Here is a 72,089-nt window from a genome sequence, read left to right on the forward strand (position 1 = left end):
CTGAAGCAGTATCTGACTGCCCCCCACTGGTGATTCATAGTTTGCACCATGCTGTTGCCAGCAATGTTCCCTGACTGAAGAGTCATCTTCAACTTTATTACTTGGAGCTACCATTACAGCTTCAAGGTCCTGGGAGTCCAATGATAAATACATTGCTTGAGATTGTGTTTAATATTGAAGCAGATGTCCTTGCGCCACAACGCCGGCAATTGAATTCCGCCCTAGATGGTCAGTGAGGCTATGCCGCCATTGTTGTGTACAGTGGAAGGCTACATATATTCCTTGATCCTCAGAGCTCTGATATATGTGTGAACTTTACTGGTATTATTGATTTGGAATACCGGGACTGCTACTCTACTTTGTATACTGGGCCTTAGTTGGAGATTCTTCCAGAATCCTCTGAAACTGTTCCTGAAAGTTCTTTGCTGCTTTTAGTTTCGCTTTCTGAATATTCCAGTACCTTTAGAAGATTAATGTTATAGAGTGCTGCATTTCCAGATTAACTTTAGTCATCAAACCGGATTTGCTGAAACAACAGAGGGTAAATGTATCAAGCTGAGAGTTTTCCGGCGGGTTTGAAAATCCAATCAGATTCTAGCTATCATTTATTTAGTGCATTCTACAAATCGACCGCTAGAATCTGATTGGTTGCTATAGGCAACATCTCCACTTTTCAAACCCGCCAGAAAACTCTCAGCTTGATACATTTACCCCCAGGTGTAGATGGTGAAGTGTATTGGTGTATTTACAGAGACTGCTAATGGGTATCACAGCTTACCAGTCACAAGGGTCTTATCCTATCTGCATTTGACAAAGTCCGCACACAAGGGTGGATAGGAGAACTTACTGAATCCACCAAAGAAAGTGCTCCAGAAAACTAGTACAAGAGAAAGAAATGTAAAACATCTCTACTGGCTAGTACTCCCATTGTGTAGATGGGGCAGAAGGCCACAACTGGAAAGGAGAACTTGTCGGAGCCACCAAGGAAGTTAACGTGGAAAAGGAAAAACATGCAGTGTTTCATATGACAGACCTTGACAATGTTTCCAAGTCAACACAGGAGATTATCATGGCTGAACTTGCTGATGGACCTATCAGCTCAGAACTTGTCATCTATATTGCTCCATAATTGGATACAGGCCATCTGCAAAAATACAGCATAATTTAATGACAGTTGTTAACGCTATTGGAGAGAACTTGTCTTTCACTGGGGCGAGTATATGTTCCACTTCCTAAGCAAGTACATATGGCCTTGATTTTAGAACTTCCCCTGTCATTTGCCTATCATGCTACTTTGTTACATGCAGATATGGAGCTTCAGAACATTTTGAATTTTTTTTAAACCGAGCTAAAGGACACAAAGCACTTGTTCGCCATCATAATTGGCAGCTTTGGAAATATTGTGTAAGATGCTGTCACAGAAGTACTTTCCTCTGTTAGCCCAGTGGCCCATCGAACAGTTTTGCTGGATGAAGAACCTCCATTGTGGTAACTCATAGCAAAGAACCACCAGGGCGTCAGAGAGTCAGCGGCTGTGAGCTCACTGAGGTCAACGTCAATGATTCAGGAGCCAACAAAATAATATCTGACAACAGACTCTATGGCACTAAAGTCAATGGATCAGCAACTGTAAAGACCACATTTCTGTTGGGACCCCAATGGGTAACATTACTCTTTTGTATGGTGAATTCTAAAAGGCTCAATATTTTCATCAAACCACACCAATTAGCTATTGTTCCAAAAAGTCAACAAATTGATTTGTGCAGGACTTGAACTCACAGGCGGGAATTCAAGTTTTTTTTTCCCCCCACAGTGTTAAAAAAAATAAATCCTAGTTAACGCAGCGTTAAAACTCATGCAATTCAATTGAAAAAGAGATAATGCTGCCCCCGCGCGTTAATCATTGGTGCTTGCAAATTTTCAGGGGAGTGAAGGGGAGGGTTTAACGTGGTTATGTAATATATATATATATATATATATAAAAAAAGGATTGGCATACATTTGCATACATTTGCATGCATTAGATTGCATTACACAACCTTCCTATTTGATAATATCTACATACAGTATTTTCTTTTAGCATATTTTTTAATTTCACTATTTTTTACTATAGAATTATCTATACAATGTCAAAACACATTAGTACATACATATTAGTCCAAAAAACATACATAAATATAATTTTTTATAAATAAAAGTTTTTCATGTTATGCATTACTGATAAACAAAGTTTCTGTTTTTTGTTTCATTATTACATGATTTCAAATAGTCTTCTTAGGTTTTTTAGTTTTAACACACCCCAAAGAGGTGTGAGATAAAACAGTATATTGGCCTGTTTAATGCGCTGCGTTAAAAAACAATTGCACACCCTACACTTTCAGAAGACCTTCAACTGGAGCGCGAGAGGATCGTTTGATGAAAAAAAATCTCTGTGTTAAAAATGGAATCGAATATCTTTGAAAAAGTCTCACGAAACGCGTCAACGGTGTCAAAGACATCCGGATGGATGCAGAGAGAGAAATTGTATCAGTATTGCAGCGTTGTTACCTGTCGTGAGTTGGGCTTTACAACTTAACACTTGCAATATTGTGAAACCATGTATGTGGAGTTGATGACTGAGACTGTCATGTATTTAATCTCTACTAACAAGTTTCCTTGTGGAGGAACATAATCTTAGTGATTATTTTACAACCAGTAGCTATTTTGGCATCATCTTGAACATTGTGAATATCTGGATCTCAACTGGATAGTAATTATACAAACTGAATATCTATTTTAATATATTGATGCAATTGTTATAGATCTATCAACTAAAAACTATTCAGTTGCCTACAGGAACAGTGCTTTGAAATCATCATCATCATCAGTTATATAGCGCATCAGTTATATAGCACAGTAATTCCGCAGCGCTGTACAGATCACATCAGTCCCTGCCCCATTGGAGCTTACAGTCTAATTTCTGCAACATAGACACACACACACAGATAGACAGAGAGAGATACTAGGGTCAATTTGAAAGCAGCCAATTAACCTACCAGTATTTTTTTGGAGTGTGGGAGGACACCGGAGCACCTGGAGGAAACCCACGCAAACACGGGGAAAATATACAAACTCCACACAGAAAAGGCCATATTCGGGAATCGAACTCATGACTCCAGTGTTGTGAGGCAGAAGTGCTGACCATATTTTGATAGTAAGTGTACAGTTTCTTAGCTGTTTACCACTATATAGCTATATAAGCTTTGATTTTGAAAAATGAGGCCTTAAGCTGAATGCAGATAAACTAATCTGTTTGTCACGAGTCAGACACTTAGCTTACAGGGTTAAGTCTGGTGACATACTGCAGCCTATGAATGCAGGGGGGTGGGACTAGGCTGAGTTTATAGCACAGTGGCTAAGTGGTTAGCACTTCTGCCGCACAGAACTGGGGTCATGAGTTCAATTCCCGACCATGGCCTTATCCGTGTTGAGTTTGTATGTTCTCCCTGTGTTTGCGTGGGTTTCCTCCGGGTGCTCCGGTTTCCTCCCACACTCCAAAAACATACTAGCAGGTTAAGTGGCTGCTATCAAAAATTGACCCTAGTCTCTCCCTCTCTGTCTGTTGTTCTGTCTGTGAGTGTGTGTCTATATTAGGGAATTTAGACTGTAAGCTCCAATGGGGCAAGGACTGATGAGAATGAATTCTCTGTACAGCGCTGCGGAATTAGTGGCGCTATATAAATAAATGATGATGATGATGATGATTATATTCGTTCCTCAATAGGCATGTTTCCTCTTGACTTCAGGAATCCCCTTCCACCCTCCCGGTTCTGGAATTTTAATTAATCATATATTTTTTTGCTATGTTGAAGGAGGCACAGTGGATGAGAGACCTTTTGCAATCGCACGGTGCTACCGCTGATTGGCCGCATGTGACTACTCCTTTCGAAGCACCCTGGCTCCTGGTACCCTCCACCTGTGCTGTTCATGTATGTCCTTGTGAGCCCAGAGGGGAGTAGTCATGATGACGCCAGATTTAGCACCAGGACTAGGTCCTGGCACCAGTGGTTACGGCTTGTGGACCATACACTGTTCGGTTTTGCTATTAGTCGTTAGTTGATTGCATCACTCTTGCCGCCACACTTTATAATTTGTAATTAATGAACTGTTTTGCCAAAATCAAGTTGTCAGTGTGTTTATCTCATAGATAAGATCTAAGAGTGTTTAGTTAACCGTTATAAAGGTATGGTGTAATGAAGAGGGAAACAGCAGTATGCAGTTTATAGTTTTGTGTCTATGTTTTTTATTGTTTTCTATCATTTCTACATAATTTTTAATGGACAAATGTAATTGATGATTTATTATATTTTTTTCCTTATAGAACTACTCTGCTCTTTGATGTTTACTCTCTAGTGTATCGTCATAAATTCTGATTATCATTCAGATCTATTTATTGCATTGGTGCGTGTTAGAGATTAAACTTCTGTATGTGAAACTATGTATGTGAAAAGTGGACAAAAAACTGCGACTGTGCCATATTGAATGCACTGTTGGGGCGTCGTTTTCTGAATAAAACGATGGGATAATGAAAACGATGGTTTGGTGGCAGCATTACCTGCCTGCCCATTAATGACTGTCACTGACATGGTAAAGCGCTATGGAATATGTTGGCGCTATATAAATAAATGATGATGATGATGATGATGGTTGGACATAAGCACTGCCCTGTGAGCAGCTTCACTCTTTGGAGCAATAAACCTTTAAGACAGACAAAATATTTTTGAAAATTACAGAACATTGTCATTTTTCATTAAAAAGTATTTATTGTCCTAGACTATAGGATAACATTAACTGTGGTCAGTCGTTGGGCTCATATGATAGTGCATGTTCGCAAATACTGATATTGTAGAAAAATTTAATTAGGTAACATTGGAGCATTTTCAAAGCCAGTAGTTCTGTGTACGAGTCTAACATCAAGTTTAAATACATTCAGACAATTGTAAATGTATGCTTTCAATGTTTCTGATGCTTAGTGGCTGAAATACAGCACTTACTAATATTGTTTTAAAATATCAGCATCTCTGCAACATCCAACCATTATCAAGTAAATTAAAAAAGAAACAAGTTATAACTTTTATCTGTCTGCTCTGTCATTTTATTATGAAATGGGTGAAAAATACCTTTAATTCAAATGTTTTTCTTTTTTTCAGAGAGTAATTAATAAAAAAAATATATTTGTAAATGAGAATAATGTAGTAATAATATAGTAACATTATATTTGTGCACTAATGTATGAAGATTGAAACTGCTGACCTTAATGATAGTATGCAATAAATTAACCTGGAGAAGTTGTGGCAGAAGGCCCAAATTCCAGGGCCATAAGGAGGATGGTGCGGCCAGTTCCGCAGCCCAGGGTGCAATGCTGAGAGTGCGCCTCTCCTGTCCGCTGTTTGCTCCAGATTCTCCAGGACCAGCCCCCCCGGTGCGCATATTGTGTCACAAGACATCACCACTGATGTCTTACGGCTCCTGCCCAGCTCTCAGACAGTGCTTATGTCACTAAAGACATTATGGGCCTGATTCATTAGTGATCTTATCTGCCGTTTTTTGCTTATCTTAAGCAAATCCACAAGTGAATAATTTCTGAAGTTAAGATGAAAATCCATCTTAACTTCACTCTTATCTCCCTGTTTCTTCTTAAAATAAGCATCCTAACTTTTGCATAAGATAAGATCACTAATGAATCAGGCCCTATGACACTGACATTGGAGAGGAACCGAGAAGAGCCAGCATGAAGTGGAGGACAGAAGACAAGGAGATACAGAGGTAAGTAAGCTACCGTGGAAGTTGTTTTGGGGGATGTAGGAAATGTAGTGATGGAGAAAACTGGGGTATTAGAGAAAGGGGCAATGTAAATAAATGAGGTGCTGGAGAGAATGGATCTTTGTCCTCATAGAATCATAAGCAAACTACAATTGTGTTGCTGCTTGGGGTAGTTCTGTTCAGCTCCTCTTCCTCCCGTTTCCTCCCACGTCAGAGCTTGAAGCAATCTGGTAGGGGAAGGACTTGTCCCTGAAGAGATCCACCATACTACGTGGAGATCAGGTAAGTGTTTTTGGGGTAGTACTATTAATATTATGTGGGTGCTTGTAGGGGTATTAATGCAATGTGGTGTCTCTGTTTAATGTGGGGGCCAATAAATTAATGTTGTTGCTCACAGGGAGATATAAATGCTATTATGTTGATATTGTGGCTTGTTGGGGGAAATAGGCCTATTTATGAACTAGTAATGATTTTAATATAATGTAAAGGAGGGCTAGGTCTGTCTATTAAATGGTCAACAATTTAATGTATGGGTTGGTGGTTGGTAAATACTTCCATTTATTAAGTTTGAATGCTATTAATTTATTATTGGGGCTGGTGTTTGTATATGGGGGGGGGGGGGGGTGTTAAGTCTATCTATTAACTGGGAAAGCCAATAATTTAAGATGGGGGGATATTTATATTTTAACTAATTGCTCTGCTTTCCTAGGGGTGAATGGTACCTATCTGTCTTCCAACAATCCAGGAGCTGGTCAAAATGTAACTGACCTTACAACACCAGCAGCAGGAGGTAGTGAAAGCTGCAAGAACAGGTAGGAAAGAGCGGCATAGACTGCCAATTGTTCCTATTCTGATGGCAAAGTTCTTTTTTTGATCGACTGTCCCGCGGGGTCAGGAATTTGTTTAGTTTTTCCCATTTTATGTTTATCTGCATTGTAAGAAGAGGCCATGTGCACCCAACAGTGGGGTGTGGTACATTTCCAAAGTGTTTGAAGGGGAAGAGAAAGAATTAAGAATGACCTAGCACAGAGATTGCCACGCAAGGATCAATAAGCCAAAACATGGAGAATAGTTGTGTTCTGAGGAAGGAGGGTATTGGAGTACAGCCTAATGCTTGCAAAGGATAAGTATGCCCCCAAAGTAGGCCATATCTACTATTCCTCTCATCAAGATGTTGGGGGGAACTCATGTTCTTGCTCACCCAGGTCACTAAAATTATCTAGCTATGGCCAAACTCTATTGCCATAATCTTTGCACTCAACCTGTTTCATTTACTGGATCATACGTTCCCATCTCTGACCTCGATTTTGTTATCCAGAATTAGGTGTAAAACGGTTTACATATATGTTTTCTGTATGTTTAACATTATTTATAGAACCCTAATTCTATCCCTAATAAATGCTAGAATTATATGTACATCAGTAAGATTGTGTATTGTTCGTATAATGACTCTTTTCACCTCTTGGTTCCTCAGGCTGTATATAAGTGGGTTCAGCATTGGTGTCACTACTGAATAGAAGACAGAAGCGATCTTGACTTGTTTATCAAAGACATTGGAAGGAGAGTGTAGATAAGCAAAGAACACTGATACGTAATAGATGGTGGCACACATGAGATGTGAAGAGCATGTACTGAAGGCTTTCTTCCTGCTCTCAGCAGATTTCAACTGTAGAATGGAAAAAATGATGAGAGTATATGAGATCAGGATGACAGCCAATGAACCTGAGCTACAAGTAACTATTAAGAAAAGGCATACTATGTTACAGGATAAGGTATCAGAGCAGGACAGTTTGAGCAGTGGCGGCATGTCACAATAGAAGTGGTCTATAAGGTTGGATCCACAGAATTGTAAACTGAATATACAACTAGTCTGCATGGATGACTGCAAGAAGCCAATGGAGAAAGAAAGGACAACCAGATACCAACATTTTTTTTTGGTCATTACTGAGACATAATGGAAAGGATGACATATGGCAGCATATCGGTCATACGACATACTTGATAGAAGTAACACCTCAGTACATGCCAGAGCAGCAAAGAAGAAGAACTGAAGGGCACATCCATCGAATGAGATGGCCTTCTTCATGGAAAGAAGGTCAGACAGCATTTTAGGAGTTATAACTGAGGAGTATAAAACATCTACCAGAGAGAGATAAGTCAGGAAGAAGTACATCGGAGTGTGGAGGTTGGAGGTGTTATGGACAACAGTCATCATACCGATGTTACCCATTACAGTCACCATGTAAACACTTAAGAAGAATATGAAGAGGAACGGGGTAAGTTTTCCATCATCTGTAAGTCCAGAAAACAGAAACACTGTCACTTGTGTCTTGTTTATGATGTCCATGAAGTTTTCTTTATGTAGTGGTGAATACAAATCTTGAATAAGTCTAAAGCAAGTTGCAAAACAAGCAACTACAATTACATATTACAGCCTGCAACAAGGGATTGTGGAGCATTGTGTATTGCATCTTGATGTCCTGTAGATGGATTTCCGTGGTAATATTGTGTCGGGGGTGCGTTTGGTTGATGTTGAGGAGAGTTTGAATTTTGGTAAGGCACGAGTAGAGGTACGTAAGAGACCTGCAGAAAAGCGTATCATTGTTAAGTGCAATGCATATAAGCATTTAATAGGAAAGGTGAAAATAAAACTTAATGAGTTGGCAGCAAATGAGTTGGGCATCAAGCTGTAGATGAAAAGGAAGAGGGCAGCTGAGTAATGGGTTAGGTAGAACATAAAAGGAAATGAAGAGAGAAAGGGTAAGAACTGAAGACAATAAAAGGTGAAAAAAAGAAAGTGTAAATATAGTGTAATGAAGTGGAATACAATGGAATAAAAAATGGTCACTTCAAGTAGAAATTAAGAAACGTACATATAAGAATAGAAATAAATATGAAAATAATAATAGTGATAGTGAAAGCAAAATATTAAATACAATTATAAAAATAAAACAAACTGCTAAAGATCAGGATATGAATGCAGGATAAATAAAGATTAGATAAAATCAATGGAGTGGATTAATACGAAACAAAATTAATAAAAACTTGATGAGTTCGGATAGATGGAGTTATCAAGTAGAGAGAAAGAGTGTTATGAATGGTCAATTGTTTGTGGAGAATAAAGTGCACAGAGGGGGAAGAGAACGAGGGTGGGAGTGAAATCTACGGACAATAGCGCTGATTAAAGAACCAATGATAGGTCTAGGAAATCAATTTTTGGAATAAATGTGTGAGCAAATAGTAGAATGAGAAAGGAAAATATAAAGTTTGAGGAAATTTGGTGGAGGATATCCAGGAATGTTTGGAGTGAACAGTGTTGGTGGAGAAGTCATGGGTGTTTTTCCTATATGCAGGTGGGGGGGGACATGGTTGGAAAAATATGAAGAGTGTAGCTTGTGGATAATGGTGGTTTAGAGACATAGGTGGAGATCAAGGTGATCAACAGTAGGGAGAATGTGTAAAAGGGTATATACTGGAGTGAAAGAAATTGACAAAGTGAAGGATATATGATAAATAATTATTTTAAAATTAAGAACATAAAAATATCAAAACACAAGCATAAATATGAATAAAAAATAATAGTAAATATAAAACAGTAATAATAGCAAAATCCATTTAAAAATTATTCAGGGCTGTGTCCCTTGGCCTGTATTTCAGTCACCCTGTGCCCAGTGCCCTGTATGTAAGTCAGTAATTTCTTGTCATATATAAAATAATATATAAATGAATAATAAGACATGTACATCGGTCTGTTACCTGTCTGCATAGTCTGACATCCGGGACCACACGGCTAATCACTGCTGTGACTGAAGATCCTTCTTTATATAACACTAAGTGACCCTGGAGTATAAATCTCTCCTGTCCCAGAGAACATATCACTAATTATTGTAATGTAGAAACAAACCAATTAGTGAGTGGTTACCAGTGATAACCTCTTTTAATATTCAATTCATTTTTTTTGTCCTTAACTCATGGATAATAGGAAACAATTTACTTATGTTGATAATAACTGTTCAAAGGTGCAATTCTGCAGTAAAACCACAGCAACCAATCAGACATTTGCTTTCATTGTCTAACAAGAATGCAAAATCACACAACTGTCCAGGAAACCCATTCATAGAGGCATTTCCAATGTTCCAAACTGCCATCAGATTATCTACCTGTGGCTTTGTGACAGGATAGGCATAATATGCCACTCTGATATCAGAGGGATTTTACAGGTAGTATTGGGGCCTGACCAGCCCATGGAACCACTTGGATCTGGGTGGTGTCTGTAACTGTGGTAATTGCTAGTAACTGGGTCTGGTCAAAACTGACTGCTTACTTCGGACCATGAATACTGGGTAGCAAATCATGTGTTGTCTGAGTCCAACACAGGACAGCCATGGGATGTCTTATCTCTAAGTCATAGGACTACAGCTGGTATAGACATCTCACATTGACACAGCAGAATGTTTAGTAATGGTGATGCTTGTTGCTCAAAGATAGCTCTTAAAAGAGATGTGGGCATCCACTTAAAATTGGTTATACATAATTTGTTCTGGGAGATTTATCTTTAGATCTCCCACCCAAACTATCTTCCAGAATCCCTTTTCCAGGGTCTAAGATCACATCCAAGTCAACATTGTCTCCTTTGCAGTCTCCTTGCTGCCATTTCTGAAGCACTTGTGGAATCAAAGTCCAGCCTAACATCACTGGACTATAGGACCACCCCTAGAATTAATTTCAACTTTTCTGTTTTACCCCAGAGTACTGTTTGGTTAAGCCTTCTTTAAGGTTTACCTTAAACTTCAACATGAGGGGACTTCATATTTATTAGAGGTGGCACATTTATGTGTTTGAATCACTTCTAAATAGTTTAAAATGCAGCCTGTTATATGTTTAAATGAAGCAAGGAGGGTAACGAGTGACAAAATGGCGAAAGTCGAAAACAACACAGGTGGTATTTCGGTTAAAATTTGGCTAAAAGCATGGAAGAGGTTAATGTGATGTGGATTGCATGTATTACCATGCTAATGTAATTATCCTAACCTGTGTTCTCTGCCATATCATCTTTTGTGCTATGGTGGCTCTCCAGACCTAGCGGAGCCATCCCAGTAAGTACCTTGTTCATGTCACCTGGAGGAGGTAGATTGTTTTGGTCAGTAAGGACTCTAAACAAATCTGCTGATGTCCACAGATAGGGGACTGTCAGTTCCCACTGAGACTGGAGTTATATAAGAACCTGTCCTGAGAGAGATGGCTATATTCTGATCGGAAGTAATCTAAGGGAGTGGAGGCCCCTGGGCTAAGGGCACCCCTCCCCCCCCATGAACCATCCCAAGCGTTTACCTCCTTATTTTATTCACTGTTCTTCCATCACTCACTCCCTGCTGTAGTCCTTCCACGGTGTACAGTAATCACCTTACTGAGGAGATCTCGTGAGAGTGAGTTACTAACTCCTCATAGTCTCACTTTCACGAGATCTCCTCAGTAAGGAGATTACTGCGCACTGCGGAAGGACTACAGTGCCTGCCATTCTGCGTGACGTTGATCTGACAGTGAGAGCCGCCGGCCGCGCTACAGCTGAGCAGCAAAAAATAAAAATAAAGGGAAAAAAAGCAGTTTCAAGGGCCCCCCAGATGCCCGAGACCCCTGGGCGGTAGCCCAGTTTGATTGAATTTGATTTAATCTAGCCCTGAATCTAACCCATGGATTATTCCTGGATTATTCCTGGCTGGACTGTTGGAACTTCGTATCATATTGGACATTAACACCTGTACTTGTCTTGTTACCCTGTTACTGTTCCTGTTTTACTGCCTTGTACCAAAATAAAATATGGTTGGAGTATTTCTGTGTCGGTACTGAGTGATCTGAAGAACCCTTATCCTCACATTGTGTTTTCCATACAACAGCACTGAACACCTGATACCTAATTCACTGAATACCTTAATCTGACTATTATATTTTATATTATTTACTATTTGTAATATCTGTCACTACTTTATAGTGCAATAAGTTTTATGTACACACAGTAGACGTAATCACCGACTGTAATTGATATTCCCCTCTTGTATGTGAAAGTACAGACGCAATATTGGGGCTTAATGTGTGTAATTTAAGTTCAATATATATTAAGACTAGCTGAAGTACCCATCGTTGTCCATGTTTAAATCTTCAAGTTATTAAGATATCAATGAGTTGGATGTAACTGTCAACATTTTAAAAATAATTAGCATTTTAGAACACACCCATTAAGTGGCTGCCCAGTGCCGTTTTTTTTTATATCAAATGTTAACCAAATCCATCCAGTGGAAAGCCCACAACAGGCTCCCTGGGTCAAAGTTATTGCAAGTGTACACCAACGGGAGGTCTGACCGGGACCTCAACCCCTAGTATGTGTTCTGGGATCCAATGTTACCAGTCAAAGTTTTCATCTAAATCCGTCCAGTGGAAGGCTCAGAACATGCTCCTCAGGTCAAAGATGTGCCCAGCGTACAACAACAGTAGGCCCGGGAAGGACTCCAACCCTTTTAAAACCTGTCCAGGATTCAACTGGACCACTTTGAGTTGGTTTCATCCCAATCGGTGCATGGGAGTCGAAGGTATTCACCAACAACCAAACAAACACACAAACAAACTTCTTCTTTTATATATGTAGAAGGCTCAGATCAGGCTCCTTGGGTCAAAGTTATGGCCAGCTTACACCAACGGGACCCCAACCCCCTAGTATGTCTTCTGGGATCCAATGTTACCAGTCTGTAAAAGTTTTGTCCAGATCCATCCAGTGGAAGGCTTAGAACAGACTCCCCGGGTTAAAGTTCTAGTCATTGTACACCAAGGAGAGCTCCAATCGGGTCCCTTCTGTTTTTATGGAAGGGAAATATACATGATTTGTCATTTTGATCATTGGTTACTTGAATGACAATCCTTACTATCTTTATTTTACAGATATGGCTAATATACATAAAATAACATTTTTGGATTTAAATATAAATTAGAAATTGTTATTTGCACCCATAATATATAATACAATACATATAGTTCCACAGAGACTGGAGATAATGAGAATTAACTTATTAACCAACTGTGACATTCCTATCACAATGGCCACTGAACTCCATTTTGTTGTTTTGGGACTTTTATGTCTGTATTGCAAAATGCTTATCTAACTAAGGTAGCGATACATCTTCACATTGTTTTGCTAGGATGTTGTCTCAGATACTTACTGCACATGTGCATCTTTCTTATCAGTAATGTACCAATAGAAAGTCTGAAATCATTTTTTTACCCTTAATAGTGAGTTCCGGGACCATTTGTTTTCTGCTTATTAAAGCTGGGGTGCTGCCAGGCAGGTTCAGCCTCACGAGCGGACCTACTGCAGAGGTGGCGAATTTATTCAGATTGGTTTTCCAGCTTTCTTCTTTAGAAAGGAGTGGCCCTGGAATTGATTGACTTGAACATATTGCTTAAATTCAATATATTGGAAGCTAAGTATTAATTTACTTTCACTTTTTTATTTCATTCATTGTAAATAAACTTTTTCTTTTAAACCCTTGCAGTCACAAGTCATTAACTCTTTGAAAATGAAAGAAGCTCGTTGGAACACATCCCAAATATCTACTTGCAGAAGATTATGATTCACAAGCCAATTCTCTTATAGCAAGATTTAGTCATAAAGTTGCTTCATAATGTACAATTTGCTTTTATTAAAGATAGACGCAAAAAGTGAGTTTTGTTTCAAAATTTATTAAAGACTTCAAAAGGATATTATTTTATTTAAAAAAAAATAAAAAAAAAATATTGACCCTTGGTTAAAACCTATCTTTCAACTTTACAGAAAAACCTTATTGTATGTATCCAAAAGCTAAGGACCAGAAATTGAATAAAAAATAAATATAAGTATTTAAAATGAGTATTTGTAAATTATGCAGTATGTGTCATTTTTGTATTTATTGCACTTATAATGTTACATCTTCTACTAATGGAAAACATTTAGGGCAATTGATATTTTTTATTGTAATATGAGATATGAGGTGTATTTGTTAAGATGCACATGTAATATTCACTATACATTGCCTTAAATGTAGGGTATTCCAACATTAGAGGAGGTTTAAAAAAAACAATCCACTGCACACAATTTGAATATAGACTATATTTCTATACACCAGTCAGATCCAAAGTTTTTAGAATGTTCAGGAATTGAAGTCATTGGTAGATAGAAGATGTGATCATTTAAGATTCTTCTGTAAAAGGGAGATCTTTAGGATTTTTAAAATTGGTGCTTTATTTTTAAAAGAATTTAATGACTGTATTATATCAAAGCTTTTTTATGATATATGACTTTTTTATGTGATTGCGTTTATATATTAATTTGAAATGATTTCATTTAGTTTAATATTTCAATTTGCTTTATTCTTAATTTCTCACATTTGTCTAACTTTATGTATGTATCCAGAATGCTTTTCTCCCTTTATACACAAGTGATCCTTTGAGCCGGAGGAAGGCAGCGTCTACTACTGAAACACATTTATTATTACATTCTTATACAGTATATACTGTGACAGAGTCACTGAAAGGAGGCTAAATTGCAGAGGTATGTGTCCCAGGCTTACAGCATTGTGTACGTTAAAACACTAGGGAGAAGGTGTAGATGTGTGGGTAAAGCTTCCCAGAGGGTATTTCCTTGCGCTAACAAAACATGGTAAGGGTCCATGGTGTTATGTATGGAGAAAGAGAAGGGTGGGCTCCATACATAAGGCCTAGTCCGGGTCTTCTGGCCTGCCAGTCTCTAAACAGACTGATCAAGAGATGCACCTGTGAGGTGCCTGTGAAAAGGCAGCTAGAATATGCAATCATTGCCTAAGACCTGGGGAGGAGGTGAATTGTCTCCTGAGACACTCTGCTGTGGTGAGCAACAATACATGTTTGATTTGTGTGCTGGACACAAGGTCCTGCACAGGAGAGAGGGCCTCCAGAAATGTATTAGTTAGTAGCCAGACGGCTAGGATTTTGTTTGTTATGTTTTGTTTGCAAGCTGGTGAATACAACTAGCTGTGGCTTTAAACTGAAACCTTTGGATTTGTGTGGTTTACTGCTGCTGTTGTCGTCATCTTCCCCCAGGAGATGGTACCTATTCACCTGATATTACATTTATTTCATCGTTTTTCAATAAGCATTGTCTAAGGGATTTGTGTGGTTCCGAAGCACAAGCAATTTATTTAGCAAAAGCAAAAGTTTAGCAGTTCAATAAATAAGTAAAGTACAGTAGAGCCGATATATTATAGATACATTCATACGCCGCGCCTGCTGCGCTCCGCTGGTACTAGTTACAGTACTTCAATCCAGAACACTGTGATCAGAGATTACTGTTTTCTGGTTCCAGGATGCTGTATATAAACACTTAGTGATACAGTGAAAACAATACAGATAAGTTGACTTGCTTCCATAGGTTCAGGCTTCAGGAGGTCCAGTGTAATGCAGGTCATAGGCCAGTTCAAGCAAACCCCCTCCAAGGGTGGTAATCAATATTCCAAGGGTGAGGGTCTGTTCTCCAGAAGATGACTCAGATTTTCCTGCCCAGAATCCAGTTTAAACCAGTCTATTAACATTACAGAAACAATATCATTCTAATAATTTATTCCCTACAATCTATAACTACCATACGCAATGTGCGTTCTGTTTGGCGATTGTTCCAGATGTATGCGAATAAATTGGGGATTATAATGATACTAAACATGACATACTTCCCGTGACCTGAACTTAAAATATCCCTAAAGTTTACATACAACCTTATAATATATAACTATAAAACAAATAACATCTGCTCATAAACGACTGTGGAATGGAACCATTATAAATATGAAATATATAAATAAATGAATGTGAAAATGAGAGTGTATGCGTACGTGTTTTATCGTGCGATCGCGCCATGACACGTAACACGTGGCGTACTGATCGCAATCGCACGGTAAAACAATATTAATCAATATACTTTCTTTCATCCAATTATACGACTTCAACACTGATTATATCACAATACTTATATCCTTATATATACTCCACTTATTGATGTACGGGAAAGACTGAGCTGCTTTGTTCTCTTTACATGTCCCATATTTCTAACCTATGAATTGGGGTTAATATCTATAATTATTTTCTTAGTTGATATTGAATTTGACATATTGGCTGAAGATGAATCTTAGAAGGCCCATTGAACTGACCCAATTGTATGGATCTCAAAGTTGGACATAACACACGGCACATGGCATCCGTCCCATTGTGTAGACATTCTTACACAGAACCCATTGTCAGTCACTATAGACTACACTCGTATATAGCTGATGGCCAAATTATTGTGGAGACCCCATTGTCAGACACCCAGGGAACAGTCTCATATTTAGACCCAATATATAGACCCCTATTATCAGGCACATGGCACAGACCATCACAATTTTTACGTTGTGAATAGAAGAACAAGGGATTGAAGAGTCATTTATATCTGCAGCTATAAAAGAATAAATGGTCAACTGTCCAACTCTGAATTTACATTCAATCATGTGATTGTCCATTCAAATATATTGTTCACTTAGAGAAAGACATTGGGTCATTATCTTACCTGGCTGCCACTTCACCACCAACTTCTCCTATATCATCATCTTCTCCATATACCAAGAAGAAGACAATGATATTGGAGCAGGTGAAGTAGCAGCCAGGTAGCAGTGTTATATATTACCTCCTCTAAAAGGGTAACAGGGTATACAGAATACAGGAAAAATAATGCTGGACATTTTATGAAACCTCTTTAACTATATCTTATAGTTTCAGCAGATGGTTTTGTCACTCGAGGGTCTTCGCAACTTTTGGACTCTATTCTTAAACATCTGGTGAAGAAGCTTCCAGCATTTCTATTGAGAACAAAAACTACTGCAATGGTTCATTGCTATTAATATCATTGGATATTTCCACCTTGTATACAAACAGTGATATTCGATCAGATCTTAGAGTCATTATTTATATTTTTAATAAAAAAAGTGGTGGTCGACTCACTGTTGGCTTTGCTGCAATTGCATTATAAGGTTGACTAATCTCCAAGCTGAAAGCGTTTCAAAACTTATGCATTGTGGTGTTATACCTGATAGAACTAAAATATGCCTAGTCCATGGCTCAAAGATTGTATGGTCTACACCTGGCGTAAAAGCTGGGTTGTTCCACAGTGGCATCAAGCTTGGGTTTTGCACAATGGTTTGTATACTGAACCCTGCAATGCCTAATTTTGCCCAACTTAGTGCCTGTCATGAACCAGAATGATTTGGCCAGTTACTGTTCCAAAAATTCATACCATTTGATCTGTACACAATTTAGAGCCCACTCTCATGTAACTGAAGCATACACTACCCCATATTCAGGTAACTACAGAAGTAAGTAACACTGAGGGGTGTCATACCTGTGCCTGAAGATCTGTAAGTGGCTGTAGAAGGTCCGAGCTTGGCCAGCAGTCTGAAAGACACATGTTGTTGCTTTCTGTGTTTGCTCAAACAACAGCAATAACCACAATATGTATGTGCTAATTATTTAACTATGTAGTAATTATATTCAATAGATGCTTTGTTTAGTTCACAGTATTTTCTGATTCCTGTTTTCGTTCAGTAGAACATTGTAGATGGGCAGTGTTGGTACTACACCGTTTTGTTTGCTTTATTGCAAAAACATATTTCTAAATTAGTAATTTTAAAACAACAGCGTGCCCCCCCTAAAATCATTACCCACCACCAGCATTATATAGCCTTAGCTAGTGCCCACTGAGGCATGTAGACTATAAGTATGGTATCCACCTGCTTAATTTACATCCAGGCTTAATAGTGTAGGCTGGACCCACTATACCAGGGAACCCTGCAGTCTGGGGTTCCCTTGTCACAATGTTATCAGCTCCTGCCAGCTCAGTGCCGGTCTAAAGTCACCAAGCTTAACCCTAATCATAATAATAATACAAAATCTAAATCAAAATTTTTCCACATGTAGTCCATTGACGAGCATGTAAAGGATGACTATAGCCTCACTAAAATCACCATTTCACCCAACTAACTGACTTGCTATACAGTAATGTAGTGTGCAAAGTGGTCAGAATATAAAGTATATGGAACCAATGGTGTTTGGTGACTGGACCACGCACCCCATTGTCCCTGTCTCCCTCATATATTGGGCATGAAACACGGCCTTCAGTGGACTGCAGATTGTATTTGTACGTGTACAGGAATTGCAGTACATTTTACTGCTTTTGACGTTATTTATAGTAGTGTGGTCACATGCATCACATACATTATTATTATGGCAGTTTTGTAAATTAAAAGGGCAAATAAGGGGTGTGTGTGGGACCCAATGCAAATTTGCTATGGGGCCCTCTATACATCACCATAATGCCAGTCCCACCACAATGATGGGTCCACCACTAGTCAATATTCCCATAGGTCAGACTACTAAGCTATATTAAGTTTGCATTGTTCTGTAAGTTACATTGTAAATAAACACAAGGTTAATACAGTCGAGCTTATGTTCAAGTATAGTACAGTATAGTATGTCCTTTGTATATTACATTATATTTAGAATTCCTGGAACCTCTTACTTGTTTACTCTTTGTCCATATATTGCAGACTGAGCACACAACATATATGATTGATGTGACCGGAGCCCTATTGTCCCAGGTGACTTATATTTTGTCCCCAGCTGCAATGATTAATTGTACTGGGGGTTGGAGAGGTGCACTAGGCCCTTAGATACGGTTATTCCAGTCGGCACATGTTGGTACAGTCGTCCCTGGACTATGGTGTGAGAGATACTATTCAAATGTGACCGTAAAGTATAAAACTGTCTAGTAGACACTGAATAAGCTGTGGCTTTGGGGGCTAAGAACAGAAAATGTACTACTAACATTTTAATTGTTTATTAAATGTACTACTAACATTTTAATTGTTTATTAAATGTACTACTAACATTTTAATTGTTTATTCATTGGGGGTAATTAAACATCTCTATGTGCAATTATGTACTGATGGGGCACATTTATTCAAGATTTAAAATTATGGCGAATTCAAAATGACTGGTGGCAATGTATCGGCATTGCCTATTTGTCCGACTCATTAGTGAGCGCAGCTGATATGGGTTGACCACATATACTGCCCTGTCAGCAGCTTCACTATATGACACATCACACGCTTAAGACAAACAAAATAGTTTTAAAAAGGGACAGAACATATTCCAGGATGCATATAATCTCATTGGATTCGATTCATCTTCATACCGAAGTCCCTTTGCGTGCTGCATCTTGCGTGAATTTGCTCTACGCCTGCACCACAATGGGACTTAGGCCAGTGAAGGCAATTGCATGCAATGTATGTTCATACGCAAATGACCCTTCCGGCTGCCTACGACTTGATGGGTGGAATGCTGGAGGGAAGGGACGGACTAACGTAGGCAACGTACAGTAAGGGTGAGCCGAGGTCGGGCCCGCGCACATGGGGCCAAATCAAATGCATGGCGTCCCTTAGATACGTGTTTTTTTTAACTGTATCATTGGCTTTAACTACAGGTCAGGTGTAGGTTCCGACTGATAGTGATGACTACATGTATGTGTGCCAGAAAATGTTTATGCAAGTAAGAGAAACTATAATAATGCATTTTGGACCTCATTTAGAGTCGGACGCAATGTGCATCTAAGACATGCAGGAGTGGGAGAATGCCGCAGCTTGGTAGGGTATTACAAGTGGCATGCAACCCCAGTTGCGTCCCACTCGTAATACCCTACCTAGCTGCAAACAATTTGTGCAGCTAGCTAACTACTTGCGTCACCTAATCCCTGCCGCACACTCCCTCCAATGCAACATGATTTTGCCCGGGTGCAAAGTTACTCCTTTTTTATGCTTTGCTCTTCTTAATGACTCAGGCCCATTGAGTTTAATGTTTCTGCTGTTTCGTGGCTGTTTTTACATATCTGCTGCAACATCCAACCTTTATCAAGTGAAATTGAAAAGAAAGAAGTTAGAACTTTTACTACCCCAATTTATCACCCATTTAATTTGGATGAAGTTTGCACTTTGATTCAAATTACTTAGTTTACAGAATGATCTGTGTGATTATTTTAAACTTTATTTTATTTATCACAGTTTAGGTGTTAAATAGGCTGCATTTTATGTATTTTTATAGTTTAAACATGGTTAATAGTTTCGCAACTCTGTCCCTAATAAATGACAGAATTATAGCTACATCAGTAATATTGTGTACTGCTCGTCTAATGACTCTTTTCACCACTTGGTTCCTCAGGCTGTATATAAGTGGGTTCAGCATTGGTGTCACTACTGAATAGACAACAGCAGCTATCTTGTCTTGTTTTTCAAAGACACTGGAAGGAGAGCGTAGGTAAGTGAAGAAAACGGACACATAGAACATGGTGACACACATGAGATGAGAAGAGCATGTACTGAAGGCTTTCTGTCTGCCCTCAGCAGAATTAATCTGTAGAATGGAAGAAATGATGAAACTATAGGAGATCAGGATGGTTATAAAGGAACCTAGACCACAAGAAACTATGAAGAATACAGTTACTATGACACAGGAGAAGGTATCAGAACAGGACAGTTTGAGCAGTGGCGGCATGTCACAATAGAAGTGGTCTATAAGGTTTGAACCACAGAATTGGAGACTGAATAAACATTTGGTCTGAAAAGATGACTGCACGAAACCAATAGAGAAAGCCAGGACAACCAGATACAAACATATGTTTTTAGTCATTATGGAGACATAATGGAGAGGGTGGCAGATAGCAGCATATCGGTCATATGACATATTTGCCAGAAGTAAACACTCAGTACATGCCAGAGCAGCAAAGAAGAAGAACTGAAGGGCACATCCATGGGATGAGATGGTCTTCCTCATGGAGATAAGGTCAGACAACATTTTAGGAGTAATAACTGAGGAGTAGAGAAGGTCCACCAGAGAGAGGAAGCTCAAGAAATAGTACATCGGAGTGTGGAGGTTGGAGGTGTTATGGACAGCAGCCATCATGCCGATGTTTCCCACTATGGTCACCATGTAAACATGTAAGAATAATACAAACAGGAACGGGGCAAGTTCTCTATTGTCAGTGAGTCCAGAAAGCACAAATACTCTAATCTGTGTCTTGTTTATGACTTCCATTAAATTATCTGCATGTGATGATGAAATAAAAATAGATTACAAATATCAGTCATTCTCAAGTAGCAAAACAAACAATTCCACATAAAGCCAAAAATACATGATACAAACTGCAAAAGGCATTGTGTACACGAACATGAACTGAACCACACACTGTGTCATCCAGTGACTATAAAGATCTTAGTCATTTTATCTTAATCCAGTCTTTATTAGAAACCCCTGCAAGAACTTGACACCCACAGATGGTGGCCCTAAGGCTAGATTTATTAGGCAGTAGGTGACAAAGGACAGACTAAAGAATAGTTATGAGAAAGGCAAATTTTATAGTCGGAAACAGGCTGTGGGTCAGGACAGATTGCACAGATGCAGGTTCAATATATATGTGAAGATGAACATCGATGACTTGTGCTTTTGACTTTGCAATCTCATGAGTATGCATCTAAATTGTCGCATGCAGAGGAAGTAGCAGCATTTTCTACTTTCTCAATACACATTTGTGGATTTCACCTATCTGCAGTCATATCATCACTCGTTATTTATATAAGGCTATTAATTCCACAGCGCTGTACAGAGAACTCATTCACATCAGTCCCTGCCCCATTGCAGCTTACAGTCTAATTTCCCTAACATACACAAACACACAAACAGAGAGACTAAGGGCAATTTAGAGAGCAGACAATTAACCTACCAGTATGTTTTTGGAGAGTGGTAGAGAAAACTGGAGCACCCGGAGCAAACCCACGCAAACTCCACAACGATAAGGCCATGGTCGGGAATCGAACTCATGACCCCAATACTGTGAGGCAGAAGTGCGAACCACTAGGCCACTGTGCCCCTTTAATCCAAGTCCTAAATAAATGACATACTTATAAAACAGTTTATAAATGCCTTTATAAGGGTGTAGTTTGCACTTCTTAAGTATACTAGTGTAGGTTGCAGTCCTGATATGCCTGAACCTTGTATCCAATTTCCCTGTTCCAGTCTCGCATCACAATTTTTTTTATTAAGCTGTTTCTCTCTCATGAAGGATCACAGAAGCTCTTCAGACACCCAAAACCACATTCTGTGTATTGTTTTTTACCAATAAAATGTTACTCAGTAGTGTAGGTACTCACCTTGTAATAATCTATTTAAATGGCTCTTAATGTAGCTTTTCTCTTTACCAGCTTCTTCAAATCTCCAATAGTTGTCTGAGTTTCAAATAGTCTCAAAATGACTGGCCAGGTAAAACCGCTCACGTGATAAAAAAGAAGCAATCTCCCCATCTGGAACTGTGAGTGGCTTCAGGGATCGTCCAATTGTCTTGGCAGCGAGTGAAATGGAATTTTCACAAGAGATTGGAGCCGGTTGGAACATTCTTATAATCCAGAGAACTGCAGACTGTAAGCTCCACTTGGACAATGACTGATGTGAATGATTAAAACATTCTATATAAAACGCTGAGTAATATGTAGGAACTATATGAATAAAGGTTAATACATGATAATGAAAGAATTGGTAGCCAAGAAGCTTTTGAGATTCTTAACAGACTTGAAAAGCCAATGTGTAACTCAATTTACTATACAAATAAAGCATAAAAACTGTCACTCACATAAAAAAAGATGAATCAAGCCTAAAAATGCATAATGACTATGTAGCTATGTATGACATAATGACTATGTAGCTATGTATGACATAATGACTATGTAGCTATGTATGACATAATGACTATGTAGCTATGTATGACATAATGACTATGTAGCTATGTATGACATAATGACTATGTAGCTATGTATGACATAATGACTATGTTTCTGTTCTCTCTCAGTGACCATAGCAAAAGCTATTGCTGGCAAACTAAAGGTTGAAGAAAGTGAAAGCAGATATACAGTAAACAGAAACCTCGGGTATCACCTAAACTATCTGATAAACCAGCAAGTGGTAACACCAGGATTCCATAGATGCCCAATGGAGTGAGCGTAGTTTCAGTGATGATACTTAGTTTATGCATTTGTGAAATCTAGTACCTTAGTCCCTCTAAAAGCTGGTTATAATGTAACTCTAACCTCTAACCTCCTCCTTATACGTTTGTTGCGGCTCTCTCCAAAGCTAATCAAAGCAAACTGGCCAGTTAAGGTTGCACGCAACCTCAATTGGCCCCACAACCAATGATTATCTAAGGAAACCATTTATAAAATCACATGACAAATGACATCATTATCATTAACAATGTCCCTGATGACATCCTAAAGAAAATTTGAAACATTATTATATTATTGATCACTGATTCCCTGTTTTATATATTTGCTATATTTCTTAAATTAAATATACAAAAAAAATTTAGCAACCTTATTTCATTATAATAATGCTCATTATAAATAATGAGTTTATGGCTTAGAACGCTGGGAAATACTCACACCCTGGTGATTGGTAAAGGGAGTTGGAAAGACCCTTTGTTAGAACACTTGAATCACCAATAATCATAGCAACCGCCTTCGTTTTTATCCTGTAATAGATCCTTTAAGTAGATAGGGTGTGAGGGGGGTGGTTTTAGTAGAGAGTGGTGCGGAGACAAATAAAAATGCTTTCATTCTTTACTAAACACAAAATAACTGAAACATTGACAATGTACAGGATTTGGTGCATGGTTTTAATAGGGCAAATAACGGAATGAGAAGGCAATTATACCACCTTCATGTGTCCCTTACATAACATTGGGCCCCCTTACAACAGCGAGATACAGGGCTTATCTCCAAGGTCTGGGTACTTTCAGCAGAAGAGGAAACAAAAAAATCATTACCCCACCCCCAACATCCAAATACAAAATGCTCCAGCACTAAAAAACAAGGAAGATCTTCATAGCTACATTGACTCCATAAATAGTTTGGGCTGACATAATGTACTGAAAGCCATGAATATACATAAGATCAATGTTGGTTGCCAAGATTTTGGGACATGGGGTTTCCACAGATTGAGCAAAGTGCACCTATAAATTTGCTTGTTCACCCACGTGCAACTAAAAAATAAACCAGTAAAGTATAGGACAAGATCAGGGGCCTGATTCATTAAGGATCTTAACTTAAGAAACTTCTTATTTCAGTCTCCTGGACAAAACCATGTTACAATGCAAGGGGTGCAAATTAGTGTTCTGTTTTGCACATAAGTTAAATACTGACTCTTTTTTCATGTAGCACACAAATATCAACTTTAAATTTCAGTGTACAAATAAGCTATCAAGTATTTGTGTGCTGCATGAAAAAACAGTCAGTATTTAACTTATGTGCAAAACAGAAAACTAATTTGCACCCCTTGCATTGTAACATGGTTTTGTCCAGGAGACTTAAATAAGAAGTTTCTTAAGTTAAGATCCTTAATGAATCAGGTCTCGGGTCTCTGCCAGGACAGAGCTGTAATTTCACTTTTCCATAGTGAAAAATTAGTTTTAGTTTGGTAGATAATTAGTTGATTTCTATACCAGTTTAATCTGCATAATCAAAATAAAGCAGTCAAGCTTCATCACATAATAGTATCTAAGGGAAAAATATAATTCTCCCTTTATTATATGTAATCATGTGATTAACAATAGAGAACATACTCTGAATTAATATTATTTCTAAATAAGAAATACAGGCTACACACAGCATTGCAGTCTGCGTCCCTGGTCCTAACGAAAACCCCTGTATCTCATTATCCTGTTTTTGCCTTATTTCTATATAAGATGATACCTGTAGTAAGAGATGTATATCGGCTTCTTACCTGTCTGAATATAATTGTCTGACATGTGGGATCCACGCGGCTTCTCACTGCTGCGGCTGAAGAGACTTCTTTATATAAAGCTCAGTGACCCAGGAGTATAATACTATTCTGTCCCAGAGCACATATCACTAATTATTGTCATTTAGTAATAAACCAATTAGTTATTTGTTTCTGTATTTTTTTGCTTTATTCATTTATTTTTTTCATCTTTTAATTTGCAGAATACAATTGAATGCAGGTCATAGCGAAGAGAACATGCAAGATATGTAAAATGTGTACAGGTTACAAGAGCTAATTATTGTTATGCTCATCTAGTTGCTATCCAATAATGATTGTCGATTGCCGTAATGTGGTTCCAAAGCACAATGTGATTTAATAGCCAAAAGTAGCAGAATACCCATCAGAATAAAATAAGTACAGCCGTTACTTATTGCAGGCACCCTGGATCCAGTGTACAGTCATTCAGGTCTGAATGCTGTGGTCAAGTAGACTGTCTACTGGGTCCAGAGCCCCTGGTTATATACAATCAGTAAATACAGTAAAACAATGCAGATGATGTGGCTTACTTCTATAGGTCCAGGCTTTAGGAGGGTCCAGTGTAATGTAGGTCATAGGCCCACCTAATCATATTCTCAATGGCAGGATTGTAATGTATTTCTTCACAGACCATGATTTCCGTATCCCACACCACCATTTTAGTCTCATTTTCAGTGTTTACTTCAGTAGACTGCTTTCCACACTTCCATACAGTAGGAATACATCTGACACATAAGCCAATTAATAAGATGACACCAAATATAAGGAGAAGGAGCTAACCTATGCTAGCAACCATTTCCTGTACCCAACTCTCCTAGACCAGAGAACCATTTTACAGGGTTCAACCATGAGAACCATCCTGCCACCTTTTCTCCAAACTCATATAATGAAGAATTATTCCTTCCAAATTCCCATTTCATTTACAGAATTTCATCCATCTTCCGGTCTATGACTTCCTTGGGGTCATCAGTATTATTGGTGATGTGCGTGCAACATTTGACACCAAACTGGGTGGCCAATGTCACACAAAATCCACCAGTAATAGATGTTAGATAATTCAATACCAGTCTATGTTGCACCAACTCCTTTTTATAAGCTTGTAGCTCTCTTCCCGTATACCTGAAGGTGTCATCATACATCTCGGTGATATGGTCTATTAATTTAGCTAGGTCCTATATTTATCTAAAATTTAAAGTTCTCCGTGTGATCCTGGTGGGATCTAATGCTACCATAACCTGGAAACCAGTGGTTTCACTAATCAATTTTGTAGCTATGGGTTCTTCACCAGGAATAATATTTATTTTGCCACGATGTTCATTCTGTGTGTGTATGTATGGTGGTGATGTAGTCTTATGAATACCATCCATTTCCTCCAAAAAAAAAACTAGCTGTGGCTTTAAACTGAAACCTTTGGATTTGTGTGGTTACTGCTGCTGTTGTCCTCATCTTCCCCCAGGATATGGTACCTATTCCCCTGATTATGTCACAATACTTACATCCTTATATATATTGTACTTATTGAAGTAGGAAAAGACTGGGCTGCTTTGTTCTCTTTACATGTCCCATATTGCTAACTTAAGAATTGTGGTTAATATCTATAATTACTTTCTTAGTTGATGTTGAATTTGACATATTGGCTGAACCTTAGAAGGCCCATTGAACTGACCCAATTGTACGGATCTCAAAGTTGGAATCCATAACACACGGCACATGGCATCGGTCCCATTGTGTAGAGATTCTTACACAGAACCCATTGTCAGTCACCATAGACTACACTTGTATATAACTGAACACCAAATCATTCCAGAGACCCCATTGTCAGACACCCAGGGCACAGTCTCATTGTTAGACCCAATATATGGCACAGACCACCACAATTTTCAAATAGTGAATAGAAGAACAAGGGATTGAAGAGTCATTATATCTGCAGCTATAAAAGAATAAATGGTAAACTGTCCAACTCTGAATTTACATTCAATCATGTGAAGGTCCATTCAAATATATTGTACACTTAGAGAAAGACATTGTGTCATTATCTTACATGGCTGCCACTTCACCACCAACTTCTCCTATATTATCATTTTCTCCATATACCAAGAAGAAGACAATGATATTGGAGCAGGTGAAGTAGCAGCCAGGTAACAGTGTTATATATTACCTCCTACAAAAGGGTAACAGGGTATACAGAATACAGGAAAAATAATGCTGGACATTTTATGAAACCTCTTTAACTTTATCTTATAGTTAACTTACAGATGTTTCTGTCATTCAAGGGTCTTCTCAACTTTTGGACTCTGTTCTTAAACCTCTGGTGAAGAAGCTTCCAGCATTTCTATTGGGAACCAAAACTACTGCAATGGTTCATTGCTATTAATATCATTGGATATTTCCACCTTGTATACAAACAGTGATATTCGATCAGATCTTAAAGTCATTATCTATATTTTTAATAAAAAAAGTGGTGGTCGACTCACTGTTTGCATTGCCGCAATTGCGTTAAAAGATTGACTAATGTCCAAGCTGAAAACGTTTTAAAACTTATGCATTGTGGTGTTATACCTGATAGAACTAAAATATGCCTAGTCCATGGCTCAAAGATTGTATGGTCTACACCAGGTGGAGAAGTTGGGTTGTTCCACAGTGGCATCAAGGTTGGGTTTTGGTCAGCTTATCTGTGTGCACAATGGTTTGTATATGGAACTCTGCAATGCCTAATTTTGCCCAACTTACTGCCTGTCATGAACCACAATGCTTTGCCCAGTTACTGTTCCAAAAATTCATACTATTTGATCTGTACACAATTTAGAGCCCACTCTCAGTTAACTTACTGAAGCATACAATACGCCATATTCAGGTAACTTCAGAAGTAAGTAACACTGAGGGGTGTCATACCTGTGCCTGAAGATCTGTAAGTGGCTGTAGAAGGTCCGAGCTTGGCCACCAGTCTGAAAGACACATTATTGCTTTCTGTGTTTGCTCAACCAACAGCAATAACTACAATGTGTATGTGCTAATTATTTAACTATGTAGTAATTTTATTCAATAGATGTTTTGTTTAGTTCACAGTATTTTCTGATTCCTGTTTTCGTTCAGTAGAACATTGTAGGGGGGCAGTGTTGATACTACACCTTTTGTTTCCTTTATTGCAAAAAACAAATTTATAAATTAATAATTTTAAAACAACAGCGTGCCCCCCCTAAAATCATTACCCACCACCAGCGTTATATAGCCTTAGCTAGTGCCCACTGAGGCATGTAGACTATAAGTATGGTATCCCCTGCTTAATTTACATCCAAGCTTAACAGTGTAGGCTGGTCCCACTATACCAGGGAACCCTGCAGTCTAGGGTTCCCCTGTTACAATGTTATCAGCTCCTGCCAGCTCAGTGCCGGTCTATGGTCACCAAGCATAACCCCTAATCATAATAATAATACAAAATCTAAACATTTTTCCAGATGTAGTCCATTGACGAGCATGTAAAGGATGACTATACCCTCACTAAAATTACCTTGTCACTCAACTAACTGACTTACTATACAGTAGTGTAGTGTGAAAAGTTGTCAGAATATGAAGTATATGGAACCATTGTCCCTGTGTACTGCATATATTGAGCATCAAACACGGCCTTCAGTGGACTGCAGATTGTATTTGTATGTGTACAGGAATTACAGTACATTTTACTACTTTTGACATTATTTATAGTAGTGTGGTCACATGTATCACATACATTATTATTATGTCAGTTTTGCAAATTAAAAGGGCCAATAAGGGGCGTGTGTGGGACCCAATGCAAATTTGTTATGGGACCCTCTATGCATCACCATAATGCCAGGCCCACCACAATGCTGGCTCCACCACTAGTCAATATTCCCATAGGTCAGAATACTAAGCTATATTAAGTTTGCATTGTTCTGTAGGATACATTGTAAATAAACACAAGGTTACTACAATCGAGCTTTTGGTCAAGCATAGTACAGTATAGTATGTCCTTTGTATATTACATTAAATTTAGATTACCTGTACACTCTCTGTCCATATATTGTATTGTAGCTCTTTCAGACTGTGCACACAACATATATAATTGATGTGACCAGAGCCCTATTGTCCCAGTTGACCTATATTATGTCCCCAGCTGCTATGATTAATTGTACTGGGGATTGGAGAGGTGCACTAGGCCCTTAGATACGGTTATTCCAGCCGGCGCATGTTGCTTCAGTCGTCGGAGAGTGCTCGTATCTTGCGTGAATTTGCTCTATGCATGCACCACAATGGGACTTATGCCAGTGAACGCAACTGCATGTAATTCATGTCCATAGGCAAATGACACTTCCGACTTCCTACAACTTGATGGGTGGAACACTGGTGGGAAGGGGCGGATTAACATAGGCAACATACAGTAAGTGCGAGCCGAGGTCGAGCTCAGGCACATGTGGCCAAATCTAGTTCAGGGCATCCCTTAGGTACGTGTTTTTTTAACTGCATCATTTGCACCAGCTACAGGGCAGGTGAAAGTGCCGACTGATAGTGATGACTACATGTATGTGTGCCAGAAAATGTTTTGGCAGTAAGAGAAACTAAAAGAATGCATTTTTGTTTAATGTATTTTATGTAAAAAAACATGGTTTTATTAATGATTATAGTATTACAATTGTAAAAAAATAGTTTTTGCATGCATTCTGATAGGACTTCATATTGCACATATGCTTGCGTGTATCCTGCACTCTGTTCTGTCTGACTACATATGGCTAGCTACCGTATTTCCCCATGTATAAGACACACTTTAATTTTTGGGGCCCAAAAGGTAAAAAAAAATGTATTACATAAAATTACTCATCACTGTCAAAACTCTCATCCATTAGCTTGTCCTCGTCTTTGTTTGATGACGAATCACATTTATATTATATACGGTGTGCAGCAGGAGGAAGCAGAAGGCTCGCCTGGTTGTGATTTCAGTCTACAAAGGCAGAGATCTCACATAAGGTGTCTAGAGCAGAGTTTACAGTAAAGTCCCACTTTAGTTACAGGAAGGCAGCGCTACTGCACAGCGTTGTTGACAAGAGACAAGTCACGTCGACACGTCCCAAGCGTGTCAACGTGACTTTTCTCTTGACAGCAAGGCTGTGCAGTAGACAAGTAGACTTGACTCATCGGAACTCATGGGCGCTCATCGGAACTCTCAGTCACGAGATTGACAGCTCCGAGAGAGAAGAGGCTAGAGTAAGGGTGCGGGACGCTGAGTCTCTGTCAGCAATGTCATGCTGCATTCTGGACTCGGAGGTAAATAGTGCTGGCACTGTATAAGACGAACCCAGTTTTTAGACCCAAAATTTTTGGAAAAAAGGTGCGTCTTACACATGGGGAAATACAGTAAATGCAGCCATGTCGTACTTATACCAAGATTCCAATGGTAATGTTTATTGAGATTCACATGTATTTAGAAACGGGCGTACTTGCGTGCATGTGTTTTGTTTTTTTAATTGCAAGTTGTGTTCATATTGCGCTCAAAGGTGAGCCAGGCCCATTGTTTACATCAGTTATAAAGTTGGTATATAAAAGTATCAGCATATGAATCCTAAAATATTAATGTTCGGTTTCCCAATTGATTTCTCCAATTAATATAACATCATATCTCCCAATTGCTAGTAAGAGTACATACTGGGCCTGAGTCATTAAAGAAAGTAAAAGGAGTAATTGATCTCCGGGACAAACCATGTTACAATGCAAAAAGTGCATATTAGTTGCCCATAACTTAAACATTGGCTGTTATTTTTCATCTAGCACACAAATACTTTTACTCTTTTACTGAAGTTTAAAGTTGATCTAGGACATGCCCTACCCCAACTATAAATCTGTCCTCACATTTTAAATTTACCTCTCCCTCCAATGCAACATGGTTTTGCCCATGTGCAAAGTTACTCCTTTTTTATGCTTTGCTCTCCTTAATGACTCAGGCCCATTGAGTATAATGTTTCTGCTGTTTCGTGACTGTTTTTACATATCTGTTGCAACATCCAACCTTTATCAAGTTAAAATGGAAAACAAAAAAGTTAGAACTTTTGCCACCCCCTTTTATCACCCGTCTAAATTGGATGAAGTTGGCACTTTGACTCAAATGACTTAGTTTACAGAATGATCTGTGTGATTATTTTAAACTTTATTTTATTTATCACAGTTTAGGTGTTAAATAGGCTGCATATTATGTATTTCTAAAGTTTAATCATGGTTAATAGTTTCGCAACTCTGTCCCTAATAAATGACAGAATTATAGCTACATCAGTAACATTGTGTACTGCTCGTCTAATGACTCTTTTCACCTCTTGGTTCCTCAGGCTGTATATAAGTGGATTCAGCATCGGTGTCACTACTGAGTAGAAGACAGCAGCTATCTTGTCTTGTTTCTCAAACACATTGGAAGGAGAGCGTAGGTAAGTGAAGAACACGGACACATAGAACATGGTGACACACAAGAGATGAGAAGAACATGTACTAAAGGCTTTCTGTCTGCCCTCAGCAGATTTCATCCGTAGAATGGAAGAAATTATGAAACTATATGAGATCAGGATGGTCATAAAGGAGCCTAGGCCACAAAATATTATGAAGAATACAGTTACTATGAGACAGGAGAAGGTATCAGAGCAGGACAGTTGGAGCAGTGGAGGGATGTCACAATAGAAGTGGTCTATAAGGTTTGAACTACAGAATTGGAGACTGAATACACAACTGGTCTGAAAAGATGACTGCAGAAAGCCAATAGAGAAAGCCAGGCCAACCAGATACAAACATATGTTTTTAGTCATTATGGAGACATAATGGAGAGGGTGGCAGATGGCAGTATATCGGTCATACGACATATTTGCAAGAAGTAAACACTCAGTACCTGCCAGAGCAGCAAAGAAGAAGAACTGAAGGGCACATCCATCGAATGAGATGGTCTTCCTCATGGAGATAAGGTCAGAGAGCATTTTAGGAGTTATAACTGAGGAGTAGACAAGGTCCACCAGAGAGAGGTAACTCAGGAAGAAGTACATCGGAGTGTGGAGGTTGGAGCTGTTATGGACAACAGTCATCATGCCGATGTTTCCCACTACAGTCACCATGTAAACATGTAAGAACAACACAAAGAGGAACGGGGCAAGTTCTCTATTGTCAGTGAGTCCAGAAAACAAAAACACTCTCACCTGAGTCTTGTTAATGATGTCCATTAAGTTCTCTGTATGTGATGGCATAAAAATAGATTACAAATATCACTCATTCACAAAGCTAAAGCCAGTAGCAAAACAAACAATTCCACACAAAGCTACAAATACACGATACAAACTGCAAAAAGAATTGTGTACACGGACATCAACTGAACCACACACTTTGTCACCCAGTGACTATAAAGATCTTAGTCATTTTAACTTAATCCAGTCTTCACTAGAAACCCCTGCAAGAATTTGACAGGCTTTGCTGCAGGGCAACCACAGATAGTGGACCTATGGTTAGATTTAATAGGCAGTAGGTGACACAAGACAGACTAAAGAACAATTATGAGAAAGACAAACTTTATAGTCGGAAACAGGGTGAGGATCAGGATTGGTAGCAGAGATGTAGGTTCAATATATATGTTATGGTGAACATCCATGGCTGGTGCTTTTAACTTTGCAATCTCACGATTATGCATCTAAATTGTCGCATGTAGAGGAAGTAGCAGCAGTTTCTACTTTCTGAATGTACATTTGTGGATTTTACCTATCTGCAGTCACATGGATAAGGCCATTTAATCCAAGTCCTAATAAATAACATATATATTAAACAGTTTATATATGCCTTTATAAGAGTGGAGTGCAAGTCTAAAGTATACTAGTGTAGCTTGCAGTCTCTCAAGTGTCATTGCAGTCCTGATATGCCTGAACCTGGTGTCCAATTTCCCTGTTCCAGTATCGCACCACAAGTCTTTTATTAAGCTGTTTCTTTCTCATGAAGGATCACAGAAGCTCTTTATACAGCCAAAACCACACAGTGTGTATTGTTTTTACCAATAAAGTGTTACTCAGTAGTGTAGGTACTCATCTTGTAATAATCTATTTGATGGCTCTTAATGTAGTTTCTCTTTGCCAGCCTCTTCAAATCTCTAATAGATGTCTCAGTTTCAAATAGTCTCAAAATGACTGGCCAGGTAAAACAGCTCACATGATAAAATAAGAAGCAATCTCCCTATCTGGAACTGTGAGTGACTTCAAGGATCGTCCAATTGTCTTGGCAGCGAGTGAAATGCAATTTTCACGAAGAATTGGTGCCGGTTGGAACATTCTTATATTCCAGTCAACTGTAGACTGTAAGCTCCACTTGGACAATGACTAATGTGAATTATTAAAACATTCTATATAAATCAATGAGTAATATGTAGGAACTATATGAATAAAGGTTAATACATGATAATGAAAGAATTGGTAGCCAAGAAGCTTTTGAGATTCTTAGCAGACTTGAAAAGCCATGTAATGTGAATATAAAGAAAGAAGGGAAATAAACTCAATGTGAATATAAATAAAGAAGGGAAATACACTCACCCCTGATCATACAGGTTTACTCAATTTACTATACAAATGAAGCATAAAAACTGTCATTCACATAAAAAGAGATGAATCAAGCCTAAAAACGCATAATGACTATGTAGCTATGTAACATAATGACTATGTAGCTGTGTAACATAATGACTATGTTTCTGTTCTGTCTCAGTGACTAGAGAAGCAGCGATTGCTGGCAAACTAAAGGTTGAAGAAAGTGAAAGCAGATATACAGTAAACAGAAACTCCGGGTATCACCTAAACTATCTTATAAACCAGCAATTGGTAACACCAGGATTCTATTGATGCCCAATGGAGTGAGCGTAGTTTCAGTGATGATACTTTTGTGAAATCTAGTACCTTAACCCCTCTAAAAGCTACTTATACGTTTGTTGCGACTCTATCCAAAGCTAAACAAAGCAAACTGGCCAGTTAAGGTTGCACGCAACCTCAATTGGCCCCACAACCAATGATTATCTAAGGACACCATTTATAAAATCACATGACAAATTACATCATTATCAATGTCCCTGATGACATCCTAAAGAAAATTTGAAACATTATTATATTATTTATCACTGATTCCCTGTTTTATATATTTGCTATACTTCTCAAATTAAATATACTAAAAAAAATTAGCAGCCTTATTTCATTATAATAACGCTCATTATAAATAATGAGTTTATGGCTTAGAACGCTGGGAAATACTCACACCCTGGTGATTGGTAAAAGGAGTTGGAAAGACCCTTTGCTAGAACACTTGATATGAGACAGTCTGGACTGGCACGAATTAATGGAATCACCATTATTAAAGTAATTCTATCGTTTTCAAATAAGCATTGCATAAGCGATTGTATTGTGTTTCTGAAACACAAAGTAATTTATTTTTAGCAGATGTAAAATTTAACAATTCAATACATGATTATAATACAGTACAGCCAATACCAAAAGATACATACATACCGTGCCCGCATGCGCTCGCTAAGCTGCGCTCCCACTTGTACCAGAGGACAGTATTTGACTCCAGAATACTGTGGTCAGAAAGACTGAAGCCAGTGGGAGTACAGCTATATTATATACACTCAGTGTTACAGAGAGAACAATGCAGATGACGTGGCTTGCTTCTATAGGTCCAGACTTCAGGTGGGTCCAGTGTAAACAGGTCATAGGCTAGTTCAAACAACCCCCTCTAAGGCTGAGGGTCAACATTCCAGATGATTCTCCCGCCCAGAAACCAGTTTAAGCTAGTCTATTTACACATTACAGTCAGTATAACTTTAAGTATTTATTCCCTAACATCACTAACTAGAGTATGCAATGTGCGATCTCTTCGGCGAAAAAAACGGACAACTGCTGATGAATAGGGAAGTAAAATGATACCAGACATGACACATTTCCTATAACCCGAACCTTAAATAACACATAACACCAAACCCTTAACTGTTTCTGTGACTTATGTCAATCTAGTGTGTATATCCCTGAGTTCGTCTTATGTAAAAAAAAAAAAAATTACTTAGCCCCATTAAGGAGACCGTGACTAAGTTTTTTTTATCTCTATACAAGAGAAGAGAGAGAGAGAGATACTAGCATAGATGTAAAGAATGAGAAAATAGGAGAGCAAGTCTACATATAATCATAATATATAAACTAATAATAAACCAAATACTATCTGCTCATAAATCACTATGGAATGGAATCATTATAAATATGAAATATATAAATAACTAAATGTTGTAGTGCGAGTGTGTGTGTGTGCGTATTTTACTGCGTGATCGCACATGCCACGTAAAGCGTGGCATACTGAGTGCAATCGCACGATAAAACAATATTAACCAATATACTTTCGTTCATCCAATTATACAAATTCGACGGTTCCACCCTTTGATAGTATAATAATCTATCACCCTAAAGATGTTATATGCAGGATCTCAGTACCACATTTCATTGCTCTGTAATGTAAGCCCCCCTTTGGTGTATGACCACGCTGTCTGTAGATCTAAACAAGTTATCATAAGAGAGAGTCTTAATCCTCAAAACAATTTCTTCTTTTACTATAGACCGTATACCTCTAGAGCTTGGAGATAACCTTTTTGTATGCCCCTCAAGGGTACAATAAAACATGTAATACATTATTTGGAGGGGTACAGAGTACAATAGAACATGTATCAGTTATACAGAATACTCTACTACAGTTCTTCATGTCTAACAGGTTCATCCGACCAAAGCATGTCTTTAGCTCAGACAACATTTAGATAGTACATGTTCATCAATAACATCATCCTATGTCTATCAATAATGTCATATACAATCTCCTTCAGCTTGCGTTAGTATATACACTCCGATAATGTCATCAGTTCTTTTCATTAACACTTGTGGGCGGGCTATTCTCTGCTCGTTCTTCACAGTCTCCCAATACTCAGGTTTCCTTGTACGTAAAATAGCGGCTGGCTTGCCAAATATTGGGAGACCCCAGATTAAGGGACCTAGGTGTTGTACTTTTCCCCTAGTGATCTCCCACCCATAATTCGGGTACCTCAAGAATATTTAGTGGAAAGAGAACTAGTCCTACTCAATATAATCACTGAGGCACGTGAGAGCACGCCCAGCACTTAGTTTGGTCTAAAACCTTACCCAGCCAAGAATGATAATCATTCTCAAGGATGCCTGCTCAAGTCCGAATATTACTGGACTGGCATCGCTGGATGTACCTCTCTTCAACTATGAGGTCAACGTACTTATGGACGTAATACTACTCAGACAATATCCCCTCACACTTTCTCCAAGTTCCAAGGTTTCCAAATTTTCCTTTACCCCTGAATTAAATAGAGTAATTGGCTGGACCGATTGTGCTACTAACTTCTCCTTCATTCACAACTCCTTAATATCATTACCTGAACCAGCCTCTGTCACCTGTCAATAATTAAAAGAATTGACCGTCCTGAAAAGAGAATGAGATGAGAGAAACACAGAACAGGAAAACTACAACTTCATGCTGGACAACTGTCTTAGCCTTTGGCTCAGGTGCTACTAACTGCATTCGAGGCCTCCCAGAACAGATTCATGAGTGCACTTGGACCCTTCTCGGAGTGTTGGCTCCTCTGCAGTGGGTGGAATGGGTATCAGTGTCTCTGCTACCCTTGAAGTTGTGATGCTGGTAGCCTACACCTGGTACCTGTCTGTAAAATAACCTGAGCCTAGGAAATTACTGTTCCACAACTTACTCTCCCGGTCCAACATCCTGACAGTTAGTGTAACTTTTCAGGAAACAGTGTTTCGAAAGTTCTCGGTCGCTGTCTCACTGTTTACCTTTCCTCTTGAGGTCTAGACTAGTCACTCAGTTACAAACTCATCACAAGAGAAGTCAAAACATTTCAAAAGTCAACAGGTTAAGAGGCAGCCTAGGAGTGATCTCGATAGTGGGGAGGACTAGTGGCCAAAGCTACCAGCCACTTCAATCAAGTTTCATTCTATTCAATTAATTCTAACTAGTACCGTTACTTTATGTTCACACTGGTTTGTGGCTAATCAAAAGTATATAATTTGTTACCACTACTCATACATTATAAATTTATTATCAATAACGTGAATATCTCTATCACCTATTATAGCTCTAGGGCTATCACATTGAATAACAAAAGCTTTGAGTATGACACAGTAATACATTAGACACATTTCAATAAACCTTTACCCAGATATATTTCATCGGTACACCAGTGTATACTTGAGAATCCTGCAAGGTGGTAATTGGATGACGTGGATTTGTTTTACCTGGAGAAAAACCCATCAGCAGGAGGGATATGGGATGGCTCTATTGGTATCATCTTCCTGACATTCTCTTAATCAAGATACGACGTTGCCGTCCTACTGGCTTGAGAAGAAATGTCTGGTGCACCCCAATATACTCTTACCAGCCTGCGCATACCTTCTGTACCCAGCTGAGCCAGACCATGTGTTGCCTCCACTAGGTCTGGAAGATACACTCTGGGAGCTACTGGTCTACCTTGTCCATTTCTCCCGGTGTCCGCCAGACTCCTAGCCACATGTCTTCACCTTCCAGACAGTTTATTCTTCAGGTAACACAAATCCTTATATATTAACTAATATGTATATGTATGTGTGTATGTATATGCATGTGTTCACATTTTAAAACAGTACAATGAAAAACAAAACAAAACATAAATTTGTCAGCTGTCACATAAAACCCTGCTGTCTATTTGACAGCTATGTTTGCCCTGGTGTGACAGAAATGTATAGTTGTGTGTGTAACTGTGGACTTTACTAGCAGATACTTCAGTTGGTAACTGTGTCACTGTATCAAGTACTCTATGTAGTGTCCTACTCATGTGCCGGTATTGCTATAAAGGATTTCTCAGTCACCTCAACGTCGCCCCCTAGACTAGAAAATTGCTGAAGACCAATGTATATCAATCGGTTTTCCCTCTGCCAACTCACAAGCCATTTTTAGTACCCCACATTCAGCTACTTGACTAAGTGAGAAAGGCAAAGGGGTCTGTTTCTATAACACTTTTCTTCAAATATAACAGTACCCAGTACATGTCTGTTTAACAGTGAAAAAATATGAATCATGAAAATTCTACATTTTCTAGGGTTTCACATTATGTCGTATCCTGTGGCAAAAATCCTACTCCAATGTTCTACACAGAGATGCATATCTGTATGTCTAACCTCCAGCAATCTCCTGTCCCCACCCTTTGTGCATACATATAAAGGCACATTTTTGTACAGGAGGCACGAAACACCAAAAAAACAAAAAAACAAAAAAGAAACAAAACAGATATGCACTCTATAAAATGTGAATTATATTTCCACAACTTTAAACAATCATTATGTCTAGTTCTCACTTCTGTTGATCTAATCAACCACACCTTTTCTTTAACATTATCCAGTACCTCTGAATCAAAACTCCCTATTGTTGGGAAAGGCCTAACACAATATTTGGTCATCTTGACCCACGTGTCGCAATAAGCCGTTGCGTATGCACCATATTTCTTACACATAAGAAATCTTGCTGAATCAATAAGACCTTCCATAGGCAGTACACTGGCCATCTCTAGCGTATGTTTATCACCTATTTTGAACAATACGCTTTATGCGGACCACAGATAACACTGCAGTGCTCTGTCTCTTCCAGCAAACAGTACCCTTTATGTGAACCACAGATAATACCGCAGTACTCTGTCCCTTGCAGCAAACAATACCCTTTATTATAAACACTCTACCGCTAGAGATCTCTTATTGGCCGTGGACGTATTTGCTCAAGCCGCGTCCACTCGCTTCCTCTCGTACTAAACGAGGACCCCTAACACAGAAATATCACCGTGAACCATAGGAATACCGCAGTAGCCTGCCTCTTTCACAAATCTGCTGATTCTATTATCACTGGTAGCACAAAGTCAATACAATCAACCAGTCTTTCCAATATAATTCCTCCCCGCTGCCTTCCCAAGTCACAATCACGGCTTTCCTTGCCGTGCGGTCCGATCTCAACGCTTAAAGATAGTAACTATCAGTAAATCTTGCGATTACTATTGGGCGCGTGTGCGAAAAGCTCCCTTGTTTTCACTCCCGGTATACCTGCCTCATATACCGTCCTTCAGTTGGGCAACCTGCCTCCTCAGAGAGCAACTGAGCACAATCAACAATAAAACAGTGTATCTATGTCACAAAATCACACAATATACACCTTTTCTGAGCAGAAAATCAAAGTTCCCAACAATAGTAATAACGTTTCAGAGGCTTTAACAAGTGATCATACTATGCATGTATAACAACTATCAAAACGATTCTTTAAACACGTGGCAATAATACCGGAAGTACACATACGCAAAGCAGGAAGTACACATACCTATGCAATGCAATACCTTCTAAAACGCAAAACGACAATAAAAAGAAACATATTTTTCTTTCTTGTCCCTAGGTTCAAGTTAGCGTTCCTTCAGATTATGCAACAACGGACATTCGGTTTCTCAACACAGAATGAACAACAAGTTTTGAACACATTGCGTTCTTTCTCGTATGTGACGCGTCTTCCACCGTTTGGTGAGGAACCAAATTCCGTCAGCGTTGCATACCTTCCAGTAACGTAACCACCAACTCAGAACCCCCAAATTATTAAAGTAATTCTATCATTTTCAAATAAGCATTGCATAAGCGATTGTATTGTGTTTCCAAAGCACAAAGTAATTTATTTTTAGCAGATGTAAAATTTAACAATTCAATACATGATTATAATACAGTACAGCCAATACCAAAAGATACATACATACCGCGCCCGCATGCGCTCGCTGAGCTGCACTCCCACGGGTACCAGAGGACAGTATTTGACTCCAGAATACTGTGGTCAGAAAGACTGAAGCCAGTGGGAGTACAGCTATATTATATACACTCAGTGTTACAGAGAGAACAATGCAGATGACGTGGCTTGCTTCTATAGGTCCAGACTTCAGGAGGGTACAGTGTAAACAGGTCATAGGCTAGTTCAAACAACCCCCTCTAAAGCTGAGGGTCAACATTTCAGATGATTCTCCCGCCCAGAAACCAGTTTAAGCTAGTCTATTTACACATTACAGTCAGTATAACTTTAAGTATTTATTCCCTAACATCACTAACTAGAGTATGCAATGTGCAATCTCTTCGGCGAAAGAACCAGACAACTGCTGATGAATAGGGGAGTAAAATGATACCAGACATGACACATTTCCTATAACCTGAACCTTAAATAACACTAAAGTGTACATATAATCATAATATATAAACTAATAATAAACGAAATACTATCTGCTCATAAATCACTGTGGAATGGAATCATTATAAATATGAAATATATAAATAACTAAATGTTGTAGTGCGAGTGTGTGTGTGCGTATTTTACTGAGTGATCGCACATGACACGTAAAGCGTGGCATACTGAGTGCAATCGCACAATAAAACAATATTAACCAATATACTTTCATTCATCTAATTATACAACTTCGACACCATTAATCATAGCAACCGCCTTCGTTTTATCCTCTAATAGATCCTTTAAGTAGATGGGTGCGTGGGGGGTGGTTTTAGTAGAGAGGGGTGCGGAGACAAAAAAAATTGCTTCATTCTTTACTAAATACAAAATAACTGAAACATTGATAATGTACAGGATTTGGTGCATGGTTTTAATAGTTCAAATAACAGAATGAGAAGGCAATTATACCACCTTCATGTGTCCCTTACATAACATTGGGCCCCCTTACAACAGCGAGATACAGGGCTTATCTCCAATGTCTGGGTACTTTCAGCAGAAGAGGAAACAAAATCATTACCCCACCCCCAACATCCAAATACAAAATGCTCCGGCACTAACAAACAAGGAAGATCTTCATAGCTTTATGGGCAGCACGGTGACTCAGTGGTTAGCACTTCTGCCTCACAGCGCTGGGGTCATGAGTTCAATTCCTGACCATGACCTTATCTGTGTGGAGTTTGTATGTTCTCCCCATGTTTGCGTGGGTTTCCTCCAGGTGCTCCGGTTTCCTCCCACACTCCAAAAACATACTGGTAGGTTAATTGGCTGCTATCTAAATTGACCCTAGTCTGTCTGTGTGTGTTTGTGTTAGGGAATTAAGACTGTAAGCTCCAATGGGGCAGGGACTGATGTGAATGGGTTCTCTGTACAGCACTACGGAATCAGTGGCGCTATATAAATAAATGATGATGATGATGATAGCTACATTGACTCCATAAATAGTTTGGGCTGACATAATGTATTGAAAGCCATGAATATACATAAGATCAATGTTGGTTGCCAAGATTTTGAGACATGGGGTTTCCATAGATTCAGCAAAGTGTACTTAGAAATTTGCTTGTTCACCCACGTGCAACTGAAAAGTGAAAAATGTGAACCAGTAAAGTATAGGACCAGACCCGGTCTCTGCCATCACAGAGTTGTAATTTCACTTCTCCATAGCGAAAAATTAGTTTTAGTTTGTTAGATGATTAGTTGATTTCTATATCAGTTTAATCTGCATCATCAAAAAAAAAAGCAGTCAAGCATCATCAGATAATAATATCTAAGGGAAAATTATAATTCTCCCTTTATTATATGTTATCGTGTGATTAACAACAGAGAACCTACTCTGAATTAATATTATTTCTAAATAAGAAATACAGGCTATACACAGTCTGGGTCCCTAGTCCTAACTATAACCCTGTATCTCATTATTAAGTTTTTGCCTTATTTCTATATAAGATGATACCTGTAGTAAGAGATGTATATCGGCTTCTTACCTGTCTGAATATAATTGTCTGAAATGTGGGATCCACACGGCTTCTCACTGCTGTGACTGTAGAGACTTCTTTATATAAAACTCAGTGACCCAGGAGTATAATACTATTCTGTCCCAGAGCACATATCACTAATTATTGTCATTTAGAATTAAACCTATTAGTTATTTGTTTCCTGTATTTTTTTGCTTTATTCATTTATTTTTTTCATCTTTTAATTTGCAGAATACAATTGAATGCAGGTCATAGCGAAGAGAACACACAAGATATGTAAAATGTGTACAGGTTATAAGAGCTTATTATTGTTATGCTCGTCTAGTTACTATCCAATAATGATTGTCGATTGCCGTAATGTGGTTCCAAAGCACAATGTGATTTAATAGCCAAAAGTAGCATGATAACAATCAGAATAAAATAAGTACAGCCGTTACTTATCGCAGGCGCCCTGGATCCAATGTACAGTCATTCAGGTCTGCAGGCTGTGGTCAAGTAGACTGTCCACTGGGTCCAGAGCCCCTGCTTATATACAGTCAGTGAATACAGTAAAAAATGCAGATGATGTGGCTTGCTTCTATTTGTCCAGGCTTTAAGAGGCTCCAGTGTAATGCAGGTCACAGGCCAGTTCAAACGAATATATCCAAAGGTGGGTCAGCTCTCCAGGAGATGCACTCTGATTTTCCCACCAAGAATTCAGTTTAAACTAGTCTATTTACATTACACAGACAATATAATTTTAAACATTTATTCCCTATCATCGCTAACTAGAGTATGCAATGTGCGATCCCTTCGGCGAATGAATCGGACAACTGCGGATAAATAGGGGATTAAAATTATAATAAACATGACATGTTTCCTGTAACCTGAATGTTTGATTTCACTAACATGTATATAACTTATAATATTAACCGTAAACATTGCTACATTTCGACATAAATAACTATGTGTTGCAACTACTATTAGTGTGTACTAATTACAAATGTGTATGTTCGTGTGAATGCGTGTAAATGTGTAAAACCTGTTATTGCCACGTGTTGCAGCTGAATACGCTTCTTCAAACCGTAGCGTGCTATACGCATAATTTTCAGACAAAGACGATCAAGTTGTTAGATATTAATTGAAATTACTTTATCCAATTAGCTGACTTCGACAGCTCCAGCCTTTGATAGTGTAAGAAACTATCACCTAATCATATTCTCGATGTCAGGATTGTAATGTATTTCTTCACAGACCATGATTTCCATATCCCTCACCACCATTTCAGTCTCATTTTCAGTGTTTACTTCAGTAGACTGCTTTAGACACTTCCACACAGTAGGAACACATCTGACACATAAGCCAATTACTAAGATGACACCAAGTATGAGGAGAAGAAGCTTACCTATGCTAGCAAGCATTTCCTGCATCCAATCTCCTAGACCAGATAACCATTTCACAGGATTCAACCATGAGAACCAACCTGCCACCTTTTCTCCTATCTCATACAACAAAGAATTATGGTTCCTTCGAAATTCCCATTTCATTTGCAGAATTTCATCCATCTTCCGGTCTATGACTTCCTTGGGGTCATCAGTATTATTGGTGATGTACGTGCAACATTTGACACCAAACTGGGTGGCCAATGTCACATAATATCCACCAGTAATAGATAATTCAATACCAGTGTATGTTGCACCAACTCCTTTTTATACGCTTGTAGCTCTCTTCCGGTATACCTGAAGGTGTCATCATACATCTCGGTGATATTGTCTATTAATTTAGCTAGGTCCTATATATATCTAAAATGTAAAGTTCTCCGAGCGATCCTGGTGGGATCTAATGCTACCATAACCTGGAAACCAGTGGTTTCACTAATCAATTTTGTAGCTATGGGTTCTTCACCAGGAATCATATTTCTTTTGCCACGATGTTCAAACTGTGTGTGTATGTATGGTGGGGATGTGTTCTTGTGAATACCAACCATTTACTCATGTGTAATAGTCATGATTTCAGGAACCAATTTACCTAAGAAACACAAACACTTGAAACTTGGAGCTAACCAGGAATAAACCTTTCTCCCACAAACATAGTACACATCATCTGGGAGGACATAAGGTACAGTACGATCACTGATAATATTGCACAGTGTCTTGACAAATCTTCCCATACCCATTGTTTCCATCTGTTCAAGACAAGTTCTGCTTTTATTATATCCTGACAATAACTCTGAGGAACTCTCCCAACGAGTACTTTCTTATGTCTGTTGAAGCGCCCTAGTCTATGATGCCCAGCAACATTTCTGCCTATTGGTGACCTTGCAAGTCTCCCTTCAAAATGAGTGTGACGAGCCATTGTCTAATCTGGTAGGTCAGTTTCCCAATTATCCAGTCTTTTTATATGTGAGATATTTAGACACAGTAAAGACCGGTCTAAGGAGTATTGGCGAAGCTTCAGACTAGGGGACCTAGTGTTATTGTACTTCCCTTCTTTGGACCTCCCTCCCCTTAATTCGAGGATCTCAGAGATATTTAGTGGGAACGGCACTAGTCCTATATTATGCTGTCCCTGAGGCACATGACAGCACACCCAGCACTCAGTTTGGTTTAGGACCTTACCCACTAAAGAGTGATAATCATCCAAAGGATGCCTGCCCATGTCCAGATTACTATTGGACTGGCATCGCTGGATGCACTTCTCTTCAACTAGGGAGTCACAGTACTTACAAATACAATATTCATCAGACAATAGCCCCTCACACTGTCTCCGAGGTCCAGAGCTAGCTGACCTTTTCATAACCCCTGGACCAAGCTTGATAATGGGCTGCACTGTTGGTTCTATCAACCTTTCCTACAACTCCACTTCTTCAGTATCCCTACCAGATCCTGTCTCTGCCATCCCTTCTCCTTCACAAAAATAGGGTGTCCTACAAAAAATAAAAATAAAAATACTAGAACAGAAAAAAGACAAAAATCGCTACTCCATTGCTGGGATGATAGTCTGGGCAACGTCCTTGGCTCAGGTGTCTGACTGCAGGCTTTAGGTCTCCCGGAACAGGTTTATGAGTGACAGATCCGTGTCGTCAGTCTCAGCTATATCTCATACTTTCTCTGGGCTACTGACTTTCCTGCAGTTGGTGGAATGGACCCAAGTGTCTTTCTGCAACCTTCAGTGATGTAGTACTGGTCAGCAACACTTCATACGGGCCTTCCCACTGGTCTGTTAAACAACCTGAGCGTAAGAAATTGCGGATCATAACATATTGTCCAGGTTCAACATCATGACAGATCGTTTCTGGCATACCAGGTGACAGCATTTTCAGTTTTTGTTGTTGTTGTTTTAGCTGTCTGCTCATTATGAGATATTGCACATTCACGTCATTGTTACACTTCAAGTCGTATTGTGGACTTACGATCAAATGAGGTTGTCGGCCAAAAAGGGGGACAGATTAAGAGGAGGTCTTTGAGTGGTTCGGATGCTGTGGAGGGCTAGTGGCAAAGCTTCTGGCCACGCCAACCCAGTTTCAGCCATTATCTTACTCAGCTTGTTCTTAATGGCACTGTTTACTCTTTCCAACTTACCACTGGCTTGTGGTCAGTAAGGGGTGTGAAGTCTGCTATTGATTCCCATAAGCTTACATATGTTCTGGAAGATATCACCAGTAAAGTGGGTACCCCTATCATTTTCTATGATTCTTGGGATACCGTATCTACACACAAATTCCTGAACAATTTTCTTTGCAGTGAACACAGCAGTATTAGTGGCTGCCGGATATGCCTCTACCCAACTGGAAAACACATCAGTACACACTAACACATATTTGAAATTCCTGCAAGGTGGTAATTGGATATAGTCAATTTGTATTACCTGAAAAGGTCCGTCTGTAAAAGGGATATGGGATGGCTCAGTTGGTATAGTTTTCCCGACATTTTTCCTCAAACAAGTAAGACATGACATTGCCTTCTTACCGGCCTGAAAGGAAAAGTCAGGTGCACACCAGTATGCTCTCACTAGTTTGCACATACCTTCTTTACCCAGGTGAGTCAGACCATGTGCTGCCTCAGCCAGGCCTGGGTAATATGATCTGGGAGCCACGGGCCTACCTTGTCCATCTATCCAGAGTCCCGAGAGTTGCCTTCCAGATCGCCTTTTCCTTAAAGAGTGATTGCATTTCAATCAATCTCTGAGTGTCTAATGTCTGAAAAACCATTATTACCTCTGTCAGTTATAGGTTGCCCTGCTGCCCATTTAGCAGCTTTGTCCGCACTGTTATTGTCCAAAGATACCGGGGGGTAAATGTATTAACATGCAGGTTCTTCAACAACCGCAAGTTCAGCGTCTTTGGTGATTAAATTTAAAGTGGCGCTGCATTGTAAAGACAGTAAAGTGACTAGCAGACGGTGGAATCTGCATGAGGATGACAGCTGGATTGGGCACTACGGGGAATTGGCTCTCAACAACGTTATTAATTCCCCTTAATTCCTGGACTAATCTATAGCCCCTCCCCCCACTCTTCACAGGGTGTCGAAGTCGTGTAATTGGATGAATGGAAGTATATTAGTTAATATATTTTTGCCATGCGATTGCGATCAGTATGCCACGTACACGTGGCATGGCGCGATCAGGCGGTAAAATACGCACGCACACTCTCGCACTATAACATTTAGTTATTTATATATTTCATATTATTATGATTCAATTCCACAGTGATTTATGAGCAGATAGTATTTAGTTTATTATTAGTTTATATTTTATGATTATATGTACACTTTAGTGTTATTTGAGGTTTAGGTTGCAGGAATTGTGTCATGTTTAGTATCATTTTAATCCCCTGTTCGTCAGCAGTTGTCCGGTTCATTCACCGAAGAGATCGCACATTGCATACTCTAGTTAGTGATGTTAGGGAAATAAATGTTTAAAGTGATACTGACTGTAATGTGTAAGTAGACTAGCTTAAACTGGTTTCTGGGCGGGAGAATCGTCTGGAATGTTGACCTCCACCCTTGGAGGGGCTTGTTTGAACTAGCCTATGACCTGTTTACACTAGACCCACCTGAAGCCTGGACCTATAGAAGCAAGCCACGTCATCTGCATTGTTTTCTCTGTAACACTGAGTGTATATAATATAGCTGTGCTGGCACTGGCTTCAGTCATTCTCTGACCACAGTATTCTGGAGTGAAGTACTGTACGCTGGTACCCGTGGGAGCGTAGCTAGCGCAAGCGAGCGCAGCGGTATGTATGTATCTTTTGTATTGGCTGTACTGTATTATAATTATGTATTGAACTGCTAAATTTTGCATCTGCTAAAATAAATTACTTTGTGCTTTGGAAACACAAATTGCTTATGCAATGCTTATTTGAAAACGATAGAATTACTTTAATAATTTGGGGGCTCTTAGCGGTGAGGTTACATTACCGGAAGTTACGCAACGCATATGAATTTCGGTTCCTCAACACAGGGTGGATTGACGCGTCACATACGGGAAAGAACGCAATGTGTTCAAAACCTGTTGTTCATTTTGTGTTGCGAAACCGAATGTCCGTTGTTGCATAATCTAAAGGAACGCTAACTTGAATCTAGGGAAAAGAAAGAGAAATGTTTCTTTTTATTTTCGTTTTGCGTTTTAGAAGATATTGCATTGCATAGCGTATGTGAACTTCCGGTGATGTTGCCATGTGTTTAAACAGTCGTTTGTATAGTGTGTTATATGTATAGTATAATGACTTGCTAAAGCCTTGAAAAAGATATTACTATTGTTTGGGAAATTTATTTTCTGTGCAGAGAACAAAAGGTTGTTTGTGAATGGTATGCATAAAGACAAGAGTTTATTTACTGTGGAAAAGAGACAGATAAGAGAAGAATTTGTATACTGTTGAAAAGAGACAGACAAAGAGGTGATTTACTGTTGAAAAGACAGGGATATCGGTTGCTGCCTGATGAGGTGGACTGGACGGCCGAGGTTGTGTTTTGAAAGAGAACACTATTCTAGTAGTATGCGTTTTTTTGAGTAGCATACGGTGTTGGTTTTTAAGTAGTATATGGTTTATTAGTAGTATAGGGTGTTGATTTTTTAAGTAGTATACAGTTTATTAGTAGTATACGGTGTTGATTTTTAAGTAGTATGCAGTATTTTGAGAAGCATACAGTGGTGTTTTAAGTAATATACAGTATTTTAAGTAGTATATGGTGTGGTTTTTTAAGTAGTATGCAGTATTTTGAGTAGCATACGGTGTTGTTTTAAGTAATATATGGTATTTTAAGTAGTATATGGTGTGGTTTTATGGTAGTATGTGATATTTTGAGTAACATATGGTGCGGTTTTTCAGTAGTATACGGTATTGTGAGTAGTATACGGTGTATTGAAGAAGTACGTCATTTGAATAAATAGTATACAAGGTATACGGTGAAAACAGGTCTCTAAACATATGTTAGAAATGGTTGATGAGGTTAAGGAAGGGCCGATTGGTTCGGCGCGGTTTCTTATGTTTAAAAAATATAGTGCGTACGCAACGGCATATTGCGACAAATGGGTCAAGATGACCAAGGATTGTAAGAGACCTTTTCCAAAGATCGATAGTTTTAATTCAAAGGTGTTGAATAATCTACCAGATAAAGTACGGTTTATTAAACCAACAAAAACGAGAATTAAACATAGTGACTGTTTAAAATTGTGGCAACAAGAAGGGTACACGTGGCAAGGGAGCGCGTGCTCAGCGGAAGTAGGCGTGGCACAAAACATGCACACAGTGGAAGTGAGCGTTGAGAAACGTGGAGAACTGAGCGCACGTGCACCCTCGCAGCCAAATGCGATCGGGATGATAAGTACAGCCGATACCAAAAATGTTAAGAATGTAACCAGTAACTTGTATCCTATAATTCATGTTAAGGATAAGGTATCAAGGGAAGAAGGTGAACCCACCGTCATTTCGGGCCACTGCCCATGCTAGTAACATGCAAGAGGCACCACCTGGACAAGGAAAGGGAACGGTTCCACCAGCAGGTACAGCGGCTAAAATCGGTGAGAATAATGTAGAGATTAATAGAAGGGGAGACATCCATTATACTGCAACAGCAATTCCAGCAACTAGTTCAGAATGTAGTGATTTAGTAGGTTTGCATCCTGTCCGCACAATAGCAGTTCCCAATGGGAAGGCGGACAGAGATGGCGTAGTTCCCATAAGACATCTAGAAATGCATTGTCCATGGACTAGATCTAAACTGCGTGCAATTATGTCTGAATTCCCAGACCGTAGGAAATATTTAGCCAAGTGTCAGAAATTTGTTAGAGATTTAGGTTATGCACATGAGCCAACTAATAATGATTGGCCAGTGGTGTTTAGGGCCTGTCTTCCTCCCGGTACTGATATACAAATGTTTATTAAGGATTGTATGTTGGAGGAAGAGAAGTCCTTAACAGATGATGATAAACAGGAAAATATTAAACGCATAATCTCTCAGTTGGCCATATACTTTCCTGTGATAGTGGACTGGAGTAAAATTTTCACTATCAAACAACAGGATAGTGAAAATGCAACAGACTATTTTTCTAGAGCTCTGATAGCGATGGCGAAATACACTGGGTTATCAGGCATAAAGGATGATGTACACTACAGGGAGGTAACTGTTTCAGTCTAGGAATACACCATCAGGGTTACAGTATATGACACATCCCATTTTGCTCAACAAATCCCTTCTCGTTAAGTTAGTAGGAGTTGCTGCAGCCAAGAGAAATTAATGCTTAGTATGCAGAGGCCCGATAGTAACTTCTGCAGGTTTAGTCAAAGGGTAATGTAACACTCTCCCCGTTACCCCCATAGCTGGAACAGTTTTGTTAGTTACCTGTAGATTAAAAGGAGAGGTTATCACTACCGCTAGAGATCTTTAACGGCCGTGGACGGATTGATCAAGCTGCATATACTCACTTCTTCTCGTATTAAACGAGGACCCCTAACACAGAAATCTCAACATGAACCACAGGGATATCAGCTCCTCGATACCCTGTCTCTCCAACAAATCTGTTGAGTCTATTATCACTGGTAGCACTGGTTAAATCAATCAACCAACCTTGCCAATATAATTAGTTCAGCTGCTCTTCCAAGTCACAATTGCGGTCATATCGCATCGCTTAAAGATTTTAATTATCAGTAAACGCTGCGATTACTATTGAGCGCGCTTGCGAAAACTTCCCTTGTTTTCGCCACCAGTTTACCTGCCTCTTATACCGTTCACCATTGTGCAACCTGCCTCGTCAGACAGCAACCGATACTCTCTGTCTCTATACAACAATAAATCAACCCTTGGTGTATCTAAATCACAAAATCACACAATATACACCTTTTCTGCGCAGAAAATCAATTTCCCCAACAACAGTAATAACGTTTCAGAGGCTTTAACAAGTGAATATAGTTCATGTATAACAGACTATGAACTTGATTGTTTAAACACGGGGCAACAACACCGGAAATACACATACGCAATGCAGGAAGTACACATACGCTATGCAATGCAATACATTTAAAACGCAAAATGACAATAAAAAGAAACAGTTTTTGAACACATTGCGTTTTTACCCGTATATGACGCGTTTCTCCACCCTTTGTTAAGGAACCGAATCTGTAGGTTTTGCGAATTGTCCAGTATCGTAACCTCCGCCGCGAGCACCCAAATTGTTATGCACGTCTAGTTGCTATCCAATAACGATTGTTGATTGCTGTAATGTGGTTCCAAAGCACAATGTGATTTAATAGCCAAAAGTAGCAGAATAACAATCATAATAAAATAAGTACAGCCGTTACTTATCGCAGGCACCCTGGATCCAGTGTACAGTCATTCATACAGTAAAACAATACAGATGATGTGGCTTGCTTCTATAGGTCCAGTCTTCAGGAGGGTCCAGTGTAATGCAGGTCATAGGCCATTTTAAACGAATATATCCAAAGGTGGGGGTCAGCTCTCCAGGAGATGAACTCTGATTTTCCCGCCAAGTGTGCATTTCAAACTATTTATATTACACAGACAATATAATTTTAAACATTTATTCCCTATCATCGCTAACTAGAGTATGCAATGTGCGATCCCTTCGGCGAATGAACCAGACAACTGCGGATAAATAGGGGATTAAAATGATACTAAACATGACATGTTTCCTGTAACCTGAACCTTTGATTTCACTAACATGTATATAACTTATAATATTAACCGTAAACATTGCGACATAAATAACTATGTGTTGCAACTACTATTAGTGTGTACTAATTACAAATGTGTATGTTCGTGTGAATGCGTGTAAATGTGTAAAACCTGTTATTGCCACATGTTGCCGTAGCGTGCTATACGCATAATTTTCAGACAAAGACGATCAAGTTGTTAGATATTAATTTAGATATTAATTTAAATGACTTTATCCAATTAGCTGACTTCGACATTATGCATAGTAAGGCACAGGAAAATACTCAAGCTCAAGGCCAGCCTACTGAGATTAAATTAGAGATGCAGAGTAAGAAAAAGGAGCATTCTGAGAATGTGACGATATGATGTAGAATAAAATTATTATTATTTTTTTTAAATTATAGGTGGTGTGACACGAGCCCCCTCCTGGTAGTGCACACATGAACAACTTCTTGCTTTGTACTTTGCTTTATTTGTCAGGATGGCAAAATAATTCATAACATTAAGCTCCTCACACTTTCTTGTGACCCTAATGCTAAAGTAACAGAAATCAGCTCCCTAGACCCTGGACAACTTATTCGTCATCGGTCACACTGAAAAATAAGCAACGCGGGCTTAAATACTTCAAACTTCTCCCACAGCCCTTGCTTGATGGACAGGTGACAGTCCCACCTGGTCTTTATAAAGGAGTTCTCATCAGGTGCTCTACTTGATTGCTCACACTGCAGACACAGACTGTCGGCTTGTTGTTAGCTGTGGTAAAAGACACTTTGAAACCACTTCAAAACATGTTGTCAGGCGCCGTACCCGCATTCCTTCTGTGAAGCGGGGACAGCCACCTGTCAGTTCCGGCTGGGGGGCGTCCTATTGCTAAGCAACAGACACGCAGCGTCCCTGGCCATCCTCACATCGTCAGGCGCATGTGCAGTAGAGCGTCTCATTGCTAGGCAATGTATCCGGAGGTGGGTGAGTCTGACCACCCCCTTCACACCCAACCTCTCAGGGCCACACTTCCTCTATTTAAACTGTGCTCTTGCACCATTAGGGTGCCAGAGTATCAGCACTTTGTTTATTATTCATTCTGCTTGCTTGGTTTGACCCTGCTTCTCCCTTGTCTACCCTTCTGAATTTTGCCTGCTACTTCCACCACCTGTAGTGACCTCGACTCATCTGACTACTTGCCTGGATTGTAATTACTTTTGTTTGCCTGTTGTGACCTCGGCTAGTCTGACTACTCTCTGGATCCTCCTTCGGTACTGCCTTGTCCTGATTTAGCCTTGACTCAGACCATCCTGACTACCGTTCTCTATCACTACACTGGTAACTGTATTGGAGGACCGCAACCTAAGCACCCTTGCAACCAAGTCGCCTCCTTGCAGGGGTCTCTGGTGAATACCAGGGGTGCGTTAGTCTCCGCACCTCCTTGCTCAGTAGCGCAAAAAACAATTAGTGATCTCCTTGTATTCAGGTCCTGACACATGTAAGTTAAATCACACGCTATACTATTATATTGTCACACATATGTTCTCCTCCTGTGTATCTTTGAACTATGTACACTGCTGTATATGTATATAATGCCTCCAGCTTGCATTGCAGACTGTTGGCTAAATACCTAATTCCTTTCTTAGAGGCCTGTGGGAAACCACTCCTTTGTCACAGTGGGTAGAATAGATAGATTGTTACTCAGTTCCCAGGTAAGACGAAATCCCCAGAAAAAAAGACATATATACAAAAAAAACAAGTAGCTAATCATAAATGAGATAAGAATAGAGAAAGAAGGATGGGTAAGAAGGGGAAACGGGGAGTTAAAGTAACATTTCAATTGTCTGTGTAGCTAGTGAAGAGAAAGGAAAATACTGTGAATTATTCTGGGGGCAGCAATTGTGTTTGGTGGAGCGTTGCATCCCAATTAGATAATTATATCATACCACGCTGAGTGATGTGATTTTGGATGTACCAAGGGACCCAAATGTTATTAAAATGTTTGACTGTGCCATATAAGTGGCTTTTTATATATTCTGTGGAGTGGTGGTAATCGTTAATACGATTACCACAATTACGACACCCACTTGACATACTAACAAAGTACAAAAGTGTTTAAAACCGTTGTAAATATTAATAGACTTAACTTTAAACCGACTCTGCAGATCACCGATGTAGCAGTATGCTGACCGCACGTGATTTTGAATGAAGAGCTGTCCGGCACTACTAAAACGGCAATGTTGGGCCCACGCAGGCTAAGTGTTTAAACACTTAACTCATTACCTTTCAATAAACAATGGCGGGGAGGTGACTTTACCAAACGTATATCGCAAATTGAGACCAAGTGGATTTACAACCTTAAGACTTTGTCACCACAAGGTCTTAACATTGACTTTGATATCAATTGTTTCTTTAAGGTGAAATAATGGACCTGCCAAGATCCCACTTGATCCGACTCTCTGATTTGGAAACTAGCATTCCACTATCTGTGTCTTCAATTGCATAAGCAGTCCTTACTTCCCTCTCTCATTTTCATCTATCACTACTGTTGGTGCCTACCAAATTGGTACCTCTATTCTTGCTTTCCACTGATAGTAACCTGTGTTATGTTGACTAAAGCTAGTGACATACATCAAGTCCACACCCACATCTCTGTTCATGTGCACTTACAATATATACTATCAAGTCATTGCTTACATCACTCATGCAATGATAACTGCTGGAAACTCACCTAAGACTTTTACATCCCTTCTAATATCTATTCAATCAGAGATTGAAAACAATAGAACATCTACATCTATTGTTTACATCCAATGGGATTGAGTGTATCAGTGAAAGTGTTTACTTACATCAGTAATCTAGCACTGGATACAATGCATTATGTCCTCCCTTACAGCTTTGTAAATGTGTTTTTTCAATCTACAATACCAAGCTATTGCTTATATTACTCATGCAATGAATCATTTAAAGCTGATTGGAAACTAATGAGGACTTTTTTATTCCTGACAACATCTATTCAATCTGAGTTTGGAAACGATAGAATATCTACATTATTCAAGTGATTGAGTTTATCAGCAACAGGTGTATATTTATTTCAAACAGTAATGTAGCACTAGCACCAATCCATTTGAATTTTGCTAACTATGGAGAAATTATCAATCACCACCGTGCATTACTATGGAGAGACAGAGGACCACCCATTACGGTCCCCCCCGATGCCAATCATCTGGAAGAACCAGTCAGTACATACAGATGTTACTGGCACACCCTTTATAATGGAGGACTTAAGAGACTCATTCAACTCATATCAGACAATCCCTGACGAAGCCCACGGGGGCGAAACGCGCAGGTACTGATATTTTCTTTCAAATTGACGGCTCAAGAGCTTTCTATATTCTACTTTGAATCATTCTGGAGCGCCAACTCGCGCTTCTGTGCATGCGCGAACCATCTAACGCCTATTCTCCAGTGACTCTGCACACACCTGCAAGCATACAGGTACGGCCGTACAGGACCTTCCTCTCCGAACTAGCAGAACTTCGGGCCAACAACTTGGAGAACATGTGGGACTCCAACCTCTGGACCGGCGCTCTCCGGGCAAGCATCCAGGAGCAGGTTGGTCCCACTAGCCCCTTCACGGACTGATTTATCTACATTTCAGGTACACATTGGAGGATTGTTCATTTTACCAACGGACACACTAAACAGTGCTTTCTTCATGTGCATATGCACTAATCACAGTTGTCATTAACCCACTGTGGACATTATGTACTCCTTTATGTACGGACTCACCGAGTTTTAACCTGACTTACCTATGTCTACCTCAGACTGTGAACTGTTACCGGCTTAAACAGGCGATATCTATTTATTGGCTTTATTGCATATAATCCTGATACACTTATCTCTACTTCAAGCCGTTTACTGTTACCAGATCAAACAGGCGATACTAATGTATTTACTCTGTGTATAACTTATCCAGTGCACTGGTGGTATCTGTTTACTTCAACGCATTGTGTTTAGAATAAATAATAGAAGTTTTCAACTTTTTACATTATCAACATTATCATTCATTTAGTTTACACTTTGGAGACTGTGCCTGGGAGTTAATTTATTTAGTTATCGGAGTGATAAGCACTGGTGAGAAAATCGATACCGTACCAGATTCCTGGGAGCTACCCTTCTTTGTGTAAGGTTCCCTTCTCCGTGTTGGGAGTCCTGACAAAAATATTGACCACTGTTACTGTAGCCACTCCTGTACATTCAGGGAGAAGGGAGCGTCCCAAAGCCACTATCAGAGGCGTTCTTTCGGTAGGGCGGCACTTGTTGAAGTTGGGCCACAAACTCACTTAGTCCGTTGCTTCTTCTATGGTCACTAATGGTGATTTCAGCGAGTTCCCGGTTTCAATTTGTGGTCTACTGGAAGAAGCAGTACTCAGGCAGTAAATGCGGTTGAGGTATTGGAAGATTTCCGGAGTGAGGTTTGATGTGCTCCAATTAATATAGGGGATCTCTTGAGTCAGCAGTAGAGGCTGAGAAGATACAGGATTAATCAGGGCCAGCCACGTGAGGTGCTTGTAGGGATTAAATCATGTCATTCGCATGGTACCAGGCTGCAGAAGATGATCACAGGGATCAGGGTAAGTGCCGAAGGTGGATTTTTCTCCAAAAAGAGGTGGTAAGTAGCTGCCGATGGGTTTCTGCACTCAGGAGGCTTAGTCCTCTGGCTGGGTTTGTGGTAACTCAGCTTACACTCAGAAGTATCTCCAAGTAGGGTATAATGTTTTGGGTGGGGGAGCCCCAATGGAAGTCAATTTTTGAAGAAGTTGAGAAGAGCTCAAGTCTGATGCGTCCACTCAGTATGGCCTTCAAGCCATGCCCCCTTGTGCTTTATTTTGTATATAATCCTGCTCTCATTAAATATTCAATAAATGTAAGTATGTATTTAATCTTTATCTTATGCTAATAATAATGTAAACACATGTATGTTTGCATTGGTATGTATTTACTAACACTGTTCAAGGGTACACATATACACTAAAACTACAGAAACCTGTCTGGCATTTACTTTCATTGTCTAGTTGAATTTTGAAAGTACAAAAACACCTAATTCTCCATCTAGCCCATTCATAAGGACATGTATAAACTGCCCACGGAAAATCAATTGATGCCTATGTGTTAGGGTAGGATTACTTTGCCACCGCCTCTGTGGAGCGGCATTACAATTTTTTTCCTTGGGTTCTCTCTTACCATCAGCAACCTACCAATACTGATCACTGCCACTGGTGCTGCTTGGCAACCAGACACTCGGAAATGTAGATTTCACGTCTTACACCAATGGGAGCTGTCATAGACAGATGGACACAGGAGAACTATGTACTGCTTATGCTATCATAGATGACGAAGGTGTTATAGAAGCTGAACCCCTTGGTTCAACTCACATCAGCCCGAGTGGCCGAACTCGTGGCATTAAGAAGAGCAAGTGAGTTGGTAAAGGGTAAATCAGTTACTATATATACTGATTGTAGGTACGCTTTTGGGGTAGTGCACAACTTTGGGGCCCTCTGGCGCCTTAGGAATTTTATGACGCGGCAGGCACACCAGTAGCGCACTCACAACTCATAAAAAATGTTTTTACAGCAATACAGTTACCAAAGGATGTAGCTATCATTAAGTGTAAAACCCCCACATATGAAAAAGATCTGATATCACTTGATAATAGCAGGGCGGACGAAGCTGCCAAGTGGGCAGCAGGTTTATCTGTGAATGGTGGCTTAGTGGTTAGCACTTCTGCTTCACAGCACTGGGGTCATGAGTTTGAGTTTGATGGTCTTATCTGAGTGGAGTTTGTATGTTCTCCCCGTTTTTGCGTGAGTTTCCTCAGGGCGCACTGGTTTCCTCTCACAACCAAAAAACATACTAGTAGGTAAATTGGCTGCTAACAAATTGACTCTAGTCTGTCTGTCTGTGTGTGTTAGGGAATTTAGACTGTAAGCTCTATTGAAGAAAGGACTGATGTGAGTGCGTTCTCTGCACAGTGCTGCGGAATTAGTGGTGCTATATAAATAAATAAATGATGATGATGATGATGATGAATATGACAACTGACTAAGTAATGGTTTTTGACATGATAAACACACAAAACTTAATTGAAATGCAAGATTTGTGTTCCCTACAGGAAATGGCGATCTGGAAGGCGAAGGGATGTGGTCAGGAGTCCTCTGGACTCTGGAAAGATGGACAAGGTAGGCCTTTAGCTTCAAGAGCATATCTCCCAAGCCTAGCTGAAGCAGCACATGGTCTGACTCATCCAGGTAAAGAAAGTATGTGCAAACTTGTAAGAGTATACTGGTGTGCACCAGGCTACTCTTCTCAAGCTAGTAAACTAGCAATGTCTTGTCTTACTAGTTTGAGGGAAAATATTGAAAAGACAATACCAACAGAGCCATTCCATATCCCTCCTAAAGATGGAGCTTTCCAGGTAATACAAATCAACTTCATCCAATTACCACCTTGCAAGAATCTCAAGTATATATTGGTGTGTACTGATTTATTTTCTAACTGGGTAGAGGCATTTCTAACTGCCACTAATACTCCTGTTTTCACTGCCAAAAAAATTTGACCAGGAATTTGTATGCAGATATGGTATCCCTACAGTTATAGAAAGTGATAGGGATACTCATTTTACTGTTGATATATTTTAGATCATGTGTAAACTTATGGGAATTGATAGCAAACTCCATACTCCCTACTGACATCAAGCCACTGGGAAAGTAGAGAGAGTAAATGGTATCATCAAGAACAAATTGAATAAGGTGATGGCTGAAACTGGATTGGCGTGGTCGAAAACTTTGCCACTAGTCCTCCACAACATCAGAGCCACTCCTAGACTACCTCTTGACTTGTCACCTTTTGAAATACTATTTGGCCGACAACCTCATTTGAGGATAGATCCACAAGATGATTTAAAATGCAATAATAAAGTGACTGTTCAATACCTCATAAAGATGAGCAAAGGGCTGAGACAGCAGCAAAAGATACTGTCTCTTGGTTCAACTGTCACAATGTTGAACCTGGGAAATATGTCATTATCCGCAATTTCTTACACTCAGGTTGTTTGACAGACAGGTGGGAAGGCGCATACCAAGTGTTGATGACCAGCACCACATCTCAGAAAGTAGCATGAAGATACACTTGGATCCATTTAACCCACTGTAGAAAAGTCAACAATCTGGAGAAGGTTCAAGATAAAGCCAAGGCTAACACTACAACCTTGTCACTTGTGAATCTGTTCTGGGAGACCTAAGATTGCAGTTAATAACACCTGAGAGAAACACTTTGCAAAAACTATTGTCCTATCATGGAGCGGCGGTTTTTCTGTTTTTCTTTTTCCAGTGTTTTTCTCATCCTTATTTTTTCCAGGACCTTCTATTTTTACAATGGTGATCAGATGATGAAGATTGGTTTGGGTAATGATACTGATAATGTGGAGATGGAAGTGAATTTGTTAGAACAATCAGTTCAGCCTATCACTTTATTAAATTTAGTGGTAAACAAAAGGTCTGCTAACATTGCAGCTCAGAGATAGTGTGAGTAGCTATTGTCTGAAGAATATTGTCTCTGTAAGTACAGTGGCCCCATAATTGAAGAGAGGTGCATCCAGCGATGCCAGTCCAGTAACAATTTGGACTTGAGCGGGCATCCATTAGATGATTATTATTCTTTGGTGGGTAAGGTCTTAAACCAAACTGAATGCTGGGTGTGCTCTCATGTGCCTCAGGGACAAAATAATGTAGGACTAGTACCGTTCCCGCTAAATATCTCTGAGGTTCTTGAATTACAGGGGGAAGACCAATGGAAGGGAGATATAATACTACTAAGTTCCCTAGTGTAAAACTTCGCCAGTACTGGGAAGCTGAACAGAATGATCAGACAATGGCCTGCCACACAAGTCTTGATGAAAGACTTGGTAGAGTACAGTTAACCAAAACGGCTGAAGGATATCATAAACGAGGTCATGTTAACAAACATAATAAAATATTGATTGGGAAAACTCCTCTAGGTTACTGTTTGAATGTTATTGTCACGGGCACTAGGAGTTTTACCCAGAATTCACCAGGTGTAGCTACACTTATCAGAAGTGCGGACCTCTGGGTAGTGTGGTAAATCAGTGGAACCATACAGTAGAATAGAGGAAAGGAATGTCAATAACATAAATGCTGAGTCTTGGCACAGTGGAACTGTGATGGTACAGCAGTTTAGTAAACAGGATAAAATGAGGAAAGAGTCCAAGTGCCTTAGCACGCAGGTAGCATATAGCAGGCCAGTACTTGATAACTGGATAACGTTAGGCAAAGACCAATCAACAATATAGTAGTAGAGTCAGCGACTTACAGCTACAATACAGAGGCACTTGTAGACTTTAGTCCAGCTAATAGGTACCATACAGAGTAGTAGCTATGTCACAAGGAAACATGAATGGTCTACAGCTGGAAAGTTTCACCACGGATATGTAGAGAAGACTTGTCCAGCGCAGGTGTGTAACAGAATAGCGTGAGTGGTCTGCAATTGGCAAGTTGTACCACTGAAGTGAAGGGAAGACTTGTCCAGGCGCAGGCATGGAACGGAGTAGCGTGAGTGGTCTGCAATAGGCAAGTTTTACCACTGATGTGTAGAGAAGACTTGTCCAGGTGCAGGCGTGGAATGGAGTAACGTGAGTGGTCTGCAATTGGCAAGTTGTACCACTGATGTGAAGGGAAGACTTGTCCAGATGCAGGCGTGGAACGGAGTAACGTGAGTGGTCTGCAATAGGCAAGTTGTACCACTTGATGTGAAGGGAAGACTTGTCCAGGTGCAGGCGGGTAACGGAGCAACGTGAGTGGTCTGCAATAGGCAAGTTGTACCACTGATGTATAGAGGAGACTTGTCCAGAAGCAGGCAGGTTACGGAGGTAGCGAGAGTAGTCTGCAGCGGGTAAGTTCTACTACCGATGTGGAGAGGAGACTTGTCCAGAAGCAGGCAGGTAACGGAGGTAGCGAGAGTAGTCTGCAGTGGGTAAGTTCTACTACCGATGTGGAGAGAAGACTTGTCCAGAAGCAGGCAGGTAACGGAGGTAGCGAGAGTAGTCTGCAGAGGGTAAGTTCTACTACCGATGTGGAGAGGAGACTTGTCCAGAGCAAACAGATAACACGAGCAGAAACAGGAAACACCTCAGAGTCTCAAGGAATGAGAACAAAGAACAGGCAAAGGTAATAGGGCAACAGGTGCCTTAAGTACTGAGAGGTGATTAATTAACCAATGAGACTAGAAGCGAGGTATTAACAGTTCAGGGTTTCTGCACATGCGCAATCTTAGTCAATATGGCGGACGGCCGCGGCTCAGGAGAGGCGCCGGTAGGAGCGAGAGAGACCCATGTCCCAACCTAGAGGCACTAACAGTCCGGTGAGTGACAGTTATACATGCTGAAACTTGTTTTGAACAAATGGAGGCACTAGACATAGTGAATTTTATTAAGATCTTGTGCAACACTATAACAAATCATGCTGTGCCTTATATCCTTCCAGATGATGTGAATTATATATGCGGGAGAAGGGCTTACAAATAGTTAACTCGGAATGCCAAAGGTATATGTTTCCTAGGTAGAGTGGTTCCTGAGTACGAACACCGTGACAATAGAAATATGATTCGAGGTGAAGAACATGTAGCTGCAAAATTGATTGCTGATTTCCAGATCATGGTCACATTAGTCCCCACCAAGACCGCTCAGGGAACTCTAAATTTTAAATATATACAAGATCTAGCAAAATGAATTTACAAATATCACCGAGATGTATGATGACACCTTTAGGTATATGGGTAAGGAGCTACAGGCTTATAAGAAGGAATTAGTTCAGCATAGGTTGGTGCTAAATTATCTCACAGCTATTACTGGTGGATACTGTGTGACATTAGCTATCTAATTTGGGGTCAAGTTCTGCATATACATCACCAATAATACAGATGACCCTAAAGAAGAAATGGACTGCAAAATAGATGAGATCCTATAGTTAAAATGGAAATTTCGGAAGGTCCACAATTCCTCTTTATATGAAATATGAGAAAAAGTAGTAGAATGGTTCTCATGGGTGAACCCAGCAACATGGTTCTAAGGTTTAGGAGAATGGGTACGAGAACTGATTGCTAGTATAGTTAAGCTCCTTATCATTATAGTTGGTGTCTTTATAATTATTGGTTTATGCATCAGATCTGTTCCTACTGTGCTGACGTGTGGAAGACATTCTACTGAGGGTACCATAGAAAATAACAGTGTGATGGTAGTAAGACCTACAGCTACCACAGAAAATGAAGAATTGCATTATAATCCTGAGATAGAAAATATCATTAGGTGATAGTTTTGTGCACTATCAGAGAGTTGGCTGTTGAAGTCAAATAATTGGATGAAGTCGTTTTAAATGAATAAATATCAGTTGTTATAGTTTCCTGTGCGATTGCGATTAGTACGCAACTTTGTACAAAGGTTAAATACTCATTTCACATAGGAAAACACAGTAAATATATCTGCATTCGCACCTACATTTGTAAATAGTTCACTTTTAATAAAGTTTCCAACTCACATTCTTTTATTTTTAAGACTTAGAGATTTTATTATACAAAAGATATTTATTGCTCAGGTCATAAGAAATGTATTGTGGTTGGCATTATATTAATCCACATCTCACCAGCAGGAATCCGGTATCATCGGATAAGTGATCGCACAATGCGATCGTTAGTTATGATTAGCATAAGATTCATACTCTGTAAATGGGTTAGGTTAAGCCAGATTTTTGGCGGTTCCCTGAGGCAAGACACGTACACAGCTGCTGGAGTGAGCTGCCCCCGCCTTTGGAGAAGCATCTCTTGAACTGACCTATGATCTGCACTTTACTGGACTAACTTAAATCATGAACCAATGAAGAATGATCTTAGTGTCATATTTGTGTGCATTGTGACATCATCACTGTTTTCTTTCAACCCAAACTGTATATAAAGAGGCCACTGGTAAAGTAACACTCACTTTGACAACACAGACTTCAGGATTGATGAGCTGTTACTGGATCCAGTGCGCACGTATATGTATCGGTTATCTTAATCTCCCTAGCTTACCCTATTACCATCCATTACACAGCTAAAACAAGACAACAACCCTCTGACCAACATAGTTGTGTGACTGAGCATACAGCCCACTAAATACTTTGTAACCTTTGCATTCTACCTGGACAAATATTCAATATGATGTAGCACTTACCCTTGTGTATCAAACTCCTATTGTCCCATAGATTGTAAGCTTGCGAGCAGGGCCCTCTTACCTCTTCGTATGTATTACCCAGTATTATTTTATTACTGTTTGTTCCCAATTGTAAAGCACTATGGAGTCTGCTGGCGCTATATAAATAAATGTTGATGATGATGATGATACTTTGTTATATGTTGCTACTAAATCTCTATGGGCCTGAGTCATTAAGGCAAAAAAGGAGTAAATGTTCTCTGGGACAAACCATGTTACAATGCAAGGGGTGCAAATCAGTTTATTATTTTGCACATAAGTTAAATACTGGCTGTTTTTTCATCTAGCACACAAATACTTGATAGCTTTATTATTACACTGAAATTTAAAGTTGATCTAGGACATGCCCTACCCCAACTATAAATCTGTCCCCACATTTTAAATTTACCTCCCCCTTCAATGCAACATGGTTTTGCCCAGGTGCAAATGTTATTCCTTTTTTATGTGTTGCTCTCCTTAATGACTCAGGCCCTATGTGTTTTAGAACTGCGCTGACTCACTTAATAATACTGCTTTTACATATCTGTCTCTCTGCAATATCCAACCTTTGTTGCATGAATTTGAAAATAAAGAATTTGCTTTAATTTAAATTTCTAAATTGTCTCCATGAGTGATATGAAAAATAATATTTTTGTGTACTTTTATTTATATTTTATTTATAGAGGTGGAAACTACTGACCTCAAGGATTAGTTGCAGAATGTCAGGTCTTACTCACTATTTCTATAAGTCCTCCATCCACCCAGTTTCATTTACTGGATCATAAGTTCACAGCTACAAATTGTGGGACTATCTTGACATTAATATTTATTATCACATATATTTTATTATCTAGGTGGCAGAAAGGGCCATCTAAATATAAATTGGGTGAACCCCCCTTCAAATGATTTAGCTTGCTCAGTGAGTGATATTAAAAATATTTTTTTTGTTTACTAATGACCTCAAAGTTGAAATACAGTAATACAAACTGTATAAATGTACGCAGAATAGCAATCTCTAATCTGGCATACCAGAATCTGCTCATCCACCAGGTTTCAGTTACTGGATCATAAATTCACAGCTGTAATCTGTAGTGTTATTGTAAGACTATATTTTTTAATCAAAATTTAGGTGTTAACTTGGTTACCTATATGATTTCTGTGGTTTAAACTTGACTGATTAGCTCCAAATCTCTTCCTAATAAATGACAGAATTATATCTACATTAGTACCATTGCGCATTACTTGTATAATGGCTCTTTTCACCTCTTGGTTCCTCAGACTGTATATAAGTGGATTCAGCATTGGTGTCACTACTGAGTAGAAGACAGCAGCTATCTTGTCTTGTTTCTCAAAGACATTGGAAGGAGAACGTAGGTAAGTGAAGAAAACAGATACATAGAATATGGTGACACACATGAGGTGAGAGGAGCATGTACTGAAGGCTTTCTGTCTGCTCTTAGCAGATTTCATCCGTAGAATGGAAGAAATTATGAAAGTGTATGAGATCAGGATGGTTATCAATGTACCCATTCCCAAAGAAAATGTGATGACAAACATGAGCATGTCACAGGAGAAAGTATCAGAGCAGGACAGTTTGAGCACTGCAGGTAAGTCACAACAGAAATGGTCTATAAAGTTTGGACCACAGAATTGGAGTCTGAATACACAAATGGTCTGCAAGGTTGACTGTATGAGGCCAATAGAGAAAGCCAGGACAAACAGATACCAACATTTTGTTTTGGTCATGATTGAGACATATTGGAGAGGGTGGCATATGGCAACATATCGGTCATATGCCATGTTTGAGAGAAGAAAAACCTCAGTACATGCCAGAGTACAAAAGAAGAAAAACTGAAGGGCACATCCATCAAATGAGATGACTTTCCTGAAAGACATAAGGTCGGACAACATTTTTGGAGTTACAACTGAGGAGTAGAAAAGGTCCACCAGAGAGAGGTAACTCAGGAAAACGTACATAGGAGTGTGGAGGCTGGAGCTGTTATGGACCAATGTCATAATACCAATGTTTCCCACTACGGTCACCATGTAAACATGTAAGAACAATATGAATAGGAATGGGGCAAGTTTTACATTGTTAGTAAGTCCAGAAAACACAAAGACTGTCACTTGTGTTTTGTTGAAGTCACCCATCAAGGTCTCTGTATGTAGTGATCAAAATAAATAAAGATCACAAATTTACATAATTCACAAGCCTAAAGCAAACTTCAAAACAGACAATGCAACAAAGAACCAAAAATACAAAACACAACCTGCATCGAAGAATTGTGTGCTGGAACAAGAACCAAACCACATTGTGCCAACAAGAGAGTATCAATAACTTATTAATATTAACCTATGTTTTAATTATAGATCATTGAATAAATACACAAGTTATAATACATCAATATTCAGTGACAGTGATATATTACATAAATCTGTTATCTCAATGTCACAATACAGGTAGTGCGTCAGGATAGCTAGCATAGGTGCAGGTTCAAAATATGAGATAAGGTGAAGGGTTATTAGTGAACAGAGATGGTCAGGCAACAAGCTTGATTGGTACTGTGTAGTCAGAACAAAACGAACAAAACTTTGATAGCAGTATTAAATGGAGAGTCTCTTGCGTAAGCGAATATCGAAGCCATAAGTACAAGCATTCAGCAAAATAAGTCCATCATAATGGGCTCTCTACATGTCATATCCTTAAGTAGATATGTTCTTACCCACTGGGGAATATTTTTTGAGGCAATTATGGTGTAACTTATCCTATCAAGTCTACCTTGGATTTTGAAGTTATCTCCCGATGACTGCTTCACCTATTCTGGACTCGTACCACAAGTTCTGTATTATCTTGATTTCTTAGTATTGACTTTGGCTTTGGGCACTTGACTGTGTTTACCTTTGCCCCCTAACCACAGCTATAGCTGGCCATCTCTCTTAATTAATCTTTTCAAGTATACCAGCTAAATGAACCTGTCCTCCTTTAGATTGAGCCCAGTCCAAATCTGATAACTCTGCCTATGACCTGTGGGTCAGTATTCTATTTAGTAGACCAACAGTGGGGCAGTTAGACATAAACAATTCAGGAAAGAATCTCCCTCTACTTTTTAATGTCTCCTTGCTTATCACCAAGAATTGTATTGCCACAAAAAGTGCATTCAATTATATTAACTCCATTAAAATCCCCCATCTCTATAATGGTACATCTATGATTTAAGATATTTCTATTTCTACAGTTTCCAAAACTTTCAGGGCTTATAGTGAGAGGTAACATGCTTACCATCATTTGAAATTGTGATTTGGCAAGTGATGGGGACTGGAGACTCAACAAAAATGATGACCTGTAAATTTAACAAATAGACCAGAACTCATAGATGTGCTCCTTATGATAAATTAATGTTTTCAAAAAAGGAATTGGAAAAAGGTCACTCAACTGGAAAATTCTCCAAACATTCTGTGGACCTACCAAAAGTATAATCCATACAGCCATTATGGGATAGACAGAATTTCTGCTACTTAAACTTGGGGAGTGGGGAGTGTTGATAAATGGACAGCTCATTTTGCTTTTTAAAATATAATATTCCATGCATAATTTGAAGTAATCATAAGTATAATATAACCATAATACTCTTATTATTATTATTATTATTATTATTGCAACTCTGACCAGATGCAAATCTCTTAAAAAATGTAAAGAAATTTTATGATGAATATGTTAAACTTTTATTATTATTATTTTTTTACATTTTTCTTTTGTTTTCCAATAATTTTCAACACATCAGTACATAAAAGACAACATTATACCTTGAAATAAAATAAATGGGTTCTGGCTATTTATTTAATCACTCCTAAACCTCTGGTTTCCATGTATTCTTACTCTCAAAAGCATTGGAGAAAAAGTTTATTCAAAATCTTACAGATTGCATAAAGCTGTGGTTTAATTTGTAATATGTGTGATATATTAGAGCCAGGGCCATCTTTTCCATTGGGCACGATGGGCAGGTGCCCGGGGGCCCCATGGGCAAGGGGGCCCCATAGGCAGGGCTCTTAATTAGAATAAATAATCCTGCAAAAGAAAAAACCTGCAAAAAAAACCTTCAAGGGTCACTGAGCAAGTACATCTATCTATCTCTATCTCTATATATCTATATCTCTATACATATATGTATATATATATATATATATATATATATATATATATATATATAAAGGGGCCCCGGTGCACTGCTTTGCCCGGTGGCCCATAATGTTGTTAAGATGGCCCTGATTAGAGCTATGGGTTTACTATGGTGTTTGTGTAAGTGACCACCAGTATGATACTTTTACATTTAACTGCAATAAGAATATGTGTAACTAGTCTTTGAAACTCACAACCTTGAAAGCAGAGTGTCAAGAATCGAAAAGAAACTTGGTCTTGGGGATATAATTCCATATAATACAAATATTATATTTATCCTTTACATTTAAACATTTAGATACTCCTTTGGTAGTTTGGAATATTTTGTTCCAGGGATGGGTTGTAGGGGAGACCCAGATAAGTCTCCCAAACATGCATACATGTAGTTGGTTCCTGATAACCAGTGTTATTAATTTGGGAGTAAAGAATGGAAATCAATTCTCTATCCCTGCATTTTTTACAATATTTTAATAATTTCTCTATTTTTATTGGGAACAACTTCTCCAGTTGCTTTCTAAGGGCTTTTCAAAATAAAATATTTTGTTTTACTCTGAGTTGATTAATTTAATTGTGGCGACCTTTTATGGATTGCTAAGACAAATCTTTCAAAAGTATTTAAGTAAATGTAAATCAAGTTCAAATAAGCAGCATTTTAGCAGGTTTTAAGTAGAAAGACCACAAGTAATAGTTGGCAGCTCATAGATTTCAGTAAGGACATTGCTTTCTCAGTAGACCGAGAACCTCACCCCACATCCAAGCTCAGTACATTTATTCCTACCACACACAGGCTATGGGCTAGATTTACTAAGCTGCGGGTTTGAAAAAGTGGGGATGTTGCCTATAGCAACCAATCAGATTCTAGCTGTCATTTTGTAGAAGGCACTAAATAAATGAAAGCTAGAATCTGATTGGTTGCTATAGGCAACATCCCCACTTTTCCAAACCCGCAGCTTAGTAAATCTAGCCCTATGAGTTAGTGACAGCAATAACAAAGGACATGTCTGATCATTGGTTCACTGTATTAGATGAGATGCTAAATTCACTTAATGTAATAATAAGACTTGGGGTTCTGTGCTTGTGTCTCAGGCTCCTGTCCCTGGTCTTAGTAATCTCCCTTTATTTCAGTCACCATTTTCTTGCCTTAGTATAAAATGATAACTAATATGATACCTTTGATTAGAGATATATATCGGCCTCTTACCTGTCTGCATTTAATTGTCTGATATCCGGGACCACAAGGCTTTCCACTGTTGTGGCTGATGATCCTTCTTTATACTTTTTACTCAGTGACCCAAGAGAATAAATCTCTCCTGTCCTAGAGAACATATAACTTATTATTGCACTGTAAAAATAAACCAATTAATAAGTTTCAAGCAAGTAGTGAATTAAACTTTGTATTTAGTAATAAAGTTTTACCCAGCAAGTGTTTTACTTTTACTTTTATATGTATACTTTTACATTATAGTGTTCATTCATTGACTTTTTTTATATTTTTCCTATTATTTCTCTCTTTTAGTATTATATATTATTGGTTCCATTACAGCCACTCTTCAACATTAATTGTTATTTACTAACAATGTTCATGAGTGCTAATCTGCACTAAAGCCACAGCATTTTATTAGACATTTGCCCTCATTGCCAACTTACACCAGGCAGATACATACTGGTAAGGTTCACTTATAAAGTGTAATTTCTTAATGAAAGTGCAAAAGCATCTTATTGTCCACCATGTCCATTCATAGGTGCAGTGCTCAAAACTGCCCCTGGAAAAATCAGTCTCTGTGTCTATGGGACAGGATGGGCATAGATTGCTACCCTGTTGGGTTTTACAGATTGCCATGGGATTTCTCTTACCATCAGTAAGGTGCCATTACTGACCACTCCTACTGATGCGGATTGGCCAGCAAACACACACTGACTGTAAGTGTCATCTGCATAACAACATGGTGCTTACATAGTAACATAGTAACATAGTAACATAATTAATGAGGTTGAAAAAAGACACCAGTCCATCAAGTACAACCTATTTTGGATCTCCTGCGATCCTGCACTTATATTTGAAATTAATCCAGAGTAAGCAACCGCCAATCTGTTTCAATTGTGAAAATCCCTCCAGACTCAATATTGCAGTCCTATTTTTACCCTATATCCACTACTATCCTTCATTTTAAATTAACGGTCGTATCCCTGGATACACCTTTCCGCTAAAAATTTGTCTAACCCTTTCTTAAACATATCTATTGAATCTGCCATCACAACCTTCCCTGGCAATGAATTCCATATCTTGACTGCCCTTACTGTAAAGAACCCCTTCCTTTGCTGGTTGTGAAATTTCCTCTCCACTAACCTTAGGGGATGACCACGTGTCCTGTGTATGGTCCTTGGGGTAAAAAGTTCCCATGAAAGCTCTCTGTATTGACCCCTAATGTATTTGTACATAGTAATCATATCTCCCCTTAGACGCCTCTTTTCTAGGGTAAACATGCCTAAACTGGCTAACCTTTCCTCATAACTTAATGACTCCATACCCTTTATCAATTTTGTCGCCCTTCTCTGAACCCTTTCTAGTTCCAAATGATTTTTTTTATAGAGTGGTTCCCAGAACTGTACTGCATATTCAAGATGAGGTCTTACCAACGATTTATACAGTGGCAAAATTACACTGTCTTCCCTTGCATCTATGCCCCTTTTTATGCATGCCAATACTTTGTTTGCCCTTGCAGCTGCTGCTTGACATTGAGCACTATTGCTAAGTCTACTGTCTACGAGCACTCCCAAATTCTTTTCCAATATAGATTCTCCTAAATTAATTCCATTTAATTTATAGATTGCGTTCTTGTTTTTGATCCCTGAATGCATAACCTTACATTTATCTGTGTTAAACCTCATATTCCATTTGGCCGCCCAATCCTCCAGTTTATTTAAGTCCCTCTGTAGAGAAGCTACATCTTGCTCTGATTTTATTACCTTACAGAGTTTAGTGTCATCTGCAAAAATAGAAACTTTACTCTCTAAACCATCACCAAGGTCATTAATAAATATATTAAAAAGGAGTGGCCCCAGCACGGAACCTTGAGGTACTCCACTTAAGACTTTTGACCAATTAGAAAATGTTCCATTTATCACAACTCTCTGTTCCCTATTCTCTAACCAGTTTTCGATCCAAGTACAAATTTTGATTCCTAGACCCAGTTCCATTATTTTGTAAACCAACCTCTTGTGTGGTACTGTATCAAAGGCCTTTGCAAAATCTAAGTAGACCACATCTACTGTCCTGCCCTGGTCTAAGTTCCCACTAACTTCCTCGTAGAAACTAATTAGATTAGTTTGACATGACCTATCCCTCACAAATCCATGTTGATTCCCACTAATAATTTTATTGCGTACCAAGTAATCCTGAATACTGTCCCTTAAAATACCTTCCAGTAGTTTCCCCACAATTGATGTCAGGCTTACAGCTCTATAAATCTCTGCTTGTGATCTCGTCCCCTTTTTAAACAACGGCTCCACATCTGCTATTCGCCAATCCCTTGGTACTGAGCCTGATGAGATTGAATCTCTGAAAATTAAGAATAGCGGTCTAGCTATTTCCGAGTTTAACTCCATAAGGACCCTTGGGTGTATGCCATCTGGACCTGGAGCTTTATTTATCTTAATATTCTTCAGTCGTCTTTGGACTTCTTCCTCTGACAACCAAGTATTAATTAATGGCTTGGTTTAATTTCCATTTTTATATATTACTCCTGCCATTTGTTCCTCTCTGGTAAATACTGAAGAAAAGAACGTGTTTAATATCTCTGCTTTTTCCTTAGTATCATTTATCAATTCACCCATGTCACTTCTTAGGGGTCCTATATTATCTTTTTTAATCCTTTTGCCATTTATATACTTAAAAAACTTTTTGGGGTTTGTCTTACTTTTTTTTGCAAAGTGCCTTTCATTTTCTTATTTAGCCAATCTAATTTCCTTTTTGCATGTTTTATTACATTCCTTGTACCTATGGAAGGACTCCTCTGACCCTTCAGACTTAAACAATTTAAATGCACGCTTCTTCCTTTGCATTTCTTCCCTTACCTTTTTATTTAGCCACATTGGTTTCGACTTAATTCTTTTACATTTATTTCCCATAGGAATGAACTTATACGTGTATGTTTCAGACAACATTTTAAAGACAGCCCACATTTCTTCCGTATTTTTCTCTTCAAAGGCTTTGTCCCAGTCTATGCTCTTTATAGACTCCTTTAGCATATTAAAATTTGACTTTCTAAAGTTTAAAGTCCTAGTTGATCCCTTATACCGTTGTTTCTGGAAACTAATTTCAAATGAGACCATATTATGATCACTGTTTCCCAAGTGCTCCTTTACTTGAATATTTGATATTACGTCTACATTGTTTGTTATTACTAGGTCTAGTATAGTCTGGTTCCTAGTTGGTTCCTCTACTAATGGGGAGGGGCAATATTAAGCCAGAATTAAAACCAAGTATTCAGGAAGTTATATACGAGAATATTGGTGATAATATAGAGGCATTGTGGGTGGAAATATCCAGCAGAGGAAAAAGTTCAGAGAAGTTGCTGATAGGGATATGCTATAAACCGCCAGATATTAGTACGATTGAGGAAGCCCAACTTCTACAGCAAATTGAAAAGGCTACACAACTAGGTCAAATTTTAATTATGGGGGATTTTAATTATCCGGACATTGATTGGAGTACTGAGACCTGCGGTACAGCTAGGGGAAATAGGTTTCTGAGCATTTCACAGGAACAGATCAGGATCTTTAGTAATGGTGATGTGTTTTGCTTAAATATCTTAAATAAGTTGTGACACACAACACCCAGTTAACATAGTAGATATTATGCTTATTTGTGTGCTCTTTATATACTGTTTTACACACATATTTTGGTTTAAGGTATTTCAGCCACCTCTTCCTTTAACTTGTCCATTTTTCTAGCTCTTAAATATGCATGGACCATGCTTTTAATTTCATCATCATCATCATCATCATCATCTATTTATAAAGTGCAACTAATTCCACAGTTCTGTACAGAGAACTCACTCAAATCAGTCCCTGCCTCATTGTAGCTCACAGTCTAAATTCTCTAACATACACACAGACAGACTCAGGCTAAGGTCAATTTTGATAACAGCCAATTAACCTTGTAGTATTGTTATGTACTTGCCCTTAGATTTTCCCTCATTCAAGATGGCCGTGATTGCCTCATGAAGTTTCAATCTTAGATCTCTGTTATGAACTTGCCCTTACAATAGCCCTTATCTAAGATAGCCGGGACTGTCTAATGAAGATTCCATCTTGGATCTCATTTCCTGTTTGGGCCTAAAAAAAGGCACTTCCTGTTATGAAGCCTTTGCTCGAGTATTGTGTTTGTGTCTGAACCAGATGCTTCCACAGAACCTTGGTCTCTTGTGATTTGGAATACAATTCCTGGATACCTCTGCAAGACCTTTATCTTGTTGATATTTTGGACATTTCTTGTTGGACTCTTGATAATTACTTATATATCAAAATAAATCCTACTTATTTCAGAACTACCTGGCTATTGGGTTCCATTTGTGATACCAGAAGTGTGACAAGTATGTTTTTGGAGTCTGGGAGGAAACTGGGGCACCCGGAGGAAACGCAAATACGGGGAGAACATACAAACTCCACACAGATAAGGCTTTAAATATTTCTTTTTTTTCCCCTAGCGCATTTCATTATTTATGAAAACTGCCAGGACAAGGTGACATGTTCCTTTTCAGCTTTGCATAAGATACGCATGATCAAAATAAGTGAAAGAAGATTATTCTTATAGGAAATAAAATTGTATCATTCAGATCATCTTAGTTTCTCTTTTGCAGAATGTCCTCATTACTTGAACTAATAATTTCTACTTTATTAGGTTAATAAGCGCTATAGAGAAT

The 72,089-nt window shown here is 39.0% G+C and overlaps 4 protein-coding genes across 4 annotated transcripts; all 4 read right to left on the reverse strand.

The window, feature by feature from the left end:
* Nucleotides 1–373: 373 nt before the first annotated feature.
* LOC142150370 (olfactory receptor 5B21-like) lies at nucleotides 374–8,149 on the reverse strand. The gene is made up of 2 exons (XM_075205566.1): nucleotides 7,220–8,149; nucleotides 374–460 (listed from the first exon to the last, which is right to left on the reverse strand). Exons 1-2 carry the CDS (start codon nucleotides 8,147–8,149, stop codon nucleotides 374–376), a joined length of 1,017 nt encoding a protein of 338 aa, XP_075061667.1.
* Nucleotides 8,150–18,229: 10,080 nt separating this feature from the next.
* On the reverse strand, nucleotides 18,230–20,970 carry LOC142149680 (olfactory receptor 5AP2-like). The gene is made up of 2 exons (XM_075204994.1): nucleotides 20,062–20,970; nucleotides 18,230–18,262 (listed from the first exon to the last, which is right to left on the reverse strand). The coding sequence occupies exons 1-2, from the start codon at nucleotides 20,968–20,970 to the stop codon at nucleotides 18,230–18,232; spliced, it is 942 nt and encodes a 313-aa protein (XP_075061095.1).
* A 9,974-nt stretch (nucleotides 20,971–30,944) lies between these two features.
* LOC142150371 (olfactory receptor 5AP2-like) lies at nucleotides 30,945–31,940 on the reverse strand. The gene has a single exon (XM_075205567.1). The coding sequence runs from the start codon at nucleotides 31,938–31,940 to the stop codon at nucleotides 30,945–30,947; it is 996 nt and encodes a 331-aa protein (XP_075061668.1).
* A 31,173-nt stretch (nucleotides 31,941–63,113) lies between these two features.
* Nucleotides 63,114–64,139, reverse strand: LOC142150372 (olfactory receptor 8I2-like). Its single transcript, XM_075205568.1, has one exon. It carries the CDS (start codon nucleotides 64,137–64,139, stop codon nucleotides 63,114–63,116), a length of 1,026 nt encoding a protein of 341 aa, XP_075061669.1.
* Between the last annotated feature and the right edge of the window lie 7,950 nt (nucleotides 64,140–72,089).

This window comes from Mixophyes fleayi, chromosome 4 (assembly GCF_038048845.1).
Source record: "Mixophyes fleayi isolate aMixFle1 chromosome 4, aMixFle1.hap1, whole genome shotgun sequence".
Classification (NCBI taxonomy): Eukaryota; Metazoa; Chordata; class Amphibia; order Anura; family Limnodynastidae; genus Mixophyes; species Mixophyes fleayi.

Bases quoted from the DNA above. Each gene is read 5' to 3' on its own strand.
- LOC142150370 (XM_075205566.1), bottom strand. From the start codon at position 8,149: ATGGACATCATAAACAAGACACAAGTGACAGTGTTTCTGTTTTCTGGA. The intron at 461-7,219 runs GTACATATAATT...AATCTTCTAAAG, and splicing joins CAATACACAATCTTACTGAT to GTACTGGAATATTCAGAAAG.
- LOC142149680 (XM_075204994.1), bottom strand. From the start codon at position 20,970: ATGGAAGTCATAAACAAGACACAGATTAGAGTATTTGTGCTTTCTGGA. The intron at 18,263-20,061 runs GCAGTACACAAT...AACTTAATATAG, and splicing joins TGAAAAGAGTCATTAGACGA to CTTAGTAGTCTGACCTATGG.
- LOC142150371 (XM_075205567.1), bottom strand. From the start codon at position 31,940: ATGGACATCATTAACAAGACTCAGGTGAGAGTGTTTTTGTTTTCTGGA.
- LOC142150372 (XM_075205568.1), bottom strand. From the start codon at position 64,139: ATGGGTGACTTCAACAAAACACAAGTGACAGTCTTTGTGTTTTCTGGA.